This window comes from Callithrix jacchus, chromosome 2, assembly GCF_049354715.1.
Source record: "Callithrix jacchus isolate 240 chromosome 2, calJac240_pri, whole genome shotgun sequence".
NCBI classification, from domain to species: Eukaryota; Metazoa; Chordata; class Mammalia; order Primates; family Cebidae; genus Callithrix; species Callithrix jacchus.
In genome coordinates, this window is record NC_133503.1 from 16,440,446 (window position 1) to 16,511,075 (window position 70,630).

A 70,630-nucleotide genomic window follows, 5' to 3' on the forward strand; every position below is an offset into this window, starting at 1 on the left:
GGAGTTCAAGGCCATCCTGGCTACCACAGTGAAACCTCGTCTCTACTAAAAATATAAAAAATTAGCCGGCATGGTGTGATCCTGGCTTGTAATCCCAGCTACTTGGGACGCTTAGGCAGGATAATCGCTTACATCCAGGAGGCGGAAGTTGTAGTGAGCCAAGATCACACCATTGCAGTCCAGCCTGGGTGATAGGGCAAGACTCTGTCTTTAAAAAGCAAATAAAGTCAGCAAGAGACATTAAGTTTCAGAGCGCACAGCTGAAAGTGCTTTCTGTGTTTTTTTATTTTGTTTTTATTTCATTTTTATTTTTATTTATTTTTTGGAGACAGAGTCTCACTTTGTCACCCAGGCTGGAATGCAGTGGCACCATCTTGGCTCACTTGCAACCTCTGCCTCCCTGGTTCAAGTGATTCTCCTGCCTCAGCCTCCTGAGTAGCTGGGATTACAGGCTTGCGCCACCACCCCTGTCTAATTTTTTATGTTGAGTAGCGACAGGGTTTCACCATGTTGGTCAGGCTGGTCTCCAACTCCTGACCTCAGGTGATCTACCCACCTTGGCCTCCCAAAGTGCTGGGATTACAGGCATGAGCCACAACGCCTAGCCTGAAACCAAACTTTCTTATCCCAATCACAGACCTTTATCAAGTCTAGCCGAGTCCTCTATGGCCTCCTAAGCGTTCCTCATAAGTGATGCTTAGGAATGTCAAGTCCTTCTGCATGGAGAGCTCACCCACTGCGGGACATATTTTTCCCATGTGAAAAGTATAGTTATGGGAAGCTTCTTTTTTAAAAGAACAGGATTGGAGGTGCTCTCTGGGGTGTCCTCTTACCAGGTGGCGTGTTAAAAGCCTTGTAGTCCTCAGGGAGCACGGGTGACACTGGCTCTTGCTTTAACTTAATCTTGAGCCCAGACAGGGGGTCCAGCACCCAGGTCTCCTCAGGCTTCTTCTCTGTCTCCTCCTTGGGCTCCTCCTCAGATTCGTCCGACCACTCCCTCTTCATGTTCCAGTAAAGGAACTTACTCGGGGTGCGGGGATCTACCCAAAGGACTGAGTAAAGAAAGCAGGCCACGGTGTAATGAATGATTCTGCAGTTGATCACCTTAGACCCCGACCCAAAACCCCAAACCGCTCTCCATCCTCCCAGCCCCACAGGCTGCTGGCTTCTCCCTTGCTGAACCCCATGTGCCTCTCCTCCTCCCCATTCTTCCATTTCTCCTCAGAATGCTTCCTCATTTCCTTCCCTGGTCCCTGGCTCTCTGAGTCCCTCTTTTTTTTTTTAAGACAGAGTCTTGCGTTGTCACCCAAGCTGGAGTGTAGTGGTGGCTTCTTAGCTCACTGCAGCCTTCATCTCCTGGGTTCCAGTGATTCTCCTGCCTCAGCCTCCCAGCGTGCTGGGATTACAGGTGTGAGTCACTGGACCTGGCCTGAGTCCCTCCTTTCTTCCCACACACCCTCCTCAGGAGCTTCTTCCCGACTTGTGGGCCCTTCCTTTTATTTGAAACAGGGTCTCAGTCTTTCACTCAGACTGGAGTGCATTGGCGCGATCTCGGCTCACTGCAACCTCCACCTCCCAGGCTCGAGCAATTCTCATACCTCAGCCTCCCAGGTAGCTGCGATTACAGGCACGCACCACTACCGCCCAGCTAATGTTTGTATTTTAGTAGAGACAAGGTTTCACCATATTGGCCAGGCTTATCTCTGACTCCTGACCTCAGGTGATCCACCCGCCTCATCTTTTCATACTGTTGGTATTACAGGTACGCGCCACCTCGCCCGGCCCTCTTCTTCTTAGTCAATCCTCTCCCATCTCTTCTTCCTCCAGTCCCCTCACCTGATGGTCCTGGCACTTCATCATCTGTCACCTCCAGGAGGGGGTACCCCGAGATGCTAGGCTGGGGGCTCCTCTCCTCAAGCTGCGGCTGCAGTTGACAGCTGGCCATGGTGTCTCCCAAACTGTGTTCCCTCCCACGGAACCTGTTCCCTGTTCTGTCTAAAGCCTTCTTCCACACTCTATCAGGACCAGTAAAAATGCGTTATCTATTCTCAAGGCTGGGGAGAAGTCAGGAGTGGAGAACCGCTCTGAGAAGATACTGTTGTGTACCTGGGTGTCTGAGCGCCCACAGAGTGTGGTCCAATCAGGAAGGTTGGAATCTCTGATGTCATCGGTCATTCCAACCTGGCTACCAGTTTGAAGAACAACACATGTAACTGCCAGGCTGGTCTCTTTTCCTGGAGATCCAGGGTCAATAGTGTCTGGATCTCCTGGGGTCAATGGTGTCCTTGGGTCAATGGTGTCTCCTGCCACTGTTCCAACCTCAGACCATTGTCCAAAAGCATCTTCAGGATCTCCGCATCCCTGTGTTCACTGTCCCAGCCCATGCCTGTAATCCCAGCACTCTGGGAGGCCAAGGCAGGTGGATCACAAGACCACCTAGGCCAAAACGATGAAACCCTGTCTCTACTAAAAATACAAAAATTAGCTGAGCGTGGCAGTGTGCGCCTGTAGTCACAGCTACTTGGAGGCCAAGGCAGGAGAATCACTTGAACCTAGAAGGCTGAGGTTGCAGTGAGCTGAGATCCTGCCACTACACTCCAGTCTGGGCGATAGAGTGAGAGTCCATCTCAAAAAAAAAAAAAAAGAAAAAAAAAAAAAAAAGAATTATGAGTCTCTAAGGACAGATGAGAAAACAACATTAGAAAAAGGTTCCCTAACTTACCAAACACAGAGACATTTCCCTGAGAATGGATCCAGTCAAACCTATACTTACTCCCAGGGAAAGTGTACATTGGAGTATGTAGGTTTCATTTTTACCTTTTTTTTTTTTTTTTTTTTTTGAGACAGAGTCTCACTCTGTCTCCCAGGCTGGAGTGCAGTGGCATATTCTCAGCTCATTAGAATCTTCACCTCTCGGGTTCAAATGATTCTCCTGTCTCACCCTGCCAAGTAGCTGGAATTACAGTTGCACACCACCACATCTGGCTAATTTTTTGTATATTAATAGAGAGAAGGTTTCACCATGTTGCCCAGGCTGGTCTCAAACTCCTGACCTCAGGTGATCCGCCTGCCTCGGGCTTCCAAAGTGCTGGGATTACAGGCATGAGCCACCATGCCTGGCCAATTTTTACACAATCTTTAAGAGCATGTACCTTTCTGGTGTGTTTGTTCATAGTATTTTATGTTGTCATTAAAAAATATATCCTTTTGGGCTTGTAAGAATGACGTAATCTATAATTCACATATTTTTGAAAGTGTGTTCTTATATTAAAATATACTGTGCTCATTATCCCATCTGCATTATTTTATTTATTTATTTAGAGACAGAGTCTCGCTCTATCACTCAGGCTGGAGTGCAATGGCAAGATCTCACTGCAACCTCCACCTCCCAGATTCAAGCAATTGTCCTGCCTCAGTTTCTCTAGAGCCTGGGATTACAGGCACACACCACCACATCTAGTTGGTTTTTGTATGTTTAGGGGTTTCACCATGTTGGCCAGGATGGTCTTGAACTCCTGATTTTAGGTAATCCACCCACCTCAGCCTCCCAAAGTGTTGGGATTACAGACATGAGCCACTGTGCCTGGCCTGCAATATTATTTTTAGAAACACATTTATTTTACTTTTACCAACTTTTTGGATATTGCTGTTTGCACTGCATGGATTTTCTCCCTTCCTCCTTCCCTCCCTTCCTTCCTGCCTTCTTTCCTTCTGAGTCTCGCTCTGTTGCCCAGGCTGGATGCAGAGGCGCCATCTCAGTTCACTGCAACCTCTCCTTCCCACGTTCAAGAGATTCTCCAGCCTCAGGCTCCAGAGTAGCTAGGACAGTAGGCGCACACCACTATGCCCAGCTAATTTTTGTATTTGTAGTAGAGACGGGCTTTTGCCATGTTGCCCAGGCTGGTCTCAAACTCCTGGGCTCAAGCAATCTGCCTGCCTCAGCTTCCAAAAGTGCTTGGACTACAGATATGAGCCACGACCTGCAGCCCTTACTGTATGGATTTTCTTTTCTTTCTTTTTTTTTTTTTTTAAAGAGTAAATTTGTCTGATTTGCCAAAAGGCAAATTGACCTTTTTTCCTCTCCCCTTTTCAAAGAGTTTTTTCTTGATAAAACTTGTAATATAAATAACTTGTTTTGTGCCTTTGATATGTATGTCAATTTTTTTTTTTTTTTTTGAGATGGAGTCTTGCTCTGTTCCCAGGCTGGAGCACTGCAACTTGAATCGTTCCAGGTTCAAGCGATTCTTCCGCCTCAGCCTCCCCAGAGTTGGGACTACAGGGACGTGCCAAACACCTGGCTAATTTTTGTATTTTTAGTAGAGACGGGGTTTCACCATGTTGGCCAGGATGGTCTCGATCTCTTGACCTCGTGATCCATCCGCCTTGGCCTCCCAAAGTGGTGGGATTACAGGCGTGAGCCACTGTGCCCAACTTATGTCAATCTTTTAAAAAGGTAAATAAACTTCTTGCCAACATTATAGCCCAGGAACTTTTTTCTTAAGGGCCTGAGAATCTTCTCTGAAAAGTAAACCTGGAGGAAGATATCCCCATCTCCCTGTTGCCTAGGGAATTTAGCCTATGTACCTCGAGCTGTTACTACCTGTTTGTCAAGGAGATACAAGAAGTCTTATTTTTTCATCGGATACAGGTAATTAACTAGCACAGATGGCCACCTTGATTACCAGGTGAATTTAGGATGAGTCTTTAGGAATGCATAGTAGGCCAGGCGCAGTGGCTCACACCTGTAATCCCAGTACTCTGTGGGAGGCCAACATGGTGGATGACTTGAAGCTACACACAAATCGAAAGAAGGAGTTTGAGACCAGCCTGGCCAATATGGTGAACCCTGTCTCTACTAAAGTACAAAAATTAGCACGTCATGACAGTGCATGTCTGTAATTCCAGCTACTCAGGAGGCTTTGGCACAAGAATTGCTTGAACCCAGGAGGTGGAGGTTGCAGTGAGCCAAGATTGTGCCACTACACTCCAGCCTGGATGACATGAGACCCTGTCCCCCCACAAAAAAAATGCATAGCATGTCCTTTTACATGAGGATGAGTTACCATTTTTATCTTGAGAATGTGTATGCAATGGATTATATCTGCTGGGCTATACAAAAAGGAGGCTTTGGCAGGGCTTGGTGGCTCATGCCTATAATCCTAGCACTTTGGGAGGCCAAGGCGGGTGAATCACGAGGTCAGAAGATCGAGACCATCCTGGCTAACATGACGAAACTCCAAAATACAAAAAAATTAGCCGGGCATGGTGGCACATGCCTGCAATCCCAGTTACTCTGGAGGCTGAGGGAGAAGAATCGCTTGAACCCCAGCACTTGAACTCTAGAATTACCGCACTTCAGCCTGGGCGACAGAGCAAGTCTCCCTCTCAAAAACAAAAACAAAAACAACAACAAAAAGGGAGGCTTTATTTCTCTTTGCATCTCATTAATAGATCACTGTGATGGGCATCACACATCATCACAGTCTTGTTTAGTACTTGTTCAATAATAAAATAGTTTATTTTCTGAATTTGTGGAGAAAATATTCTTGGTTAGCAGAAGAATTCATTTTTATTCTTTCCCTACCAGTTTTTTTTTTTTTTTTTTTTTTTGCACTCTGTCAAAAGTGTCACTGCATTCTATTGCCCAGGCTGGAGTGCAGTGGCATGATCTTGGCTCACTGCAACCTGTGTCTCCCAGGTTCAAGCGATTCTCCTGTCTCAGCCTCCCAAGTAGCTGGGACTACAGGCACATGCCACCACATCTGGCTAATTTTTGTATTTTTAGTAGAGACGAGGTTTCACCATATTGGTCAGGCTGGTCTTGAACTCCTGACCTCGTGATCTGCCTGTCTCGGCCTCCCAAAATGCTGGGATCTTTTTCCTTCCTTTCTTTCCTTCTTTCTTTTTCTTTCTTTCCCTCCCTCCTTCCCTCTTTTCCTCTCTCCCTCCCTTCCTCTCTTTTCCTCTCTTTCCCTCCCTCCCTCCCCTCTTTCCTTCTTTCTTCTTTCCTTCCTTCCTTCTTTCCTCTTTCATGTCTTTCTGTCTTTGTCGTTTTTTCTTCTTCTCTATTTCCCAGGCTGGAGTGCAGTGGCACCATCACGGCTCACTGTAGCCTCAACACCCCAGGCTCAAGCAATCCTCTCATCTCAGCCTCCTGAGTAGCTGGGACTATGGGCATACACCACCACACCTGAATAATTTTTTTGGTGGGGGGAGTAGAGGTGGCGTCTCACAATGTTGCCCAGGTTGTCCTTTAATTCTTGGCCTCAAGGGATCCTCCCAGCTCACCCTCCCAAAGTCCTGGGGTTACAGATGTGAGCCACCACAACGGCCCATTTCTTTATGAAGACGTCGGGCAAGAAGGCTTAACTCTGAACCAGCTGCCAATCTTTGAATCTAATAGTGACCTGGAAGCCTTTCCTGGCTGACGTGATGTACACATTCCATGAATAGATTCATGTCTTTGCCCGAAACTGCTGTCTCCCTAAGATGTATAAAACCAAGCTGTAACCCAACCACTTTGGGCTCATGTTCTCAGGAACCTCTGAGGCTGTGTCACCAGATACGGTCACGCAAATAGGAGGCTCAGAATAAAAGTCTTTGTTTTACAGACTTTGACTCTTTTTGGTCAACAGAACCTAACCCTAAATACAATCCTCTTGGAAAGGTAAGATCAGAGGCATCTCTTTTTCTTTTTCGATTTGTGTGCCTATTTCCGGATTTTTCTACAGTTTTTAGGCATTGGCTGTATGATCTAGAAAAGCTACAAATTCCATTTTCTTTTTCTTCCTTGGAAATCATCGCTGGGCATTTATCCTGTTCTAGTATTTGAGTCAAACTTCTCTTGGCATTTCAGCTAAGTGACCATGATACACCCTTTCCTTTCCTTTCCTTTCCTTCACGTTATGGGAAACTCGGTTCTAACCCAAAGCTTTGCAGGGCAAGGAGAGGACTTGGGCTCCAGGACCCAATCACGCAGCCTTGGACTTAACCCTAAAAGGGAGTAAAGAAACATGCGAAGTTTAGTCCGGGGTTCAGGGCTGCCAAACTCATAGCCTGGAGCGTCTTAACCGTTAGACAAGGTAGACACTTTTAAAATGGTCCCTAAATTTGGGGGGCGCATAGGTTCATGGGAAATAGAGTCCCGGTACTCGTCCTGGGACCAGCGTTGGGCCCCGGTAGGTGGACTTCCGGTGCACTCCTGCGCTTGTACACTTCTTCCTGTGTGTGTGTGTTCGCGCATGGGCGCCGCCGCCGCACTGCCCTCGCTTCCTGTGCGTGCCGGGGTCATCGCTACGTCTAGTTCCCAGGCCTCTGGTGGACTAGAATCGCGGAGCCTGCGGGGCTAGACGTCTACTGCCCCGGCCAGCACCTAGGCGGGCGCGGAGCTGTGCGGGCCAGGATTCGCGCGGGCCGGGCAGGGGCTCGATCGGGGAACCCGGAGCACGAGCCCCGACGTCCGCAGCGGTGGGGCCCAAGGGGCCGGGCGGGAAGTGGCGGAGTTGGTGGCGGAGGCGAAGGGGCCAGGGTCCGCAGGACGGTGAGCCTCAGGGAGGCGGATCTAGGTCCCGGAAAGGACACCAGCCTGGATTTGCCCCGTAGGCCCGGGAGCAGAACGGCCTTGGTGAGGTGGACTGGAGGGAACCTCGCGAGCAGACCTGCACCCGCGACAGCAGCCCCGCCCCGGCCTCTCGGGAGCCGTGGGCAGAGGCTCCGGAGCCCCAGGAGGGTAGGTCGTGCGTTTTCGGGCCCGGAGCGAGAAAGGCCTGGGTGAAGTCACCGCGTGTGAGGCAGGGGGAGGGTCCCGGTCGCTTGCAGGAGAGACGGGTGTTTGGGTTTGAGGGCGGGGTCTGTGTGCACGGAACCGGCGCTGCACGGGAAGCTCTGGGAGGAGAAGGCTTAAAAGGGCGCGGACGGTGTCACCAGTCTCTGCTGCAGACTTTGTCTCCACTCCCACCTCACACCACCTGCTCTTACTCCTCCTCCCCGAGCTCTTGATTGCGACCGTTTCTAAATGTCCGTCAGCACCTCTGTTCTCTCATTTAAGTGTCTGCTGATCCCCCCTTAGATCTGCCTTGTAGAATCGTAGTCATGCAGGCACGGTCTGCAGGGATTATCTCTTGCTGCCTCAGTTTCTAGGGGAGGAGACTGGGCCTTAGCAGGTGGTCGAATTGACCGGGTCACCGGGTTTGTGGGTAGAGTTGCTCATAGTAGAACTCAGGAGTCTTTTTATTTGTTTGTTTGAGACGGAGTCTTGCTCTGTTCCCCAGGCTGGAATGCAGTAGTGCGATCTCCACTCACTGCAGCCTCCACTCTCCTGCCTCACCCTCCTGAATAGCTGGGATTAAAGGTGCGTGCCACCACACCTGGCTAATTTTTTATATTTTTGCCAGGCTGGTCTTGAACTCCTGATCTCATAATCCACCCACCTCGGCCTCCCAAAGTGCTGGGATTACAGGCGTGAGCCGCTGCGCCTGGCCATACTCATGAGTCTTGTCTCCTAGGCCAGTGTTCTTTCTCCTGTATCCTAGTATTTTTAAATTTATTTTCTTGAGTGGGAGTTTCGCTGTTGTTGCCCAGGCTGGAGTGCAATGGTGCGATCTTGGCTCACTGCAACATCCGCCTCCTGGGTTCAAGTGATTCTCCTGTCTCAGCTTCCTGAGTAGTTGGGATTACAGGTATCTGCCACCACGCCCGGCTGATTTTTTGTATTTTTTACTAGAGACAGGGTTTCTCCATGATGGTCAGGCTGGTCTCCAATTCCCACCCTCAGGTGATCCGCTCACCTCATTCTCCCAAAGTGCTGGGATTATAGGCATGAACCACCGCCCCCGCCCCCTAGTTTTCTTAATAAGAGATTGTTAGGTACAGCAATAATCAAGTTTAGTTGGATAATTTAGAAATGAAACCATATTTTGTACACATTAATTTCATTTCTGAAAGCTCACGTTCTCAATTCCTGTGGCTTCTTTCTTAGATTTTAAGCAATTTGAAGAGACAAGAAAACACGGGCCAGATGCAGTGGCTCACACCTGTAATCCCAGCACTTCGAGGGGCCAGGGCAGAAGTATCCCTTAAGACCAGGAGTTGGAGACCAGTCTAGGCAACATAGGGAGACCCCAACTCTACAAAAAATATAAAAGTAGCCGGGCCGGGCACAGTGGCTCAAGCCTATAATCCCAACACTTTGGGAGGCCGAGGTGGGTGGATCACGAGGTCAAGAGATCGAGACCATCCTGGTCAACATGGTGAAACCCCGTCTCTACTAAAGATACAAAAAATTAGCTGGGCATGGTGGCGCGTGCCTGTAATCCCAGCTACTCAGGAGGCTGAGGCAGGAGAATTACCTGAACCCAGGAGGCGGAGGTTGCGGTGAGCCAAGATTGCGCCATTGCACTCCAGCCTGGGTAACAAAAGCGAAACTCTGTCTCACAAAAAAAAAAAAAAAAAAAAAGTAGCCAGGAATGGTGACATGCACCTGTGGTCCTAACTACTCGGGAGACTGATCGATGGAGCCCAAGAGGATGAGGGTACAGTGAGCCATGAATGTACTACTGAACTCCAGCCTGGATGGCAGAGTGAGATCCTGTCTCAAACAAACCCACAAAAATCCTGAGCCATATAAGGGATTTTTTTTTTTTCTTTTTGCACATTGTATTTGATGATGGCAGACTATTTGTAAAAGGAGTCATGCTACCCTTGAGAGTCTAACTCACCTAATTCCCACCTGATAATGTTAGAGTTATAGACTTAGAAGTGCATGCTTCCCCTTCACTGTGTTTTTGAGACAGTGTCTCTCGCCCAGTCTGGAGTGCAGCTGCGTGATATCGGCTCACTGCAACCTCCACCTCCCAGGTTCCAAGGATTGTTGTGCCTCAGCCTCCTGAGTAGCTCAGACTACAGGTGGGTGACACCACGCCTGGTTAATTTTTTGTATTTTTAAGTAGAGGCAGAGTTTCACCGTGTTGGCCAAAGCAGACAGATCACTTAAGGCCAGAATTGGAGACCAGCCTGACCAACATGGCAAAACCCTGTATCGCTCTTTTAGGCCCTTCTGAGTGTTTGCAGGCTGAGTGTTCACAGGGTGTTAGCCTATTGAGCTTTCTTTTGTGGTTCTAAACAGGAGATTCCTGCTTTTGCAGGCCAGAGCCCTTATGACTTCAATGACCTGCTTTTCTCCTTCTAGGTGTACCAGCCACAGTCTCTGCACATTTCCAAGAGCAGCAGAAAATGAACAAATTGCAGGTGAGGTGTCCTGCTTATGTATATGTTCTTCCACTTTATTTTATGATGCATTTTAAGAGGTTCGTAAGGATTCACCCTTTTTTTTTTTTTTATGAGACAGAGTCTTGCTCTGTTTTGATCGTGTTTTACTGCAACCCCTGCCTCCTGGGTTCAAGTGATTCTCCTGCCTCAGCCTTCTGAGTAGCTGGGATTACAGATGTGTACCACCATGCTTGGCTAATTTATTTATTTTTAGTAGAGACAGGGTTTCACCATGTTGGCCAGGTTGGTCTTGAATTCCTGACCTCAGATGATTCTCCCTCCTTGGCCTCCCAAAGTGCTGAGAATTACAGATGTGAGCCACTGCACCCAGCCAGGATTCATACTTTAAAATGGGAATGTAGAAATAGATATTATCGTGTAAAATATAGTTAGTGTGGCAGAGCAGCACCAAAAATTATTTGTGAAGCTCTTATGTATGGACATTATTATTGTTTTTTTTTTTTTTGAGAAGGAGTTTCGCTCTTGTTACCCAGGCTGGAGTGCAATGGTGCGATCTCAGCTCACCACAACCTCAGCCTCCTGGGTTCAGACAGTTCTCCTGCCTCAGCCTCCCAAGTAGCTGGGACTACAGGTGCGCGCCACCGTGCCCAGCTAATTTTTGTATTTTTAGTAGAGACGGGGTTTCACCTTGTTGACCAAGATGGTCTCGATCTCTTGACCTCGTGATTCACCCGCCTCGGCCTCCCAAAGTGCTGGGATTATAGGCCTGAGCCACCGCGCCTGTCGGGCGTTTTATTTTAAGGCTGTTGAACTTGACCAGCACCCAGGACTGATATTCTTGGCAGTTATCACAAAAGGAAAATGCCATCTGTATTAGTCCATTCTCACACTGTTACAAAGAAATAACTGAGACGGAGTAATTGATAAAAGAGGTTGGGCTGGGTGAGGTGGCTCACACTTGTAATCCCAGCACTTTGGGAGGCTGAGGTGGGCGGATCACCTGAAGTCAGGAGTTCGAGACCAGCCTGACCAATATAGTGAAATCCCATCTCCACTAAAAGTTTTAAAAAATTAGCCAGGCGTAGTGGTAGGCACCTGTAATCTCAGCTACTTGGGAGGCTGAGGCAGGAGAACTGCTTGAACCAGGAGGCAGAGGTCGCAGTGAGCTGAGATCTCGCTGTTGTATTCCAGTCAGGGTGAAAGTCTCCAGCCAGGGTGAAAGTGACATGGTCTTAAAAAATAAAATTAAATTAAAAAGAGGTTTAATTGGCTTATGCCTGCAGGCTTTAGAGTAGGAAGCATGGCTGGGGAGGCCTCAGGAGACTTATAGTCATGGTAGAAGGGGAAGGGGAAGTAGGTACATATTCCATCACCAGAGCAGGAGGAAGAGAGAGACGGAGGTGCTACACACTTTTAAACAACCACATCTTGGGATAACTCACTCAGGATCAGGAGAACAGCACCAAAAAGGAAATTTCCTCTATGATCCAATCACCTCCCACCAGGCCCCACCTCCAACATTGAGAATTAAAACTTGACATGTGATTTGGGTGGAGACACAAACTGAAACCATATTCCTATCCACGACATTGCTTTTAATGATTAGAAGAAAAAACCAATTTTGTTACTTGTGGATTTAAAGAGATGTATTCTCTTTGCCCAGGCTGGAGTAACAGCATTATTTTCAATTGAACATTTTATTTGGAAATCATTTCAAATTTTCAGAAAAATTGCAGGGATTTTACAAAGAAATCCCAGATACTTCCTTTTGTTCGGTTACTCCATTCTTAACATTTTCCATGTCCAGCTAAGTTTTGTATTTTTAGCAGAGACGAGGTTTTACCATGTTGGCCAGGCTGGTCTTGAACTCCTGACCTCAGGTGATCCACCCATCTTGGCCTCCCAAAGTGCTGGGATTACAGGCATGAGCCACTGCATCTTTTAAAGGGATCTAAGTAATGAGATAAAATACACAGTTACCACTTCTGATACTCTTCATTCCTTTGTGTAAATCTAAATTTGTATCTGCTGTCATTTTACTTCTGCCTGAAGGGCTTTCTTTAACTAGCTGATGAATTCTTGTATGTCTGCAAATGTCTTCATTGTGTCTTTGCTTTAAAAGGTATTTTTGCTGGATTTTCTCCACAGTAATTTAAATATGTTCCTCTATTCTCTTCCTGCTTACATTTTTTTCTAGGAGAAATCTGATCTCATCCTCATTTTTGTTCCCCTGTATAAAACATTTCTTTTTTTCTTCACCCCTTATTGTTTTAAACTTTTCGTCACTAGTTTTGGGCAGTTCGATTGCAATGTATCATGGTATCATTTCTTTCATGTTTCTGTTTTGGGGATCATTGAACTTCTTGGATCTTGGATTTCTGGTTTCATCACTTTGGGAACATTTTTATCATTATTTCTTCAACTACCCATCACCTCCCCTCCATCAATTGTTGTTGCCTATATATTAGTCCACTTGCAATTTTCCCATAACACACTGTTGGTCTTTATTTGCTTTTAATTCTTTTTTCTCTGTTTCATTTTGTGTAGCTTCTGTTGCTGTCTTTATATTCAGTAATCTCTTTTTTCTGCGATACTGTTAATCTTGTCCAGTATAATTTTCATCTCAGATATTGTAGTTTCTATCTGTACAAGGTTAGTGTGGATCTTTTTTACATCTTGCCTGTCTCAATTTGTTTGAACATTTGGAATAGAGTTATAAATTGTCTCAGTGCTCTCTGCCAGTTGTAAAGTCTGTGTCAATTCTGGGCCAGTTTTGATTGACTAGTTCTTTTCTTTCTTATGGGTTATAATTTCCTCCCTGTTTTCCCATCTTGCAACTCTTTCTCCTTACGTCTGCCTCTGCTCTTCTTCCCTGCTCTGTGGCCTGGAAGCGTGCAAGGCTGAAGTTGTATGGTTCACCTCGTTTATTTCCCATCTTTCATCGGTAGCTCTGCTGCCAGATAATCAGTGCCTTGAAAACCATTTTTTCAGATATGTTGTCCGTTTTGTTTCTTTCTGTTTTTGATTTTGTTGTTGTAGTTCTTGTGTGCTGTTTCAGGTTGGAGGGTATATCTAGTACCTGTTAGTTTATCACAACTGAGGGCAGAAGTCCTAATGTGTCTCTATATATGTTTTTTCTAATATATATATTTTTTCCTTTGTAGAGACAGGGTCTTGCTATGTTGCCAAGACTAATCTCAAACTCCTGGCCTCAAGCGATCCTTCTGCCTCAGCCTTCCAAAGTGCTAGGATTACTGGCATGAGCCCCTACACCTGAACTGGATACAGTTTTATTCATGTCCAAATGGTTTTTTCCCCTAGCTGTTTTTTATCTCCTACCTTGTGTGAACTGTAATGTCAGCTAGTCTTGTTCCAGGAAAAAACTTTTTGCTATTTTTATTGGAATCACATATTTATAAAGTAATTTAGGATAACTGATATCTTTGTATTATTAAATTGATCTTAATGATACAGCTAATTTTGGGGGGATCTTTAGTAGAGATGGGGCTTCACCATGTTGACCAGGCTGGTCTCAAATTCCTGACCTAGGTGATCTGCCCGCCTTGGCCTCCCAAAGTGCTGGGCTGACTTTGGGATCCCACGCCTGACCACTTTTTTTTTCTTAGGTATATTCCTCTGATTGTTTTCTCCTCTCTAATTGTAGATAATGAGCATTTTATTAATATCTTGTTCTTGATATTAGTGGGAAGGTATGTAGTTTTTCCCTGCTAAGTAAAATCCTGACTTTTTAGACTGAGAAGACTGAGGCATAAGAGTGTGTGTGTGTGTGTGTGTAAACTTAAACTGTACATATGTGCTTGTATGTAATTGAAATATATATGTCACATATATCATACATACTATTGGATATTAGGGTGTAATATTTATATGTGTGTACATGTATATATATATTAGTGATGTTAATGGAGTATCCATCAGTTCCTATTTTCTCCAGTTTGTTTTTTTAAATTAGCTTTTTCTGTCAGACTTTTTCAAGTATCTTCACAGATACAAGATTTTTCTTATTTGCTCTGTTATAATGGCATATCATATTAATAGATTTCCAAATGTTAAACTAGTCTGTATTCTTGGAATAAGTCCCATTTGGCTAGTGTATGTTTTTAATCTGGTACTGGATTTTGTTTGGTTATGTTTCATTTTGGGTGTTTGTATTGATGTAAGTGGTATTGGCATGTAATTTTGTGTTATTTATTGGTTGATCAGTCTTCTAACCCCTGCCATCTCCTTGCCTTCTGAACTAACAACCCAGAAGGTTATTACTCTCTCGTGGTGATTTTATCAGCTCCTGTGGCCTGCCTGTGGATAAGCTTGGATGTTCTGCTTTAGTTTCTCAGCCCACCAGCCTAGCAGCTCTGCTTCTGCTGTCTCTTGGGATCTGCATGGTCTTAGGCGTATCACTGGGTTTGAACCCTTCTGAACAAAGAACATTTGCCTATAATGTTCTTTATAAATTATAGAGTAATGTAACATTCCTTCCTTATCCTTATTGGGCACTTCCTTCTTCTAAACTACATGTTTGGGCAGGGCATGCTGAGTGAAGCCTGTAATTCCAACACTTTGGGAGGCCAAGGCAGGTGGATTGCTGGAGCCAAGTTTTATATTTTTCTTTTTTTTTCTTTCTTTCTTTTTTTTTTTTGAGACAGGGTCTCGCTCTGTTACCTAGGCTGGAGTGCAGTGGTGCAATCATAGCTCACTGCAGCCTTGACCTTCCTCAAGCAATCCTCCTGCCTTAGCCTCCTGAGTAGTTGGAACTATAGGCATGTGCCATGATGCCTAGCCAATTTTTTAAAAAATTTATTTTTAGCAGAGATGAGGTCTTACTCTGTTGCCTAGGCTGGTCTCGAACTCCTGAGCTCAAACGGTCTTCCCATCTTGGCCTCCCAAAGTGCTGGGATTATAAGCATGAACCACCATGCCCAGCCCCAACCTCTTAAAGATTGAAACTGCTTCATTTTTGCCATTGGTACTTTTTACACCTCGTCATATTAACTGAGTCTGTGAAACCTAATCTAATGGCATAAAGTTAAAATAATTTGATTGTCTTTTATTAAATCATTCTGCCCCTTGTCTACATTACTCTAATAACAGCTTTGGACATTCATTCATTTAATGAATATTCATTGCAGTAAGCATGAGATGTTTAAGGTAAAACTCAGCCATGTAGATAGCCAGAAGCCACTGGCTGTGAGAAGAGCCAAAGGAATGAGGAGCTGAAACAGGGTGAGAGCCCCAGAGCAGTGAGTTAGGAAGAAGAAGACCTGGAACTGAGTGGTGGTCACTCCAACCTGAAGAGGTCCAGGAGAAGGGACCAGAAGTCTGGCAGCAAAGGAGTCTGAAAGAAGTGACAAGGAGTAAAATGCTCATGTTTGTTTACATGTTTATCTCCTTATCAGGTTGTCAGCTTTTTGAGAGCCGTCATGGTGTTTCACTCATCTTATATCCCCAAAACTCAGTTCAGTTGCAAAATAAGAACTCAGTTGTGTTTTGAGTTTTTATTTTTGTGGGGTTTTATATGCATATATGTTAAGGACCCCAAGGAATATGTGTTGCTAATATGATTTCCCTTCCACAGTCTGTAACATAAGATAAGGTATACAATGTTCGTGGTTAACTTTACCAGCGAGCTTTGTAAAATGTTATCCCCCTATTTCTTTTTCACATCTCCCAATTCTGATCATGTTGCCATTACAGGGGCCAGTGTCATTCAAAGACGTAGCAGTGGACTTCACCCAGGAGGAGTGGCAGCAACTGGACCCTGATGAGAAGATAATATACAGGGATGTGATGCTGGAGAACTATAGCCATCTTGTTTCTGTGGGTGAGGATAGCTTTCTTTCTGAATGCTTTCAGTTGAATGGGGTTTTATCCTTGAGTTTGAGGAAATAAGTGATGACACCATTTAATTCTTTGTGGGCACTAGCTGGAGTGTTTATATTATTATTCATTGAAAGGTTCTAACTTTGATAAGGTAAAAAATGGGGCACTTCTGTTATGCAGCTTATGAGGTGGCAACATCTTGTATTTGAGAGATTCTGAAGCCAAGCAGCTCATCCAAGTTATTCTTCTTTTCCTATTAACAGGATGTGATATCACCAAGCCGAATGTCATCATTAAGTTGGAGCAGGGAGAAGAGCCATGGATAATGGAAGATGAATTTCCATGTCAACATAGTCCAGGTAAGTTAGTAGAGTATCAAATATTAAAAAATGCTCATCCCAGACCTTTGGGAGTGACTAAAGACTGTTGTTTATATGTATTCAGTACCCTGAGTAACACCTTCCAACACCCAAATACCACTTTCTTTCCAGCACACATACATGAACTCTTTTGTTGATTTTACATTTGCTGTACATTGGTAGGCATTTTTTCATTTTAACCTGTACTGAGGAGCCATTAATTTCCTCTTTCTCGAGCATTATCAGTAACTTACTTACTCCCTCACCATTACAGAATTGTTATGGGTTTTTTTTTTTGAGGAGTCTTGTTTTGTTGCCTAGGCTGGAACGCAGTGGTACTATCTTGGCTCACTGCAACCACCACCTCCCAGGTTTAAGCAATTCTTCTGCCTCAGCCTCCTGAGTAGCTGGGATTACAGGCACATGCCACCACACGTGGGTAGTTTTTGTATTTTTAGTAGAGACTGGGCTTTACCATGTTGGCCAGGCTGGTTTTGAACTCCTGACCTCAGGTAATCTGCCCACCTCGGCCTCCCAAAGTGCTGGGATTACTGGTGTGAGCCACTGTACCTGGCCCCCTTCAGTTGTGGTTAAAAAGCATGTAACAGGCCAGGCATGGTGGCTCACGCCTGTAATCCCAGCACTTTGGGAGGCCGAAAAGGGTGGATTACCTGAGGTCAGAAGTGTGAGACCAGCCTGGCCAACATGGTGAAACCCCATCTCTACTAAAAATACAAAAATTAGCCAAGTATAGTGGCACATGCCTGTAATCTCGGCTACTTGAGAAGTTGGAGCAGGAGAATTGCTTGAACTCTGCGGGTGGAGATTGCAAAGAGCCGAGATTGCACCATTGTATTCCAGCCTGGGCAACAAGAGCAAAACTCCATCTCAAAAAAAAAAAAAAGTAACATAAAATTTACCATCTTAACCCTTTTTAAGTGTACAGTAATGTTAACTGTATTTGCATTGTTGAGCAATAAACTTTAGAACTTTATCCTTTACATTTGAGCTTAAAGATTATCTCCTTGAAGTTTTCGTCATGATTCATTGACCCCTCCGGTCTTCCTTTTCTCTTGATATCTGTTCCACTTAGTGATTGTTACCACAGAAAGTTGGATATGATTATATACTCTGATATGAGTATAAACTCTGATAGGATTATATGCTCTAAGTTATATGCTCTGATTAGATTATATGCTCTGATAGGAGTGTAAGCTCTGATTCTATGCTTTGGTAGCATTATATGCTCTGAGTATAAACTCTGATAGGAGTATATGCTCTAAATTTTATGCTCTGATAGCAGTGTATGCCCTGATAGGAGTGTATGCCCTGTGATTATATCCTCTGATAGAAGTATATACTCTAGGCCTGGTGCAGTGGCTCATGCCTATAATCCCAGCACTTTGGGAGACTGAAGTTGGGGGATCATGAGGTTAGGAGTTCCAAGAGCAGCCTGACCAACATGGTCAAACCCTGTCTCTACTAAAAATATAAAAATTAGCCAGGCATGGTAGCATGCCTGTAATCCCAGCTACTCAGGAGGCTGAGGCAGCAGAATCACTTGAACCCATGAGGCGGAGGTTGGAGTCAGTGGAGATTGCACCATTACACTCCAACCTGGTTGACAGAGCAATACTCCATCTCAAAAAAAAAAAGAAATAATATGCTCTATGATTCTATGCTCTGTTAGGATTATATGTGCTGAGTATAGCTCTGATAGGAGTGATTATACACTCTGTGATTATACACTCTGATAGGAGTATATGCTCTGTGATTATACACTCTGATAGGAGCATATGCTCTATGATTATGTGCTCTGATAGGTGTATGTGCTCTGTAATTATACACTTGATAGGCGTATATGCTCTGTGATTATATGCTTGATAGAAGTATATGCTCTGTGATTACATGCTCTGACAGGAGTATATGCTCTGATTATACGCTTGATAGGAGTATATGCCCTGCGATCATACCCTCTGATAGGAGTATATGCCCTGCGATTATATGCTCTGATAGGAGTATATGCTCTGTGATTATATGCTCTGATAGGAGTATATGGTCTATGATTAATGTGATAATTAGTTGCATATATTTGTTGTTTCAGTTTCATCTACCTGAATTATAATCCTCCAAAGAGGAAAGACCTTTTTACTCTTCTTGCTTTGATAGGCAACATACAGTAGGCATTCAATAGGATTTTACTGACTTACCTAGGAGCTAAATAATGAAAGATCTTTTATCATTAATCCATTGAGAGATCATTTATTCTGAACTATAGTTTCTGATAAAACAGATAGGGGTTAGATTATAACTTTGTAAGCACCCATCAGATTAGGAACGATTTTAATTTCTGTTCACGGAGATTAAAAGAAAATATGAATACTTTCCAAGGGCATATTGGTTAGGAAATGAGATCATAGCTGCATGAACTACTTTAAAATTCAGCTTTTACATGGAATATTTAGACCCCAATGCACATTGTGCAACTTTATATAAAAGCTATTTTAAAATGTAAGGGAAAGACATTCAGTGAACTGGGAAGAGATTTGATAAATATCTTGAAGCTTCGCCGAAAGCATAGATAAGTTTTGAGTATAGCCAATGCCAGAAGTCAAACTGAGTGGGGAAGATCATGAGTGCAGACTTGTGGTTGAGAATGAGCAAGACATAGCCTAGGCTTCCAGAAGCAGAAGATGTTGTTAGCAGATTAGTACAATGCTAGGTTGGATAAATATTTTGAATTCAAGTAGTGAAAAATATTACTAATAATCTTTCTGTTTCTTCTGTTGGTGTTTGGGTTGCTTGAGCTCAGGGATGTTGTAGATTTCTGAGCAGAGCACTGTCAGGGTTGCATTGCATGTGGGTGATAGCAGCTAACAACAGTTTTGTGGATCCAAAAATTTGTAAGATACATAAAAATAAAAGTTAACATTGTAGGGCCAGCTTTAGGAATCTGAGGTATAAGATTTTCCACCAAATGAAACACCAAGTGTTTGGGAACTCTTGTTTGTACTTAGAATTAAGTAAAATAATTATACAGAGACATGACTCGTTTTAGGAAATTTAAGTCGGCAAATTGAAAGAAAATTAATGGCTCAACTTAATGAGCATTCGTTTTATGTTATAAACTGTTCTAAGCAGTTTATTTGTACTAATTCAGTCCTTTGACAGTGCCTATGATTTAGGCACTCGTATTCACATTTCAAATGAGTGAAACTGCACCACAGTTACGTAACTTGACCAAGGTGTCTTAGCTAGTAAATTGTTGGGGGTTTGAACTGAGGTGTCCTGCTTTGGTGTTCATGCTCTTAACCACTGTGCTATATTGTGCAAGCAGGGAAAGTAGAATTTAATGGCTAAGAAGGTTAGCTAGTAAGACTTTCAAAACACTTCAAAGATCTGATCTTGGGGTTTTTGCTTTGTTTTTTCTTTTTCTTTTTCTTTTTTTTTTTTTTTAAAGTAGAGACAGGGTTTTGCCATGTTGCCCAGGCTGGTCTGAAACTCCTGAGCTCAGGCAATTCACTGGCCTTGGCCTCCCAAAGTGCTAGGATTACAGGCATGAGCCACCATGCCCAGCATGATCTTGTTTTTAAGATACCTTGCCCTGGCTCACACCTGTAATCCCAGCACTTTAGGAGACCGAGACAGGTGAATCACCTGAGGTCAGAAGTTCAAAACCAGCCTGGGCAACATGGTGAAATCCCTTCTCTACTAAAAATACAAAAATTAGCTAGACATGGTAGCATGTGCCTGTAATCCCAGCTACTCGAGAGGGTGAGGCAGGAGAATCTCTTGAGCCTCGGAGGCGGCAGAGCTTGCAGTGAGCCAAGATTGTGCCATTGCACTCCAGCCTGTGTGACACAGCAAGATTTTGTCTCAAAACAAAAACAAAAACCTTGCTCTCTGGTCTTTTATTTCTTTTGGACAATCATGTGCCTGGATCTCTCCTCCAGTTGAATGTGAATCCTCTTTGTAAACGTGAAGAAATCAGAACATTTAGAATGTTTATTTGCATTTGTATGCAGTATAATGATGCATTGATTTTGCAAGGGTCTAGGCTAGTGGGGATGCTGCCATTGTAGTCTTGATATGAAGTGATATTTTGCAGTTTAATATAGAAATTGTAATAGATTTCTCCCAGATACAATCCATAATGGGGTCTTTGCATATAGACGCAGTAACTGCTTTTGTTCCCACTGATCCCATCTGCTCTGAGTCCTCCCATCTTTGCCTGGATCTGGCACTCTTTCAGTCACTTCTCTGCTCATCATTTATTGGTTTTATTTCATCTTTTCTACCAGAGTTTGAAACATAATATTTGTAAAGTGACAAAGTTACCTGTATTCAATATGAATTACTCTTCCATCTTCCACTACTATTTCATCTTTATTTTTTCACCACCCTGTTTATGTGTGTGCATTTATGTTTTATATTAGAAAGCAAAGGAAAAAGAGAACTATGTGTTTGTAATTATTATTTGTGGAGATTGGCTCTGACGCCAGAGTCAACCCCACATTGGGGGCTCTTGAATACCTGTACCTTTCCATAGCTAGTGTGTTCAGATTTATAGTTTGTTTACTTTTTTTCCTTTTTAGAAGTCTGGAAAGTTGATGACCAAATAGAGAGAGTCCAAGAAAATGAAGACAAACATTCAAGCCAAGCTGTTTGTATCAACAACAAAACCCTGACTGAAGAGAAAGAGAATACATTTGGCCAAACCTATATGGAAAGAAGCCTTGTTCCTTCAAGCATGATAGCTCATGATTGTGTCTCATGTGGAAAGAATTTAGGATCTATTTCAGAATTAATTAGTAGTGATGGAAGCTATGCCAGGACAAAACCTGATGAATGTAATGAATGTGAGAAAACATATGAATTTAATCAAAATGGGGATACCTGTTCTCAAAGTGAAGAAAATATTCTTCAGAAAATTAATATTTTGGAGAAACCCTTTGAGTATAATGAGTGCATGGAAGCCTTAGACAATGAAGCTGTTTTTATTGCTCATAAGAGAGCTTTCATAGGGGAGAAGCCCTATGAATGGAATGATTCTGGACCAGACTTCATGCAGATGTCAAATTTTAGTGCATATCAGAGAACACAAATGGAAATAAAGCCCTTTGAATGCAGTCAATGTGGAAAATCCTTCTGTAAAAAGTCAAAATTCATCATTCATCAGAGAGCTCACACAGGAGAGAAACCTTATGAATGTAATGTATGTGGGAAATCCTTCAGCCAAAAGGGAACCCTCACTGTACATCGGAGATCACACTTAGAGGAGAAGCCCTATAAATGTAATGAATGTGGGAAAACCTTTTGTCAGAAATTACACCTTACTCAACACCTAAGAACTCATTCAGGAGAGAAACCCTATGAATGTAGCGAATGTGGGAAAACCTTCTGCCAAAAGACACATCTCACCCTACACCAGAGAAATCATTCAGGAGAGAGGCCCTATCCATGTAATGAATGTGGGAAATCCTTCTCCCGCAAGTCCGCACTCAGTGACCATCAGAGAACTCACACAGGGGAGAAACTTTATAAATGTAATGAATGTGGGAAATCCTACTACCGAAAGTCTACCCTGATAACACATCAGAGAACACACACAGGAGAGAAGCCCTATCAGTGTAGTGAGTGTGGGAAATTCTTTTCTCGGGTGTCATACCTCACTATACATTATAGAAGTCATTTAGAAGAGAAACCCTATGAATGTAATGAATGTGGCAAAACCTTCAACTTAAATTCAGCCTTCATTAGACATCGGAAAGTACACACAGAAGAGAAATCCCATGAATGTAGTGAATGTGGAAAGTTCTCTCAGTTGTCGTATCTCACTGACCATCATACAGCTCATTTGGGAGAGAAATCCTATGAATGTAATGAATGTGGGAAAAACTTCCTTGTAAATTCAGCCTTCGATGGGCACCAGTCACTTCCAAAAGGGGAGAAATCCTATGAATGTAATATATGTGGAAAGTTATTCTCTGAGTTGTCATACTATACTGAACATTATAGAAGTCATTCTGAAGAGAAACCTTATGGATGTAGTGAATGTGGGAAAACCTTTTCCCATAATTCATCCCTCTTTAGACATCAAAGAGTACACACAGGTGAGAAACCCTATGAATGTTACGAATGTGGAAAATTCTTCTCTCAGAAATCATATCTCACTATACATCATCGAATTCATTCAGGAGAGAAACCCTATGAATGTAGTAAATGTGGAAAAGTCTTCTCTCGGATGTCAAACCTCACCGTCCACTACAGAAGCCATTCAGGAGAGAAACCCTATGAATGTAATGAATGTGGGAAAGTCTTTTCTCAGAAGTCATACCTCACTGTACACTATAGAACTCATTCAGGAGAGAAACCCTATGAATGTAATGAATGTGGGAAAAAATTCCACCACAGATCAGCCTTCAATAGCCATCAGAGAATTCATAGAAGAGGAAATATGAATGTACTTGATGTGGAAAATCTCTGAAGTTAGATCTCAATTTTTAGAAAACTCTGAATAGGATGAATATGGGAAATCCAATAGGAAGTCAAAGAGCTTATCTGAGAGTTCATGTTCCTGAATAGTGAGAAGCATTTAGGTGTTTGATTCATTTTAATCTGAATTTTCACAGAGAAGAATCCCTAAGAATGTAACATGAAGCAAAGCCTTCAGCAACATCATACGACTCATTGGACACTAGATAATTTATGCAGGAGTGGAGATTTATAAATATTTAATATTTATTTTGGATTCAAATTGTATTTATATATCGGAATCATACAAAGGCAAAATCTGTCAGTATGGTGAATGTGGAAAATATATTGTCTTGGAAATTGTTCTGCTGGAAGCCATATTTCTGATGTAAAATCAGGTGTTTAAGGAAAGATCCCAGAGACTATAAGCTCTGAATAAACCTTCATTGTATAAAATGAAGTTTTAAAATTATCAGGAATTGATCATGAGGACAGCAGCATTAAATAAGTATATGGCCATTTTTTAATCATGTTTTAAAAATGCAATCTAATGGTAATTCTATGCAAGTTTGGATTTGGATGACTTATGAAAAGGCAGTTTTCTTATTTGCGTGCTAGGATGACAAGGTGTACTGAGACAGGACATATTGTTATTGAGATAATATTTAATAGTTATAAAATGGTAAAGTGCATAATTTTCTATTTAGAGGAATTTACAAATGAGTTTTTAACAAATGCCTCAATCGTAGAGGGGGCAGTGGTTTTGTAAAGTTTTCAACTGCATCTGAGCAAGATAAGATTTTTTTAAAGCCTATTTTGATAAATTATACATACGTAATTTGGAACTGTTTAAGTCTATTTCAGTGAAAGAGAACAAACATACCGCCCATACTCGAAAATATCCCCAGCTCTCACACCACCACCCTTTTTAATCCATACGTTTGAATGTGTCTAGTGCCAATATTTTGTAATTCTGAGATTTTATTCAGAAACTTATTTGATATAAATACAATATCATTGTTTTGTGCATTCCCCTTATTCCCAGTATTTTAGAACAAATTAATTCAAGTTTCTAGCAATTGTTTTTTGGTCAATTAATGTCCTCCATTTCTTGCTGGAAAAGTTTAGGTACCTACCACTTCTTTACATGATGTGGGCAAATCGTGATTAGTCAAAATGATGATGATTTCATTCTCTTTGCCAGTAACTTGTTTTATAGTGGTCATATGACCTGATACTGGGCAGACAAAACAAAGACGGGTTTGTTCTGGAAAAAGGTAATATGGTAATTAGATAGGTTGTCTTCCAGAAATGCAACGGTGGCTTAATATTTAAAAATCAGTTGCTATTATACACCACCTGTAGAAAAGTAATCTGGCATGCAGAATATTCATGTGTCAAAATTAATGTTCATATGATATTAGCAAATGATGGGTAGAAAGGGACTTCCTTAGTTTCATAAAGAGACAAACTACAACAAACAGTATGCTTAATGATGATATAGTGATTTCTCCCAAGATTATGAAAATAGACAAGGATATCCACTGTCACTGATTTTATTCAACATTGTTCAGAAGGACCCCACCAGAAAACTAATACAAGAAAAACAAAAGGCATAAAGATTAAAAAAGAAGTAAAACAGGCTGGGCGCAGTGGCTCACGCCTGTAATCCCAGCACTTTGGGAGGCTGATGTGGGCAGATCATGAGGTCAGAAGTTCAAGAGCAGCCTGGCTGACATGGTAAAACCCCATCTCTACTAAAAAAAAAAATTAGCTGGGCATGGTGACGAATGCCTGTGATCCCAGCTACTCAAGAGTCTGAGGCAAGAGAATTGCTTGAACTGGTAGGTGGAGGTTGCAGTGAGCTGAGATGGTGCCACTGCACTCCAGCCTGGGCTACAGAGTGAGGCTCTACCTCAGAAAAAGAAAAGAGAAGTAAAACTTTAAAAAAGAAAAAGAATGAAAACCTTATTTGCAGATGTGATGAGTAAATTTGATAAGTTCCCTGCATAAAAGTTATGCAAAAGGCATTTTATAATACATGAAAAAACATGGAAAATGAAATTTTGAAAAGCAGTATCACTTAAAAGTTTCTCAAGTGCCTAGGAGAAAAAATTAGCTAATATGCTTTAAAGGACTGTATGCGGAAAAGAAATTTACAAAGGAGAGAGTGGGATAGGATTCCAGGACAATCTCAAAACAATGTTGCTTTTTCCTAAATTCATTGAACCTTAATGAAATCCTAGCAAGTTCTTTAATGTAAATTAACAAGCTAATTCTAGAATTCATGTGCATATTCAAAAGGCCAGTAATTGTCAAGGCTATCTTGTAGACCAGACAGAAAGGATTGAAATCCCCAAATATCAAGACCTGTTACAAAGCCATAGAAATTACGATGGTGTGATTTTGGCACAAGGATGAACAAATTGACCAGTGGAACAGCATAAAGATTCATAAATAAACCCACATGTATACCATCACCTGACTTGACAATAGTGACATCAAAGTGTAGTGGGGGAAAAGGTGTTTTTTTCCAGTAAATGTGCTTTGCCAATTACATTTTGTAATTTAATAAAAAGTCGGTTGGAGGTGGACTGCAGATCTGAATATGAAATGTGAAATAAAGCTTTACAAAGAGATCTTAGGACAGTTTGTAACCTTGGAGTAAGTAAAGTCTTATTGAGGGTCCAAAACTAGCCCATAAAATTATAACTTAATATTAAATTTCAGAACTTCTATTTACCAGAAAGACCACCAGTAAGAGTGAACAGGAAACCATGGCGAGAAGATAGTTGCAGTTCATGTATATGACAACAGAACTGAGTGTAGCAAAAGTGTTGGCAAACTTTTTAGCAAGGCACCAGGTGGTAAAAAATTTTGGCTTTGTCACAACTGCTCATCTTTGCTACTGTGTGAAAGCATCCATACACAATGTATTGAAAAAAAAAAAGTGTGGCTGCTTCCCAGTAAAACTGGGAGGCATTTATCTGGTGCTGGGAATCATCTGTTTCTGAACCTGGGTGCTAAATATCTGAGTGTGTTCTGAGCTGTGCACTTAAGATATGTGTATTCACAAACACAAGTGGCAGTCTGAATTTGGTCTGCACTTACTGTTTTCTGGTCCCTGATCTAGAATATGTAAAAAGCACCTACAAATCAACAAGGGGGAAAATGGAAAAGGCAAAAGAGTATAGAGGATGTCCACTCACTTTAAAAGATATCCAGATGGCCAATAAACATGAAAAGATGTGTTAACTTTATTAGTAATCAGGGAAGTGCAAAATTCAAACACCATGTAGTTCTGCCCATCCATGGAAATGGTTAAAATGAAAAAGCATCACGTTTTGGCAAGGATCTAAACAAGAGGAACTGTCCACTACTGGTGGAATTGCTAATTGATAAAACCATTTTTGAAAGCTGGCACTTAAAACCAAGCATGTGTACACCCTTTTACCCAAGCCCAGCAAAAACGCATGTCTCTCCACCAAAGGACACGCACTAAAATATTCATAGCATAAAATGGCACAAGACAACTATCTTAAGGCACATGTGCAATAGGATGAATAAACAAGTGGCACATTTCTGTGGAATACTGTAAAAAGTGAGCATGAATGAACTCTAACCCCATGCAATACCATAGCTGAATTTGACAAACCTTGCTGAATGAAAGACTCCAGACAAAAGCTAACACGCTGTCTGATTCCTTCTATATAAATTATAAAGCTGGGCAAAACTCATCTATGCAGTAGGAAATTAGGATAACAGCCTTGGCTAGGGCTGAAGGGAGGCATTTATCTGGTGCTGGGAATCATCTGTTTCTGAACCTGGGTGCTAAGTATCTGAGTGTGTTCTGAGCTGTGCACTTAAGATATGTGTATTTTTTTCTGCATGTGTGTTACATTTTTCATAAAAGTTTTCTCATCACAAATGGCTAACATTTGTGTTGTTCATCCCTCTAATATTTTTCTAGATGTCTAAGAATATGCTGCATAACAAATTAAATGGTAGATTTTGCATAATTCTGTGCAGGAAATACATATTTATAGTAGTTTTAATGGCAACTACTAAGATTTCCTGCGCTGACCTTAAAGCTTAGCAGAATGTATATTTTAAGTGAAATATTTGAAAAGGTTAAAGAGTCATTACATACTTTGTCATCTTACACTCTTACATATATAAATGGGTCTGAACTGCCTCTTCAATAAAGAAGCCAATGTGTAACATTTCATATTTCCCTAAACAAATTGTTTGCTGCATTTCTGAACTTGGGATTCATCTTAGCTTTTACCATAGAGGTGACCTTTCTTGGCCTTAAATAAATGGGGAGTTTCAGTTGATGGAAAATTATTTTAGAACTATTCAGCTAACCCTTTCCGCAGATGTCAGATACACAGTTAACAGCACAGATGTGAGTGAGGGAAAGAAACGGGTCACCAAGACTTTGCACCATTTAAAAAAGCACTTTGGGTGGGGGCAGAGTATGCTTTTAAAAGCACAGCAAGGAGGACATGACGTTGGATGGCATAGACTATGTGTGCCTCATTTTTTTTTGTTTGGGGCATTTGTTTTTTCTTTCATTTTTATTTTTTGAGTCAGGGTCTCACCACAGCCTGCAGTGCAGTGGTGCAATCACAGCTCACTGCAGCCTTGACTTCCGGGCTCAAATGATCCTCCCACCTCAGCCTCCTGAGTAACTGGGACTACAGGTGCACACCACCACACTTGGCTAATTTTTTTTTTTTATAGAGACAAGGTCTCACTATGTTGCTGGATGCCAACTCCTGGGCTCAAGTGGTCCACCCAACTCAGCCTCCCAAAGTGCTGGGATTCCAGGAGTGAACCACCACTCCTGGCCATGTGCTTTTCATTTCACCTTTCTCATTGAAGTGTAAACAGATGACGAATGCTTTGCCGAAGGAGGGGGAATCTGGGAGTTGGGTGGGACTTGGGGGGTGTGACTCCCCCACAGTGGCTCACTTTGCTCTCTCAGTCCTCTGGGCAGAACCACCAGGCAATATTCAAGCAAGGCAGGGGCTCTCCGTTCACCCCCACCGGAAGTGCCCATTTCACAGGAGATTCCCTCCACCCATGCCCATATTTGCTAGTGCTTGGCTTGGGGTTGGTGAACCTTTCTTTTTTTTTTCTTTTTTTTTTTTTTTTTGAGATGGAGACTTGCTCTTGTTGCCTAGGGTGGAGTGCAATGGTGCAATCTCGGCCACTGCAACCTCCACTTACCAGGTTCAAGCCATTCTCCTGCCTCAACCTCCCAAGTAGCTGGGATTACAGGCTCCTGCTACCATGACCAACTAATTTTTTTGTACTTTTAGTAGAGACAGTTTCACCATGTTGGCCAGCTGGTCTTGAACTCCTGACCTCAGGTGATCCTCCTGCCTCAGCATCCCAAAGTGCTGGGATTACAGGCGTGAGCCACTGCGCCCAGCTGAATTTTTCCGTTTTGTCTCTAAATTATGTCAAAAGACAAATGCAAGACTACTAATTTATACCTGAGGTCAATAATTCACCCACTGTTCCTTATTTCATCCCAAATTATGTCCAGATATGAGGAAGCCAAGCTCTTCAAAGAAGGGAAGCAGTCCAGGCATACCTGTAATCCCAGCACTTTGGGAGGCTGAGGTGGGAAGATCTTGAGTTGCAACACAGCCAGACCACATCTCTTATTATTATTATTTTGAGATGGAGTCTCGCTGTCATGCAGGCTGGAGTGCAGTGGCACAATCTCAACTCACTGCTTCTGGGTTCAAGTGATTTTCCTGCCTTAGCCTCCTGAGTAGCTGGGATTACAGATGTGCACCACCACACCTGGCTACTTTTTAGAGATGGGGTTTCACCATGTTGGCCAGATTGGTCTCAAACTCCTGACCTCAAACTCCTTTGGCGCCCTCCTCGGCCTCCCAAAGTGCTGGGATTACAGGCATGAGCTACTGCACCTGGTCTGTTGAGCAAAATTTTCAAAATGTCTTTTTTTCACAGCTTGCCTCATCAGTTCACTGCCTGGCCTGATGACACGGTGGGACAGGAGCATGATCACTTAGTAATTCAGGAAATGCCAGAGCCACCTGAGCCTGGCTGGAGTGAGGATCGGATGAAACAGGTAGGGTGCTTAGCTGCAGCACCTCCTCCACACTCCAGAAGCTAAGCTTTTACGTCAACAGAAGAAATTGGGCATGTTTTCATGGTGGTTTACCAAAAGGGCAGGGATCCCTTTGTGGCTGGGTTGTGGATGATTGTCTGGAGACAGTTCAGCAGGTTAGTTAATGAATCCCAGATTGTGCTGCTCTGCTGCTGTTCTGGGCCATATACATCCTCTGTAAGTCACCCCCCTCCCTTTTTTTTGAGACAGGATCTTGCTGTGTTACCCAGGCTGGAGTGCAATGGCGTGATCTCAGCTCACTGTAACTCTGCCTTCCAGGTTCAGGCAATTCTCATGTCTCTGCCTCCTGAGTAGCTGGAATTACAGGCGCACATCACCAGCACAGCTAATCTTTGTATTTTTAGTAGAGATGGGGTTTCACCATGTTGGCCAGGCTGGTCTCGAACTCATGACCTCAGGTGATACACCTCCTTGGCCTCCCAAAGTGCTGGGATTACAAATGTGAGCCACTGTGCCTGGCCAACATCCTCTATAAATCCCTTCAAAGAAGCAGAAATGGGAGAAACCTCGTAACCTCCCATACCAGGAAGTAGCAATGTGATTGGTTTTTCTCTCCAGTCAAGATTGCAGCACCTCCCTGGAGAAAATGAGTTCTGGCAAAAATAACCAGACCTCTGAGGAACTCAATCATCAAAGGACAAACTGCATCACCTATGCTAAATGAAGATTCTCAAAGAAATAAGAATATATTGGTAATGTTTGGGAGACTGAGGCAGGAGGGTCGCTTGAGGCCAGGAGTTAAAGACCACCTGGGCAATATAATGAGACTCCATCTCTACAAAAAATCATTTAAAAATTACCTGGGCATGGCTGCGGGCACCTGCGGTTCCAGCTACTCAGGAGGCTGAGATGGGAGGATCGCTGGAGCCCAGGAATTTGAGGCTACAGTGAGCTATGTTCGTGTCACTGCATTCCAGCTTGGGCAACAGCGAGACCTGTCTCAAAACAAAACAAACAAAAACAGGCAGGCAAAGAGGCAAAGAAGCAGAAAAACAGAACCCATAATAAGTTGAAAAATCACGAAGACCCAGAAATGGCACAGATGAGATGATGGAATTAGTGATCAGGATGTTCAAACAGCTATTGTGAATATTCCCCATATGTTCAAGAAGAATGGAGAATGAACGAGAGTGAGGGACCCGAAACGACTGTGTTCCATGCTGAGGGTGGCAGAGGCTGGCCTGGATGCTGGATGAGGCTGGATGAGGCTCAACTTGGGGGGCCTGGGCTGCTGCACTGGGGCTGGACTGGGGATCACGGAAGAGTGCCAGGGCCGCGTGGGACTCCAGGGCCGTGTTCAAGGGCGTGGTCTTCTGCATTGGGGGAGTGGCTGGTGAGTGGAGACTGCTGCGATTCTGGGGGCGTGGCTGATAATGGGTGTGACTATATCCTAGGGGCGTGGCAATTGCTTAGGGCTTGGGTGAGGCGTTAACAGTGGGTGGGCACGGCTCTGACTCGAGGGGAGTGGTCAGCACGCAGGGGCGTGGCTCGGGCTCGCGGAGTCGTCCGAGATTCAGGGCAGCTCCCGGGCAGAAGTGTCCGGATCTAACCGTCCCTGGGGAGTCGGAGACCCGTGGCCGGTTTGTGGGCTGACTCAGGGCTGCTAAGGAGACACAGGCGGACCGTGGGGGCAGGTGAACGGGGCTAGACATGCGATCCTGGCACGCAGAAGTTGAGGGCAGAGAGGAAAGGGCAGAGAGGGGGGCGGGGCCTCTGACGCTCGCCTGGTTCCCCCAGCCGCCGGACCCACAGGCCATGTGGCCCCCGCTGTTGCTGCTGCTGCTACTGCTCCCTTCCGCCCCGGTCCCCACCCTCAAGGCCGCTCCGCTCCTGGATGCTAACACCCAGGAAGGCTTTCAGAACCTGCTCCAAGGTTTCAACTGCCCCATGCTGGGGGGTGGGGGCGGGGACAGACAGGAAGAGAAGAAATCAGGGACCCAGAGAAAGGAGGAGACGGAGACAGAAAGACAAAGCACTGCAGACCCAGCACAGGGACCTGGATAAGGACAGGGGACCAAACGGGGGTGGGAGGGTGAGTGCTTGGGCCCCGAGGGTCAGAGGGTGGAGAACATGGGGTGGGCCTGCTGGGCCCCTTGGCTTCGAGGCCGGCCACACACTTGGAACCCCGAGGGCACTGCTGCAGGACAGGGACGGCGTCTCCTCTGCCCCCCTGGACCTCGATGACCCCCCAGGCACGGCCACAGCACAGAGGGCCAGGGGACCGCCTGCCTAGAGAGCGCCACCCTTTCAAGCCAGCACCAGGAAGCCCCCCTTTGTCCCCTTCCCCAGGAGTCCAGGCTGGCGGAGACAGAGAGCTGCGGGCAGTCTCATACCTGGCCCCGGGCTCTGCCTGTAGTAATGGAGCTGTGGTGGCCGTGCGACCCCCAAGCCAGGGAGGAAGACCTGCGGCTCCGTGAGAGGCGTCCAGGGCTGCAGGCCAAGGCGACAGGCTCCGGGGGACATGGGGCTTCCCCTGTTCACTTCCAAGGAGGGTGGGCATCAATGCATTGGCAGGGGATGGCCCTGTGCCCTGCCAGGGTCTCCACCCCCAGCACCATTTATTAGAAATAATAAAGTTCTTTCTTAGCTAGTGGTGCTGTTTCTTTTTGGGATGGGCCCATGCTTGGTAGATCAGGCTGTCCTGAGTTCCTCCCAGCTCCAGGCTTGGCCCTATCGTCAGGAGGCACATGCACTGGTTGAGCTCTCTGGGCCCAGTGTTCCTATTTAGGCACTGTCACTGTCTCCTGACAAAGCAGCTGTGTCCCCCAGTCCCTGATGCTGATGTCCCCAGACCCCTCTGTGCACTCAGTCTGCCCATGTCACCTGAAGCTGCATATGTGTACTCGGTCAATTTCACCCGCAGTCCTATTTGTCTACCAGGTCCCTGGCTGTCAGGTGCAGCTTCAGCTGTGCACCTAGTCTGTCACCTGCAGTGGGTCTGTCCTCAGTCCCTGACTGTCACCTGCAGCTCTGCCTGTGCATCTGGTCTGTGATTGTCACCTGCAGCTCCATCCATGCACCTGGTCCCTGACCTGTCACTTGCAGCCAGTCTGTGCAACTGGTACATCAGTGTGACCTGCAGCCCTGTCTGAACATTCAGCCCCTGACTCTGTCACCTCTAGATGCTTCAGCCCGTGGGTGTCCCATTTGCTGGTCCCCAACCTTCCCAATGGTGGGGCACTGGGCTCTTACCTGGAGATCTCGGAGGAGTGTGCTGGCTTGGGTTCAGCAAGCATGTCTAGTTCTGCTCCCCGACCCAGCATTGCCTGCCACACTGAGCCTCCTGGCCCAGCCTCAGTAACAGCACACATTGGAGCTGACATTGTTACTTTCTGTCTCAATGACTTCAAAAATACCAGCCCTGGTGGTTTCATAAAATGTTAAACCCACACCTGTATGACCCAGCCATTCCATGACCTAGGTGCTTACCCAAGAGGCATGAAAGCACACAGCTCCCAAACACTTGTCCACGAATGCTCATGGCAAGTTGATTTGTAATTGCTGAGTTTCAGAAACAATCGAAATATCAAAAGGTGAATGCATAAACACCACGATGTAGCCTTATGAGGGAAGGTTAATCAGCAACGTAAAGGAAAGAATTGGCCGGGCATGGTGGCTCACACCTGTAATCCCAGCACTTTGAGAGGCTGAGGCAAGCAGATCATGAGGTCAGGAGTTCAAGACCAGCCTGGCCAGTATGGTGAAACCCTGTCTCTACTAAAAATACAAAAATTAGCCAGGCGTGGTGGCACATGCCAGTAGTCCTAGCTACTTGGGAGGCGGAGGCAGAAGAATTTCTTGAACCAGGGAGGTGGAGGTTGCAGTGAGCTGAGATCATGCCACTGCACTCCAGCCTGGGTGACAGAGCGAGGCTCCGTCTCAGAAAAAAAAAGGAAAGAAATACACCTGCAGCATGAATGGGTTTCAAACATCCGGAGGGGGAAGAAAAAAGCCACTGCATATAATTATATCTTTGATGAAATCCTAGAAAATGCAAAATCTCAGGCCAGGCGCAATGGTTCACATCTGTAATCCCAGCACTTTGGAAGGCTGAGGTGGGTGGATTGAGATCAGGGATTCAAGGCCAGCCTGAACAACATGGTGATACCCCATCTCTACTAAAAGTACAAAAAAATTAGCCAGGCATCGTTGTGCATGCCTGTAATCCCAGCTGCTCAGGAGGCTGAGGTAGGAAAACCGCTTGAACATGGGAGGCAGAGATTGCAATGAGCCAAGATCCAGACTGGGCAACAGAGCAAGACTCTTGTCTCAAAAAATCATAATAATTAATTTGATTTATAGTGGTGTGCTCCTGTAATTCCTACTAGAGGGCCCGCGGTGGGGAGACCACTTGAGCCCAGGAGATTGAGGCTGCAGTGAGCCGTGATTGCACTACTGTGCTCCAGCCTGGGCAATAGAGTGAGACTTTGTCTCAAACAAACTCAAATCTATGCTTACAGCAGATCCGAGGTTGCCTGGGGATGGAGATGGGCGAGGAGCCTCTAGGGTAATATGGTTTGGCTGTGTCTCCACCCAAATCTCATCTTATTGTAATCCCCACGTGTCAGGGGAGGGCCTGGGTGGGAGGTGATTGAATAATGGGAGTGGCTTCCTATATGCTGTTCTCCTGATAGGGAGGTCTCACGAGATTTGATGGTTTTATAAGTGGCGGTTCCTCGTGCCTCCTCTTGCAAAGTAGGGGTCTGCTTCTCCTTCGCCTTCTGCTGTGATTGTGAGTTTCCTGTGGCCTCCTCAGCCATGCAGAACTGTGAGTCAATTAAGTCTCCTTCCTTTACAAATTACCCAGTCTTGGGAATTTCTTTATAGCGACGTGAAAACAGACTAATATGGGGGCAATGGATTTGCCCATCTTCCTTGTGGTGACAGTTTCACAGGTGTACGTATCTATGTCAAAACGCATAGAAACCACATACTCACGTGGATACGGTTGACTGTGTAGCCATCAGACCTCAGCAAACTAACAATGCCAGCTCTGTGCTCAGAGCCCTGCCCAGCAGGAACCCTGCAGGCCTTTCAGGTCCTCGTCTGTTCCTCCCAGTCCTGTCGGTCTCCGTGAGAAGCTGGGCCAGGTTCTCTCTGCACCATGGAGAAGAGTGAGTGGGTGGAGGCGCCCCCCAAATCATCATCCATGCTGCCGTCACACCTGGGAGGATGTGACCCCTTGTGCCCCCAGAGCCACGACGCTGAGAGTGGTGTAGGCTTTGCTCCATCTGAGCCTCACCCTGCAGGTGTGGCCTGGCCTGCCTGGCCGTTGTCCCACAGCCCAGTCCCTTAGGAGGGATGCAATTTAGGGGACCCTGCCTTGAGGTCTGGCATCTCCTGGTGTTGTCTGTTTGCTTTGTATGGTTGCTAATTTGCATTCCGTTTTTAGGCCTGATAGGAGTTTTTTGAGACCTAGTTGTATCCCTTCATCTAGGGATACAACTTCCCCTCCCAAGCGGCTGATCGTGATGCAGCCCACCTGTTCCTTATCCCACTGACCGCCAACCCACCCGCAGCTGCTGATCATGCTGAAACCTAAGGGCCAACATCTGTGTCATGGAAATCAGTTCCCTTCACATGAGCTAATGAGCTTCCTTTCCTTTTCTTCCCTTCCTTTTCTTCCTTTCCTTTCTTCCTTTATTTTCCCTCTTCTCCCCTTCCCCCTTTCCTCCCCTCCCCCCTCCCTCTTTCCCCCTCCCCCTTTCTCCTCCCTTTCCCCTCCTCCCCTTTCCCTCCCCCTCCCTCCCCCTTCTCCCCCTCCCCCTCCCTCCCCCTTCTCCCCCTCCCCCTCCCTCCCCCTTCTCCCCTCTCTCCACTTCGCCCCCAGGCTGGAGTGCAGTGGCACAATCTTGGCTCACTGCAACTCTAATTTCCAAGTTCAAACAATTCTCCTGCCTCAACCTCCCGAGCAGCTGGGAGTACAGGTGCCCTCTACCACCCCCAGCTAACTTTTTAAGTAGAGACAAGGTTTCACCATGTTGGCCAGGCTGGTCTCAAGCTCCTGACTTCAAGTGATCTACCCGCCTCAGCCTTCCAAAATGTTCTTTTCTTTTTTCCTTCTCCTTCTTTTCCCCTTTCCTTTCCTTTTTTCTCTCAACAGAGTCTTACTCTGTCACCCAGACTGCAGTGCAGTGGTATGGTCGTGGGTCAATGCAGCCTTAAATTCCTGGATTCAAGCTATCCTCTTGTGTCAGCCCCCTCCAAGTGGCCTGCGCCACCACCCTTGGCTAATCTTTAAAAAAAATTGTTTTTTTAGAGGTGGGGGTCTTGTATGTTACCCAGGCTGTCTCAAATTCCTGGCCTCAAGTGATCTGCCCACCTTGGCCTCCTAAAGTGCTGGGATTGCAGGCATGAGCCATCACACCTGGCCCTATTTTCCATTTTATCTGAAACGTCCTGACCAATAATTCCCAGAAACAGCATTTGACTTTTGTAGCCACAAACCCAAGATAGGCTCTTTTCCACGTGCAAGCGTGTGTGTGGATGAAACTGATTGCTTTTCCACAAACTTTCTTACGAGCTCCTGACAGCAGGAACCAGCTGTGTTTCCTGCTGTATCGCACGATCTTAGCAGAGAGCTTGGCAGAGGTTCAGTTCTCAAAGGCTTTTTCTCCCACCAAGGACAAGCATGCAGGTGGCTGTGTCTGTCACACACTGTGTGGAGAGGCGACTCCTGGACGCTCCAGCCCCCATTTCCACTTCAGCATTGCCTCCAATGGCAATTGTGTGGCACTCCATAGAATGCTAGAGTCTTATTGTTCAAAGGCTGAAAAGCAAAATTTACACTCATGGATAGATGTGTGAGTGATTGAAAATAAATGAGGCCGGGCATGGTGGCTCACATCTGTAATCCCAGCACTTTGGGAGGCCAAAGCAGATGGATCACCTGAGGTCAGGAGTTAAAGACCAGCCTGACCAACATGGTGAAACACCATCTCTACTAAAAATACAAAAATCAGCCGGGCGTGGTAGTGCATGCCTGTAATCCCAGCTCCTGGGGAGGGTGAGACAGGAGAATCTCTTGAACCTGGGAGGCAAAGGTTGCAGTGAGACACGATCATGTCACTGCACTCCAGCCTGGGTGCCACAGTGAGACTCCTTCTCAAAATAAAGAAAAATAAAAAAGGGATGAGCATGGTGGTTTACACCTGTAATCTCAGCACTTTGGGAGGCTGAGGTGGGACAATCAGTTAACTCCAGATGTTTGAGACCAGCCTGGGCAACACAGCAAGACCCCGTCTTTATAAAAAATAATAAGGCTGGGTGCAGTGGCTCATGCCTATAATCCCAGCATTTTGGGAGGTCAAGGAGATCAGGCAGATCACTGGAGGCCAGGAGTTTGAGACCAGCCTGGGCAACATGGCAAAACCCCATCTCTACTAAAAATTAGCCAGGCGTGGTGGCACACACCTGTAGTTCCAGCTACTCAGGAGGCTGAGGCAGAAGAATCACTTGAAACAAGATGGTAGAGGTTGCAGTGAGCCGAGATTGTGCCACTGCACTGCAGGCTGAGCAACAGAGCGAGACTCGATCTCAAAAAATAATACTAAGCTGGATATGGTGGCATGCACCTGCAGTCCCAACTACTCAGGAGGCCGAGGTGGGAGGATTGCTTGAGTCCAGGAGTTGGAGGCTGCAGTGAGCTATGATTATGCCATTGTACTTCAGCCTGGGCAACAAAGCAAGAACTCATCTCTACCAAAAAAAAAAAAAAAAAATTAAGAATTAGCTAGGAGTGGTGACCTGTGCCTATAATTCCAACTACTCAGGAGGCTGAGGCAGGAGGATTACTTGAGCCCAGGAGTTGGAGGCTGTAGTGAGCTATGATTATGCTGCTGTGCTCCAGCCTGGGTAACAGAGCGAGACTCTCTGTAAAAAAAAATCAGAGGGCTGAGGTGGAGGTCTGAGAGAGGGCAGAACTGTGCAGATGGCTGGGATCAATGGGTAGGTGTGGCTGGGACAATCGGCTGAGTTCAGGTGGGTGGGTGTGTCTGGTGGTGGAGGAGCAGCCTGCACTGGCCTGGGTGAATGTGCCTAGTGCAGACATCAGGAGCGAGGAGGTCCCTGAAAGGTGCAAGGAGAGGCTGCAGGAGATGTGACAGCCACCCTGTCCCTTGGCTTCAAGCAACAGTGTAGCTCAGGTAGCACTTTGGTTCCCTGATAGAACCACCTAATTACATGGCAGCTACTTCTACCAGCAGGTGAATGTGAATGCCCTGCACGTACCAGCAGGACCTGGCACTGGGGCCCTCTGCATCCCCAGTGTGTGCCTAAACCCCATATAGGGTGCCTGTAATCTGAGCACTTTGGGAGGCCAAGACAGGAAGAACTCTTAAGGCCAGGAGTTTGAGAACAGGGCCAGCTGCTGTTTCAGCATTTGTGCTAGAGCTTGACTCACACTGTTCTGCCTGGAAAGCCAGCCTCTGTTCTCACCTTTGTCCATTAGGAGGGGGAAACAGTGAGACATCATTACAGAGCCCGTAAGATGTTATCAGCATTCGAAGTCAATTTATTTTTTAAAATTTGTTTTTATTTATTTTTTTTCAGATGGAGTCTAGCTCTGTCGCCCAGGCTGGAGTGCTGTGGCATGATCTCGGCTCACTGCAACTGCCACCTTCTTGGTTCAAGCAGTCCTCCCACCTCAGCCTCCTGAGTAACTGGGACTACAGGTGTGTGCCACCATGCCTGGCTAATTTTCATATTTTTAGTAGAGACAGGGTTTCACCATGTTGGCCAGGCTGGTCCTGAACTCCTGACCTCAGGTGATCCGCCTGCCTCAACCTCCCGAAGCGCTGGGACTCCAGGCGGGAGCCACCATGCCCGGCCATGCCAATGTATTTAAATATTTGGATACAACAGACAACTTTCTAGAAAATTACTGTAACTGAAACAAGAAATTGAATCTGCAACTTAAAATCCCCCCATGATCACCAGTGTGGTGGCACATGCCTGTAATCCGAGCACTTTGGGAGGCCAAGACAGGAAGAACTCTTAAGGCCAGGAGTTTGAGAACACCCTGGGCAACATAATTAGATCCCTATCTTTAAAATAAAATTCTAAATTAGCCAGCCAGAGTGGTGCATGCCTGTAGTCCCAGCTGTTCAGCAAGTAAGGAGAAAGAATTTGTTGAACACAGGAGGTCGAGGCTGCAGTGAGCTGTGATTGCACCACTGCACTCCAGCCTAGGTGACAGAGTGAGACCCTGTCGGGTTTTTTTGTTTGTTTGGTTGGTTGGTTTTTTGAGATGCAGTCTTGTTCTGTCACCAGGCTGGAGTGCGATCTTGGCTCACTGCAACCTCCACCTCCCGGGTTCAAGTGATTCTACTGCCTGAGAGGCAGGTTACCTCTCAGGTAGCTGAGACTACAGGCATGTGCCACCATGCCTGGCTAATTTTTTGTATTTTTAGTAGAGACGGGGTTTCACAGTATTGGCCAGGATGGTCTCAATCTCCTGACCTTGTGATCCTCCTGCTTTGGTCTCCCAAAGTGCTGGGATTACAGGCATAAGACACCACACCCAGCCAACTCTGTCTCTTTAAAAAAAAAAAAAAAAAAAAAGAGAGAGACTTTAGAAAATGGCCTTCTGAGGACCTGGCTCTTGCCTTGAATGAATGGGGGGAACTCTTCACCATCACACGCACAGAATGGCAGGTTACCTCTCCCCATGGGCGTTTCTGCTGGGACTCTCTCGGGGGTTACATGAAAGGCATGGAGCTCTTCAACTCCCCTCCACTCTTCAGAAAAGACCTCCCTCCGCATGGCCTGAGTCCGCTGGAGCACACAGGTGATGACTAGGCTGTTGGCATTTCTTTGGTAAAGTGTTTTTTTTTTTTTAATTTTTTAATTTTTTGAGGTGGTTTTGCTCTGTTGCTCAGGCTGGAATGCAGTGGCATGATCGTAGCTCACTGCAGCCTCCACCTCCTGGACGAAAGCCATCCTCCTGCCTCAACCTCCCAGGCAGCTAGGACTACAGGCACACACCACCATGCTGGCTAATTTGTGTTCTGTACAGACAAGGTCTTGCTCTATTGCTCAGGCTGGTCTCAAACTCCTGGTCTCAAGTGATCCTTCCACCTTGGCCTCCCAAAGTGCTAGGATTATAGGCATGAGCCACAATCCTGGGCCTCTTTGCTTAAAAAAAAAAAAAAAAAAAAAAGGGTGTCACTATTTGCTGTACCCCAGTTTCCATTTACTATGTTTGGGGTACATTATGCCCAGTCATCTGAGAAGGAAGTATCAGGGACTCAATTATTTCCAAAAACTGGGTTTCCACATTTTGCCATTGAGAAGTAAATCAGGATTTGGGTCGGGCGCAGTGGCTCATGCTTGTAATCCCAGAACTTTGGGAGGCCGAAGCAGGCAGATCACTTGAGGCCAAGAGTTCGAGACCAGCATGGCTAATATGGCAAAACCCCGTCTCTACTAAAAATACAAAAAAAGAAAGAAAAATTAGCTGGGTGTGCTGGCGGGTGCCTGTAATCCCAGCTACTCGAGAGACTGAGGAAGGAGAATGGCCTGAACTTGGGAGGCTGAGGTTGCAGTAAGCCAGTCTTATGCATCTGCACTCTAGCCAACCTGGGCAAAAGAACAAAATTGGGATTCAGAAATTCCTTAGGTCTCAGGCTCACATCTCCTGCTAGTGGGGGGAGTTTTCACTCCTTCCAGGAAGCAGGGGGTATCTCCAGTTCCTTAGCCCTCTGCTCACCTGGGCTTGCCATGCTGGTGAATGTTTCCAAGGTGCCGAGTGAGCCAAGCACACCTTGTCCCCTCCCTAGCTGGTCCCTCTGTGACAGCCTTGTCCACAGTTCCTTCTGCTTTTCCTAACAGAAGACCTTTGTGGTTTTCTAAGTTCACCCGTGACTGGCAGGTGCAAAGCGCTGAGAAACCCACATGTGCTCCCCACCCCCCAGTTCCTCTACTTTCTCCAATTCAGTGTCATTTATAATGAAAAAGATTTTGATTTCTATGCATCAGACATTGATGTTTATGTCTTGGGGGATTTCAAAGTTAAGAGGGGTTGGTATCAGCCCCCAAACTAGCATGGTTACCTGTGATCACAATGAGTCCAGCATGGTTTGTGAGCTGGCAGTCTTGGAACGCATCTGTTATGTGCGCTTGCCCCCGCCCAGCGTGGTTATGTGTGCTTGGCTGCGTTCAGCATGGTTATCTGCACTTGAAATGAGTCCGGCATTGTTATGTGCCCTTGCAGTGCCTCCAGCATGATTATCTACACGTGTGATGCATCCGGCCAGGGTGTGTGATTACAATGCATCTGGCATGGTTACCTGCGTCTGCAATGTGTCTGTTATGCGCGCCTGCAACATATGTCTGGCATGGTTTGTGCGCTTGCACTTGCAAGGATGTGGACCAGCTGCACCGCCTTTGCTTCTGTCTCCATCCCGCTGCTTCACAATAATCATTATGCCAAAGCTGCAACTGTCCCCAGAATCTGATGTGACATTGAAGTTTCCCCTGAAACCTACTGAGGAGCTTGTAAGAAACTGATTTGGCACACACATGGTCCCCACTGCATCTCATCTCAACCCACAATGAGATTTTTTTTTTTTTGAGGCAAAGTCTCATCGTCACCCAGACTGGTCTTGAACTCCTGGGCTGAAGCCATTCTCCTGAGTAGTGGAGACTACAGGCACACACCACCACACCAAGCTAATTTTTTTTATGTTTTGTTTTATTTTGTAGAGATGAGATCTTCCTATATTGCTCAGGCTGGTCTCAAGCTCCTGGGCTCAAGCGATCCTCCTGCCTTGGCTGGGATTACAGGCATGAGTTGCTGCATTCAGCCCCCTACCTCTCCCTTTTTGGCTTAACCCCACCAAGATAAAGGGAACATGAATATAGTTGAATGTAGAAGAGAGATGCCCACACAGTGTCAGGAGAAACATTACTAATGGCAAAGCTTGGCAGAGCAAAACTGAGCCCACCTCCTGCATAGACAGACACGCCTCGGGAGGGGAGTCAAGGAGGAAAAGGCTCTGGGATTGGAGGAAACATGCAACAGAAGGTGGAGACGTGGAGCGGGCTGCAAACAGGACCCATTCAAAGTCAGAGTAAAGGCCGGGCACAGTGGCTGATGCCTGTAACCCCAGCACTTGGGGAAGCCAAGGCAGGAGACTCTCTTGAGCCCAGGAGTTCGAGACCAGCCTGGGCCACGTAGTGAGACCCCCACCTCTACAAAAAATAAAAATAGGAAAATTAGCTGGGTGTGGTAGAGCAAACCTGTAGTTCTAGCTACTCAGGAGGCTGGGGTGGGAGGATTGCTTGAGCCCAGGAGCTGGAGGCTGCAGTGAGTTACGATGGCACCACTGGACTCCAGCCTGGGGACCTGGGCCAGATCCTATGTTTGCTTGTTTTTGAGATGGAGTTTCGCTCTTGTTACCCAGACTGGAGTGCAATGGTACAATCTTGGCTCACCTCAACCTCCGCCTTCTGGGTTCAAGCAATTCTCCTGCCTCAGCTTCCCGAGTAGCTGGGACTACAGGCATGTACCACCATTCCCAGCTAATTTTTGTATTTTTAGTAGAGACGGGATTTCGCCTTGTTGACCAGGATGGTCTCAATCTCTTGACCTCGTGATCCACCCACCTCGGCTTCCCAAAGTGCTGGGATTATAGGCGTGAGCCACCACGCTCAGCCATTTGCTTGTTTTTAAAGTCCAAATGGGCCGGGTGTGGTGGCTCACGCCTGTAATCCCAACATTTTGGAAGGCTGAGGCAGGCAGATCACATGAGATCAGGAGTTCAAGACCAGCCTGAACAATACGGTGAAACCCCCTCTTTACTAAAAATACAAAAATTAGCTGGGCATAGTGGTGTGCATCTCCAATCCCAGCTACTCAGGAGTCTGAGGCAGGAAAGTGGCTCGAACTCAGGAAGCAGACGTTGCAGGGAGCCGAGGTTGTGCCACTCTCAGGCTTGGGCGAAAGAGCCAGACTCTGTCTCAAAAAACAAAGAAAAAAGTCCAAATGAAGAGCATAAAACATGAGACCCCTCTCTACACTGTGGGCTGGGTAGTCGCTCACCCCAGCCTGGAAGAGGGAAAGGAAAGGTCTGAACTTTGAGGTGCTGAAAATGGTTCCTCTCTAGAAAGCTGTACCCTGGCCAGCGACACCACAGCTGTGTCTCCCAGAGCTGGAAGCATCCTCACTCACACCTCAGGGAGAGAGGACAGTATTCCCAGGTGCACATCCAAACCCACCCAAGGGAAAAGTCCTCAAGGTGAGGGTCCTGCCTCTGTCCCCAGGACAAGTGTGAGGAGCCCTGCCTCCTGGTGGTCGCACTCAGAACTGTATCGCCAACACCTGCTGGTTCCTCCCAGAAATACCCCCTGGGCTGCCTTAGGACCCCGGGACACTGCAGGCAACGTAAGTGCTCTTGTGGGTTACAGTATAATAAGGAAGATGGGCAAACACCTTATTGAAATAGTTGGCTGGGTGCGGTGGCTCATGCCGTTGATCTCAGCACTTTGGGAGGCCAAGGCAGGCGGATCTCCTGAGGTCAGGGGTTCAAGACCAGCCTTTTTCTAGTAAAAGTACAAAAATTAGCCTGGTGTAGGGGGCCTGTGGTCCCAGCTACTTGGGAGGCGGAGGCAAGAGAATTGGTTGAACCTGGGAGGTGGAGGTTGCAGTGAGCCGAGATTGCACTTCTGCACTCCAGACTGAGCAACGGGCAGGCTCTCTCAAAAAATAAAATTATTCTTGTGAAATGAACAAGGGGTGGAAGGAAGTAATTACAGAGGGACCATAGACAGGGTCTCAGCTATGAGAGATTTGGGATGTGATTTTGAAGATGGTCTCTGGGTTCCAGGGCTGAGTTCACTCTGGCGCTCCTCTGCGTGGTGGAAGGAGAGGCTCTTAGCTGGGCTGCTCACTCAGGTTCTGAGCGCTGGCAGTGGGCTCAGGCTCTCCCAGGGATGTCGGGGGTGACCGCTGCCTGATGGTCTGGGTTCTGCTTCTCCTCTGGACTCGGGTTTTCTCTGGGACTTACAAGAACCAGGTGGGCAGAGAATGAGGTGAAGGCTTGAAGACCAGCCTTTGGGAGATGCCGGGAATGGCTGGTGCAGGGAATGGCTGGTGCAGGGAATGGCTGGTGCAGGGAATGGCTGGTGCAGGGAATGGCTGGTGCAGGGAATGGCTGGTGCAGGGTCTGCCTGGCAGCAGCCCTGGGTTGGAGGTGCTCATGGCAGTGGCGTGTCCACCCTGACTGCCATTTCCCATCGACATTCAGACCTGTGCCTGCAAATTCTGTGTTTCCTCAAGAGTGCAGGTCCCTGAAACCCCACAAGGGTTCCTCCTCTACAGGACCTGCCTCCACGATCTTAGGGGCTGGAAAAAGCAGAAGCTAAGACAAAGATCTTCAGGAAAGAAGGGGAGCCCTTCATTGACTCCATGGACCAGCCGCCCTTGAGAGAAGTCCAGAGCCCCTGGAGGGGAAAGACTGAGCTAGGGGGATAAGCAGGTGGCTGGTGCTCCCCTACTTCACCAGATAGGACTCTGTGAAGCCTGGGGGCAGGCTGGGAGTCCGAGGATGTGGGAGAACATTCACACCTGAGAAGTAAAGGAGAGGCTCATGCCTGTAATCCCAGCACTTTGGGAGGCTGAGGTGGGTGGGTCACTTGAGCTCTGGGTTCAAGACCAGCCTCAGCAACATGGCAAAACCCATCTCTACCAAAAAATACAATACTCTACAAAAAATACTCTACAAAAAAAAATACTTGTAGTCCCTGCTACTTGGGAGGCTGAGGTGGGAGGATTGCTTGAGACCAGGAGGCAGAGGTTGCAGAGAGCTGAGATCATGCCACTGCACTCCAGTCTGGTGACAGAGAGAGACCCTGTCTTAAAACGAAGAAGTAGAGACTGATTCATCCCCTCCTGGGCACACAGCCCCTCTAGGGCTGTCTTTGATAGTCTGGGCTGCCCTAAGAAAGTCCCATAGACTGACTGCTTTATAAACAATAGGCATCTATTTCTCACGACTCTGGAGACTGAAAATCTGAAATGAGGGTGCATGTTCAGCTGCTGGTGAGGGTCTTCTTCTGGGTTGCAGATCACAGACTTCTAGCTGTGTCTTCATGTGGTGGAAAAAGAGGGATAGACCTCTCTGGAGTCCCTTTTATTAATATAAGGGCACTAATCCCATTTGTGAGGGTAGCACCCTCATGACCTAATCACCTCCCAAAGGCTCCTGTCTCATAATACCATCTCCTTGGAGGGTAAGTTTCAAGAAACAAATTTTGTGGGGGACATGTTCAGTCTATTCCAAGAGCAGTGGGGTAAGGTTCGGTGTTGAGGTGTGTGTGAAACGGGGGACAATACTGCAGGCAGAGACACTGGCTCTAATCTTGCCCCATGAGGGTCTCTTCTGAGAAGCAACCCCTCTAGCCCCTTACCCCAAATACCCCGTTAAGATCTCATTTCTTCATTCATAAAATAGGAACAGAAATAGTACCTTGGCCAGGTGCGGTGGCTCACACCTGTAATCCCAGCACTTTGGAAGGCAGAGGCAGGTGGATCACCTGAGGTCAGGAGTTGGAGACCAGGCTGGCCAACATGGTGAAACCTCATTTCTACTAATAATACAAAAATTAGCCGGGCGTGGTGGCACACCTGTAGTTCCAGCTACTCAGGAGGCTGAGGCAGGAGAATCGCTTGAACCCATGAGGCAGAGGTTGCAGTGAGCTGAGATCAAGCCACTGCACTCCAGCCTGGGTGACAAGAGTGAAACTCCGTCTCAAAAAAAAAAAAAGAAAAGAAATAGCACTGCCCATAAGAAGGGGCTTCCCGCCCTCTTTGGCTGCTGTGTTTGGCTTCGGAGTGTAGAACCTGGGCCTGTGAAGACAGGGGAGCCCTTCCAGACCTCTAATTTCCTGAAACCATTTGTGGGGACTCCCGAACACACCTGGAGAAAGCCCCCATCTCTCCTTGGGAACGGGGCAGAACACTGCCCTCTGGTGACAAATTGTAGAGTTGCTTTTCCCAGGAGCTCTGAGCCTTAATAATAATAATAATAATTATTATTATTATTTGAGATAGATTCTCACTCTGTCACCAGGCTGTAGTGCAGTGGAGTGATCTCGGCTCACTGCAACCTCCGACTCCCTGGTTCAAGCTATTCTGCTTCAGCCTCCCAAGTTGCTGGGATTACAGGTGCACACCACCACGCCCAGCTAACTTTTGTATTTTTAGAAGAGACGGGGTTTCACTGTGTTGGCCAAGATGGTCTGGATCTCCTGACCTCATGATCTGCCCACCTCCGCCTCCCAAAATGCTGGGATTATAGGCACAAGTCACTGTATCCGGCCTGAGCCTTAATTTTTGTTTGGCAAATGGCCTCTTTCGGCCCTCAGGCCTTGGAGGAAAATGCTCCCTCTCTGCCCCAAGAGGCTCTGCCAAACAGGAAATTCAGGATTTCAATTTGTAGGGACAGTTACCAAATTTCCTTCCAGAAAGCTTGACAAATCACACGCAAGACAAATTCTCTCACCTCTGCCAGCTAGGTTAGAAACTTAACATTTTTTTGCCAATATTTTTGCAAAAACACAATCATGCATTTATATACTTTTTTCATTTACTGAATCAAAGGTAACTTGGGAGGCAGAATCACTTCCAAACAACAGAGTAAAGACCTCTGAAAATCGGCTGTGTGTGGTGGGTCACATCTGTAATCCCAGCACTTTGGGAGGCCGAGGCGGGCGGATCATGAGGTCAGGAGTAGAAGACCAGCCTGGCAACTATGGTGGAACCCCATCTGTACCAAAAATACGAAAATGAGCTGGGCGTGGTGGCGGGTGCCTGTAATCCCAGCTACTTGGGAGGCTGAGACAGGAGAATCGCTTGAACCTGGGTGGTGGAGGTTGCAATGAGTCGAAATGGTACCATTGCACCCCAGCCTAAGTGACAGAGCAAGACTCTCAAAAAAACAACAAACAAAAAACCTCTGAAAATCACGGTCGGGCGTGGTGTCTCACGCCTGTAATTCCAGCACGTTAAGATGGGTGGATCACCTGAGGTCAAAAGTTCGAGCCAGCCTGGCCAACATGTCGAAACCACGACTCTATTAAAAATTAGCTGGGTGTGGTGGTGCATGCCTGTAGTCCCAGCAACTTGGGTGGCTGAGGCAGAACTGCTTGAACCCAGGAGGCGGAGGTTGCAGTGAGCCAAGTTCACGACACTGCACTCCAGCATGGATGACAGACAGACTCCATCTCAAGCAAACAAAAGAAACACCAATTGAAAATCTATTCCTCTATAAAACCTACACAAATCCTGGCAAAAATGGTCAAAACCAATATTTTCAGAACTTTAGAAATTAACCAAAGGCTTATAACAATTAGGTGAGTTTAAGAAAAATAGCTGAATATGATTGTCAGTTGAGAAAAATGATGAGACAAGTGTCAATCATTTTAGGCGGTTTTCTTGCCAACGTAGAGGATGTGCACCTGGGAGACGGTCTGTGTCTTTCTCCAAAGATGACTTTGTGGGCTCTGTGGGGAAAAGGTGGCATATTGAGAAATACAATTTTCATGTAAGAGGTAGGTAGGAAAAATAGTCATTCACGCCTTTTGGCCTTTTGTCTGGCTGAGTGAATCTGCTTTTTTCTTTCCACCCCCTCCTCTGAGAAGGTCTCATTCTGTCTCCCAGGCTGGAGTGCAGTGGCACCATCTCAGCTCACTGCAAACTCTGCATGCTGGGTTCAAGCCATCCTCCTGCCTCAGCCTCTGGAGTAGCTGGGATGACAGGCACCCGCTACCACGCCTGGCTAATATTTGTATTTTTGTAGAGACAGGATTTCATCTTGATGTCCTAGCTGGTCTGGAACTCCTAACCTCAAGTGATTCACCTGCCTCAGCTCCTAAAATGCTGGGATTACAGGCAAGAGTCACTGCATTTGGGCCTGCATTTTTTTTTTTTAAAGTAAGATGACATAAACAAAATGAAGCAGGGGAATGATCAGATACACGTTCGTGTCTGGTGGGCAGAGGTCTGACTGCACCTGTAGAAGATGAGCAGCTAGCTGACATTGCCACAGTGAAATTTTAACAGAAACCCCTGGAAGATCTTGCAGCTCAATTCCTTGTGAGCAAAATGTGGGTGAGGCTTGTAGCTTTTCATCTTGTGGCTGTCTTATTTAGGAACCAAAATGGGGGAGGCAGGTTTGCATGAACCAATTCCCAGTTTGAATTTTCTCTTTAGCTTAATGAATTTGGGGTTCCAAGATTTTTTTTTTTGAGATGGAGTCTCACTTTTACTTATTTTCTTTTTTTTCATAAATAGAAATCTGAATGAGATGGGGTCTAGCTCTATCACCTAGGCTGGAGTGCAGTGGCACTATCTTGGCTCACTGCAGCCTCTACCTACTAGTTCAAGCAATTCTCCTGCCTCAGCCTCCTGAGTAGCTGGGATTACAGGTGCCCACCACCACACTCAGCTAATTTTTGTATTTTTAATAGAGATAGGGTTTCACCATATTGGCCAGGCTAGTCTTGAACTCCTGACCTCAGGTGATCCACCCACCTCAGCCTCCCAAAGTGTTGGGATTACAGGTGTGAGCCTCCACACCCAGCCTGGGGTCCCAAGATTAAATTTCCTTTCACAAGACCAATGAGCTTTGTGGCATGTTACCTTCCCATTTCCTTCTTCCCAGCTTTGTGGTAGCCTTAAAAAACAACAGACTTGCCAGGCATACACTTGTAATCCTAGCACTTTGGGAGGCTAAGGTGAGCACATTGCTTGAGCCCAGGAATTTGAGACCAGCCTGGGCAACATGGCGAGACCCCATGTCTACAAAAAATACAAACATTAGCCAGAGGTGGTGGCACATGCCTGTAGTCCCAGGTACTCAGGAGGCTGAGGTGGGAGGATCCCCTGAACCCAGGATGTTGAGGCTGCAGTGAGCCATGATTATGCCACTGTACTCCAGTCTGGGCAATGGGAGTGAGACCCTCCCATCTCTACAAAAACCCAACAGCTTCTACCCACAGTAGCTGAACAAACCAGCAACTTGGCAACCATTTGAGAGAAAATAGGTTTGAAACTCCCCAAAAAGCCCTATCTTCAAATAATTGTCAGTACTTCACCTATAAGACAACTCCCTAGAAAAGAGCCTCACTCAAAGGACTTATATTCAATTGCAGTAACAACTCCCTTAGAGGAAAAAGTCTTATTCCCAGGGCATTTTTCAAAAACAATCAGTAGCAATTGAATAACATTGCAGCTCCCTTGGGTGATAGTACCTACTAGGACAAACAAGAGGCTGGCCAAAAAGCATAAAATGATAATTTGGAGAATGAGAGGATAGGATTTTGGAAAGGTCTAACATATTTCAGTGATCTAGAAGTGTCCTTCTAGATCATACAATGTAAAAGCCCATGTATATGCCTGTTAAATACCATGGACAGCTCTAGTGTCTCACACCTGCTGTCCTTGAGGCTCCGAATTTGCAGGAAGTGAAAGCTAAGGCAGAGTTGTCACCTGCTGGGGTGTTGAAGATGGGCCCCAGCACACAGGGATGCCTTGTGAAAAACTGGAAGACTTTTCAAGTTTATATGGAGAGACAAAAGAGCCAGAATAGCCAACATAATATTGAAGAAGAAAGTTGGGAGACTGATTTAATATTTACTATAAAACTACAGTAATCAAGGCATGAGCCAGGCATGGTGGTGGATACCTATAGTCCCAGCTATGTGGGAGGCTGAGACTGGAGGATTGAGTGGGCTCAGGAGTTCAGGCTGCAGTGCACTGTGATTGCACCTGGGAATGGCCACTGCAGTCAAGCCTGGGTAATACAGAGAGAGCCCAACTCCTAAAGAAATAAAAATGAAAACAGGGCTGGGTGAGGTGGCTCATGCCTGTAATCCCACCCAGAGGTGGGTGGATCACCTGAGGTCAGGAGTTCAAGAACAGCCTGGCCAACATGGTGAAACCTAATCTCTAATAAAACTATGAAAATTAGCCAGGCATGGTGGCAGGCACCTATAATCCCAGCTACTCAGAAGGCTGAGGCAGGACAATCTCTTGAACCTGGGAGGCAGAGGGGATGAGGTTGTGGTGAGCAGTTGCGGTGAGCTGATATCACACCACTGCACTCCAACCTGGGTAACAGAGTGAGACCCCATCTTAAATAAAAAAATAAATAACATAAAAATAGGCCAGGTGGTATGGCTCACACCTGTAATCCCAGCACTTTGAGAGGCTGAGGCAGGTGGATCATGAGGTCAGGAGTTCGAGACCAGTCTGGCCAATATGATGAAACCCCATCTCTACTAAAAATACAAAAATTAGCCAGGCTTGGTGGCATGAGCTTGTAATCCCAGCTACTTGGGAGGCTGAGGCAGGAGAATCACTTGAACCTGGGAGCTGGAGGTTGCAGCGAGCCGAGATCATGCCACTGCACTCCAGCCTGGGTGACAGAGCAAGACTTAGTCTCAGAATAAAAAAGAAGTGGGGGAGCCAGTGCAGTGGCTTACACCTGTAATCCCAGGACTTTGGGAGCCTAAGATGGGAGGATGGCTTGAGGACAGGAATTTGGGACCAGCCTGGGAAATATAGCAAGACTCCATCTCTGCAAAAACGAAAAATAAAAAATTAGCTGGGCACTGTGGTACACACTTATAGTCCTAACTGCTCGGGAAGCTGAGATAGGAGGATCCCCTGAGCTCAGGAGGTCAAGGCTGCAGTGAGCTATGATCCCACCATTGCACTCCAGCCTGGACAACAGAGAGAGACCTGGTCTCTAAAAGATAAATAAAGACCCTGTGGAGTTGGCAAGCAAACAGACAGATCAATGGAGCAGAATAGAAAGCCCAGAAATAAACGCACATAAATATAGCATGTTCTTTGGGAAAACCATGCAGCGTATCTTGAGCTCTCCAGCAGGTTTGTGTCGGTGATGGGGAGAAACTCCTTTTATAAAAAAAAATTTACAAGTCAGGCAAGGTGGCTCATGCCTGTAGTCCCAGCACTTTTGGAGGCTAGGGTGGGCCTGTAATCCCAGCACTTTGAGAGCCCAAAATGGGAGGCTTGCTTGAGCCCAGGAGTTTGAGCCCAGCATGGGCAACACAGTGAGACCCCATATCCACAATTTTTTTTCTAATTAGCCAGGCGTAGTGGTGCATGGCTGTTTCACTCTGTTGCCTAGGCTGGAGTGCAGTGGCACGATCTCACTCACTGCAACCTCTGCCTCTTAGGTTCAAATGATTCTCCTGCCTCAGCGTCCCAAGTACCTGGGACTACAGGTGTGTGCCACCACACCCAGCTAATATATATATTTTTTTGTTTGTTTGTTTGTTTGTTTTGTTTTTTTGAGACAGAGTCTCACTCTTCTTGCCCAGGCTGGAGTGCAATGGCGTGGTCTCGGCTCACTGCAACCTCTGCCTCCTGGGTTCAAACGATTCTCCCGCCTCAGCCTCCTCAGTAGCTGGGATTACAGGCACATGCCACCACGCCCGGCTAACGTTTTGTATTTTTAGTAGAGACAGGGTTTCACCATGTTGGTCAGGCTGGTCTCGAACCTCCGACCTTGTGATCCACCCGCCTTGGCCTCCCAAACTGCTGGGATTAAAGGCATGAGCCACTGTGTCCGGCCTAATTGTTATATTTTTAGTAGAGACAGGGATTCACCATGTTAGCCAGGATGGTCTCAATCTCTTTACCTCATGATCTGCCTGCCTCGGCCTCCCAGAGTGCTGGGATTACAGGCATGAGCCACCGTGTCCGGCACACCAGCCTGTTCTTTAGGTAGCCAGACCCTCAGTGGGCAAGTGGAACTCAACCTGGTTGGGAGCTCCTGGGCTGCTGTAGCTGTCCCAACCCAGAGACCAGGAAGACTGAGTTTATCCACCACCTGCAGAAGGTGGATATCTTCTGCCACCAGAGTGGCATCTGCAGAAGGACATGGCGGCTGACACTCACCTGTTAGGGGCAAGAAAGGCAGAGGGGGCTGGGCATGGTCTCGCACCTATAGTCCCAGCACTTTGGGAGGCTGAGGCAGGAGAATCACTTGAGCCTAGGAGTTCAAGACTAGCCTGGCAACATAGTGAAGCTCCATCTCTGCAAAATACTAGCCAGACATGGTGGTGCACACCTGGGATCTCAGCTATGCAGGGAGGCTGAGGCAGGAGGACCATTTGAGCCCAAGAGCTGGAGGCTGCAGTGAGCCGAGATGGTGCCATTGCACTCTAGCCTAGGGGACACAGCGAAACCCTGTCTCAAAAAAAAAAAAAAAAAAGAAGAAGAAGAAAAGGGCAGAGGAGAATCACGAGGTCAGGAGTTTGAGACCAGCCTGGCCCATATGGTGAAATCCTGTCTCTATTAAAAATACAAAAATTAGGTCAGGTGTGGTGGTTCATGCCTGTAATCCCAGCACTTTGGGAGGCCAAGCGGGCAGATCATGAGGTCAGGAGTTTGAGAACAGCCTGACCAACATTGTGAAACCCCATCTCTACTAAAAATACAACAGGGCAATAAAGTGACATGCCATCTTAAAATATATATATAAAGATCAGGAGCGGTGGCTCACTCCTGTAATCCCAGCACATTGGGAGACCAAGGCAGGTGGATCACTTGAGGTCAGGAGTTCGAAACCAGCCGTCCAACATGGCGAAACCCCGTCTACTTAAAATGCAAAATTAGCCGGGCATGGTGGCACATGCCTGTAATCCCAGCTACTCCAGAGGCTGAGGCTGGAGAATTGCTTGAACCTGGGAGGCGGAGGTTGTAGTGAGCCATGATCGTGCCACTGCGCTCCAGCCTGGGCAACAAGAGCAAAACTCCATCTCAAAAAATTTTATATATAAATAAATAAATAAAAAATCCCAGCTACTCAGGAGGCTGAAGCAGAAGAATCGCGTGAACCTGGGAGGCAGTGGTTGCAGTGAGCTGAGATCGCACCACTGCTCTCCAGCCTGGGGGACAGAGTGAGACCCTGTCTCAAAAAAAAAAAAAAAGGAAAGAAAAGAAAGGCAGAGGAGAGAAGAGAAGAAGAGAGGAAGGGTGGGGACCAGGACGAGGACGGGAAGAGAGACAAGCCGAGAGAGGAGAGGGCGAAGTTTCTTCCTCCTTGACAGGGAATGAACCTGCAGGAGGGGCGCACCTGCTCTCACGTTCACTGAGAGCGCCAGCAAGCTGGGGGCTTGGGCCCAGACCCCGGTGCTCTGGGCCTGCACCCCATAAACGCAGGCTCCGAGCGTGCAAGCTATTTTTGTATGCACAGCGCATGTTCATTTTTCTCCTCCGAGGCAGGGCTGTTGAACCTTCTCTTCAGGTCAGGGACACCTTAGACAGTCTCATAAGAGCCACTTCTCGGGAAAATTCACACTTGCTGGGCTGGGCGGGGCCCTGCACTCTGAGAGCCTGTGATTTCCTGAAGCGTGAAGTGTTGGGAGGAAGATTAGCCTCTGGCTCCTCCAGAGGCAGAGCTGAGAGGTGGGGGAGCCCAGCAGGGGGTTCAGGCCTGGGCTGTGGGAGCCCCCTGACACCCTGAATCTCCAACTCCTCCCCTGACCCTGGCCCAGGTGACACCCTCCTGGGAACTAGGACAAATAGACCGTCACAGGCCCCTACTTGGCCTCCCTGGGCCTGAAATGACCCCACTCATTCTAATCTTCATTCTCCGGGCACTCAAGAAAGTGAGAAACGTCTTTTACCTCTGAGATATCAGCAGAAATCACTTCCACTCCAGCAGCAGGAAACATTTTGAAGGAAGAGACGGCCCCATTAGCAGAGAAGCCACAGGGTTGAATTGGCCCTGGAGTGGGAGCGGGGCCTGCCAGGACACCTCCCAGGGCAGAGAGAGGTGGGCTGGGGGACAACGTGTCCCCCTCCACAGGACCCCTGTACTGTACGAGCCGGTGAACAGGCTGCGCACGGACTGGGACCTAGTATCTGTGGCCCAGCCAACCAAGGGTCCCTCAGGGCCCACCCAGAGCCTGGCGTGAGACTGGGAAATGGGAGCTCCAGCCCAGACAAGGGGGCACAGTGTTGTCCCCCAGCCTCACCCCAGTTCAGATCACAGCCGTATGCAGAATAAACTTGGGGTGCAGGCAAGACTCCAGAACTGAGGGAAGTGGGTTTGGCAAGGAGACGCAGGGAAGGTTCTGGAAGGCTGGATGCACACCTCTTGTCTCCTTTCTTTTGAAGGCAGTTTGTGGAATCTCTTGATGGTAAATTCATTTTTTTTTTTTGAGACAGAGTCTCTGTCGCCCAGGCTGGAGTACAGTGGCATGATCTCACTGTAATCTCCGCCTCCCGGGTTCAAGCAATTCTCTGCCTCAGCCTCCCGAGTAGCTGGATTACAGGCACCTGCCACCATGCCTGGCTAGTTTTTGTATTTTTAGTTGAGACGGGGTTTCACCATATTGGCCAGGCTGGTCTTGAACTCCTGACCTCGTGATCGACCTGCCCCGGCCTCCTAAAGTGCTGGGATTAGAGGTTGTGAGCCACCACACACAGCCTTTCTGTTTTTGAAACAAGAGTCTCATGTGTCATCCAGACTGGAGTGCGGTGGTGCAATTGAGGCTCGCCGCAACCTCTGTCTCCCAGGTTCAAGCGATTCTCCTGCCTCATCTTCCTGAGTAGCTGGGATTACAAGTGCACACCATCAGGCCCGGCTAATTTTTGTATTTTTAGTAGAGACAGAGTTTCACCATGTTGGCCAGGCTGGTCTTGAACACCTGACCTCAGGTGATCCGCCTGCCTTGACCTCCCAAAGTGCTGGGATTACAGGCGTGAGCCACCATGCCCTGCCTCTCTGATAAATTTTCTTTTTTAAGAGTTGGGGTCTTGCTCTGTCATCAAGGCTGGAGTGAAGTGGCACCATCATAGCTCACTGCCCGCTAGACCTCCCAGGCTCAAATGATCCTCCCACCTCAGCCTCCCAAGTAGCTGGGACCACAGGTGCACCACCACCACACCTGGCTAATGCTATTTAAAAAAAATTTTTGTACGGGAGGCTGAGACAGGAGAATCGCTTGAAACTGGGAGGTGGAGGTTGCAGTGAGCCGAGATCACACCACTGAACTCCAGCCTGGCAGCAGAGTGAGACTCTGTCACAAAAAAAAAAAAAAAAAAATTGTAGAGAAGGTCTTGCTCTGTCACCCAGGCTAGAGTTCGTGGTGTAATCATAGCTCCCAGTAAATTCTTCTTTTTTAAGAGTTGGGGTCTTGCTCTGTCATCAAGGCTGGAGTGAAGTAGCTGGGACTCTGATGATCCGAAGGGTGAGAGGCCTGAGGCAGAACCCTCCAGGCAGAGAGACCTGCCCAAGACCCAAATCTGGGAAGCATGAGGGACCAGATTGCAGGGGGTGGGAGCACTAAATTATGCCAGGGACTCACCCACACCTTGCCCAAGAGCAGTAGAGACCGACAGCTTGAGCTGCTGAAGGGCCGATGGGCACACACCAGCTGTGGTCTTGGGGCTCTGGCAGCTGAACAGGTGTCTGTGCCAGCCCAGTGCCAGGAACCCAGGACCAAGCAGATGGTCACAGGGCACTTTCTCTTCTGTGCAAGGCCAAGCCACTACCGAGCACCAGGCGCCACGTGGGGTACTCCCAAATGACCACCCATCCTTCCATCAGCCCTGGATGGGCTTCTGTCATTTTACAAGAAATGGGAGGTGCTGGCCGGGCACGGCAGCTCATGGCCGCTCACAGCTGTAATCCCAGCACTTTGGGAGGCCGAGGCAGGTGGATCACCTGAGGTTGGGAGTTCAAGACCAGACTGACCAACACGGTGAAACTCCATCTCTACTAAAAACACAAAATTAGCTGGTTGTGGTGGCACATCCCGTAATCCCAGCTACTCGGGAGGCTGAGGCAGAAGAATGGCTTGAACCCGGGAGGCAGAGGTTGTGGTGAGCCAAGATCGTGACACTGCACTCCAGCCTGGGTAACAAGAGCGAAACTCTTAAAAAAAAAAAAAAAAAAAAAAAAAAGAGGCTCAGAGAGGTTAAGAAAGGTGATCAAAGACACACAGCATAGCCAGGGGTTGAAACCAGGACTGCTGGGACACCAGGGTAGAGACAGTTTTCAGCAGAGTACATGTGCGTGTGTCTGTTGTTGTGAGTGTCTGTGAGCCTGGCAGTGGCCATGGGTGTCAGAGTCGGCTCCTCCCAGCTCCAGAGATGATGGTGTGGCCTCTCCCCAACTCCGACCTTATAATGATAGCTGGAAACCAGTGGGAATATCGACACCGTGGAAATTAGCAACTGCTACAAGTCAGAATGCTGGTTGTTAAATACTGACCAGTCCAGCACCAGCTGACATGTGTGTGTGTGTGTGTGTGTGTGTGTGTGTGTGTCTGGGTCTGTCCATCTATACTGCCTTTGTAAATCAAGTAACTAATTAATTTCTTAAGTGTTAGGCAATCTCTAGGAGGGAAGTTTGGCAGAAACTGTGGCTGAGGCCACCAGGCATGAGGGCTAAAAGCATGGCCTTTGACACGAGGTCACGGAAGTTCACGCTCAGCCCTTCTGAGGGTCAGCCTGAGTGCTTCTTGTCACCGGCGTCCTGGGATGTGCCATCTTGAGTCAATACATATGTGCAGCCTGGTTTCTTTTGCTTTCATTTGATTGCTACTTTTTTTTTTTTTTTTGAGACGGAGTCTTTCTCTGTCACCCAGTTTGGAGTGCAGTGGCTTAATCTTGGCTCACTGCAGCCTCCACCTCCCGGGTTCAAGTAATTCTCCTGCCTTAGCCTCCCGAGTAGCTGGGATTACAGGCGAGCACCACCATGCCCAGCTAATTTTCATATATATATATATATATTTTTTTAAGTAGAGACGGGGTTTCACCATGTCAGCCAGGCTGGTCTTGCACTCCTGACCTCGTGATCCACCTGCCTCGACCTCCCGAAGTGCTGGGATTACAGCAGTGAGCCACTGCGCCCAGCCTCATTTGACGATTATAGCATCTTTCACCTAGCAGTTTGATCCATTGTCCACCATTATTTCATGGGAGGGCTCGGCGTCTGGGCTTCAGTTTAGTGGAAAGTGATTGTTCTGGCTATGTGGGTTCCATGTATATTTATGTGTTTAAAACTTTATCTGGGCCCAGCATAGTGGCTCACACCTGTAATCCCAGCACTTTGGGAGGCCAAGGTGGGTGGATCGCCTGAAGTCAGGAGTTCAAGAACAGCCTGGCCAACATGCTGAAACCCCACCTCTACTAAAATTACAAAAATTAGCCAGACATGGTGGCACACTCCTGTAATCCCAGCTACTGGGAAGGCTGAGGCAGTAGAATCACTTTAACCTGGCAGGCAGAGGTTGCAGTGAGCTGAGATTGCGCCACTGAGTTCCAGCCTAGGCAACAGAACAAGACTCTGTCTCTAAAAAATAAAAAAGTTCATCTGGATATGAACTGTCATAGAAAAAAATATTAGAGCATCTTGAAATAATGCAGTAGAAAAATGGCAACAAACCTAAACTACTAGCAATATATAAAAGTAAGTTGCTTTATAAAAGGTGTATTCCTGAAGTGATCTAGTCAGGTTGGTGAACTTAGCTGGGGCCGGGCGCGGTGATCTAGTAAGGTCACTGTGAAGTACATTCTTTTGTGTTATGGCTGTTACTGCTACTACAACTGCTTTTGAAAACACAGGCTGTTGCTCTGTCGCCCGTGCTGCAGTGCAGTGGTGTCAGCGCGGCTCACTGTAGCCTCAACCTCCCAGGCTCGAGTGATCCTCTCTTTTCCCACGTAGCTGGGACTACAAGTGCACACCACCATGCCCAGCTAATTTTTTTTTTTTTTAAATGGGGTCTCACTGTGTTGCCCAGGCTGGTCTTAAACTCGTAGGCTCAAGCATCCCAAAGGACTGGGCTTTCAGGTGTGAGCTGACATGCCCAGCATTTTAGTCTTTTTTTTTTTTTTGAGGTGGAGTCTCGTGCTGTTGTCTCACTTTGTTGCCCAGGCTGGAATGCAGTGGCGAGATCTTGGTTCACTGCAACCTTTGCCTCCCAAGTTCAAGTGATTCTCCCGCCTCAGCCTCCCGAGTAGCTGGGATTACAGGCGTGCACCACCACGCCCAGCTAATTTTTTGTAATTTTAGTAGAGATAGGGTTTCACCATGTTGGCCAGCCTTATCTCAAACTCCTGACCTCAGGTGATCCACCTGCCTCAGCCTTCCAAAGTACTGGGATTACAGGGGTGAGCCATTGTGCTTAGCCCCAGTCTATTAGTCTTAAGTAATGACAAAAATGTGTTCACTTCAGAGTGATGGGTGGTTCATCTCTACCTTTTGCAGAGCCACCTCTCCTACTTTTGATTACTGACTCTTGTAAATGTGGTGAGAGTTACAGATCTGTTTCTTCCGGAATGCTCAGCGTTTAGCATATGATTTCAGTGGTGTTAGAGACCCACAATGCCCAGCCAGCTATCCACGGACACTGCAGTCAGCCCTGACACTTAGTTTCCATCCTGCCTCTGCTGCTGCCCGTGTCCCCACAATAGGTGTGACTATTCAAAGTCCCCTGCTGCCTTACATTAGGTGTGTCGTGCGTCACATCTTAATGTATCAGCCAGAGTTCACGTCTGTGCAGTAGGTTGGCTGAGGGTGTTTTGGTTTGTTTGTTTGTTTGTTTCAGCAGCAGCCATACAGAGCATTTTTCTTTTAAACACCTTTTTTGGAATGGAATTTATATGTCATAAAATTCACCTCTTTACAGTCTGCAATTCAGTGGGTTTAGTCTGTTTACTAAGTTGTGCAGCCTTATCATAACCTAATTTTAAGACATTTTTATCATCCCCAAAAGAAACTGTGAGTCCCTTAGCAGCCTCTCCCTGTTTCCCCACCCTCCAGCGCTGTGCACTCATGATCCTCCTTTCTGCCTCTTTAGATTTGCTGCGCTGGGCCTTTCAGATAAACAGAATCCTGTGCGGCTGGCTGCTTTCACGTAGCATAGTTCACGGTTCATCCTTGTTGTAGCATCAGCACCATTCCTTCAGATCGCTGAATCATAATACGTTGTGTGGATGTACCCTGCTGCTTTATTCATTCGTCAGCTGATGGGCATTGGGGTGGTGGTCGTCTTTTGGCTGCCGTGAACATTAGTTACAAGATTTTGTGTGGAAATACATTTTCCTTTCCACAAAAACTTGTAACTAATGGTCATAACTGTAGGAGGGCAATTGCTGGGTGGACATCTTTGTTTTGCCTGCTTGTGAGTACAGCTGTGAGATAAAGCGCTAAAGTCAGAAACGTTGAATCCACAGATAACCACATTATAAAATGGATAGACGTTGCCAAGTTGTCTTTAAAATCGTACTGGTTTATGTTCCTGTTAATAGAGTGAGCGTGCCTGCCTCCCCTCACCCCACTAGTGCTGTCCATTACCCAACATTTTTATGTTTATGAGTCTGAGTTTTTTTTTTTTTTTTTTGAGGAGTTTCGCTCTTGTTACCCAGGCTGGAGTGCAATGGCGCGATCTCGGCTCACTGCAACCTCCGCCTCCTGGGTTCAGGAGATTCTCCTGCTTCAGCCTCATGAGTAGCTGGGATTACAGTCACATGCCACCATGCCCAGCTAATTTTTTTGTATTTTTAGTAGAGACGGGGTTTCACCATGTTGACCAGGATGGTCTTGATCTCTTGACCTCATGATTCACCTGCCTTGGCCTCCCAAAGTGCTGGAATTACAGGCGTGAGCCACCATGCCCGGCCCGAGTCTGAGATTTTAAAAAAATATGTCCATTTACCTTCATTATTTACAATTTTTTTTTTTTTTTTTTTTTTTTTTTAAAGACAGAGTCTTGCTCTGTCACCCAGACTGAAGTACAGTGGCACAGTCTCGGTCTTGGCTCACTGCAACCTCTGCCTCCCTGGTTCACCAATTCTCCTGCCTAAGCCTCCCGAGTAGCTGAGATTACAGGCACACGTCACCATGCCCAGCTAATTTTTGTCATTTTTAGTAGAGAAGGGGTTTTACCATATTGGCCAGGCTGGTCTTGAACTCCTGACCTCAAGCAACCCGCCTGCCTCAACCTTCCAAAGTTCTGGAGTTATAGGCATGAGCCACAGCGCCCAGCTAATTATTTACAATTTTTTTTTCTTTTTGAAAACAGAGTCTTGTTCTGTCACCCAAGCTGAAGCACAGTGGTGCGATCTCAGCTCACTACAACCCTGCAACCTCCACCTTCCGAGTTCAACTGATTCTCCTGCCTCAGCCTCCCTAGTATCTGGGACCAGAGGCGTGTGCCACCACACCTGGCCAATTTTTTGTTTTTTTCTTAGTAGAGATGGGTTTCCCCTTGTTCCCCAGGTTGGTCTCAAACTCCTGACCTCAAGTGATCCACCCATCTCAGGCTCCTAAAGTGCTGGGGTATAGGCGTGATCCACGGCTCCCAGCCTTATTTACATTTCTGAAATAACTCAAATTGAGCGCTTTTTTTCCTCATGCAGTCTTGCTGCTGCTGCTGCTGTTTTTTTTTTTTTAACTGCCTGTTCCTGTCCTTTGCCTGTTTTTCTGTTGGGTTATATATTTCCTAATGACTTAAAGCAAATTAGCCATTTATTTGGTAGCGGTTGCAAATATTTTTCTCTGGACTGTCATTTGCCTTTTGACCTTGTTTCTGATTCTGAAGTCTTGAGTTTGTTTTTTTTTGTTTGTTTGTTTGTTTTTGAGATGGAGTTTTGCTCTTTTTGCCCAGGCTGGAGTGCAATGGCGCATTCTTGGCTCACTGCAACCTCCGCCTCCTGGGTTGAAGCAATTCCCCTACCTCAGCCTCCCAGGTAGCTGGGATTATAGGCATGTGCCACCATGCCCAGGTGGCACGTGCCTATAATTTTTCATATTTTTATTGAGATGGGATTTCACCATGTTGGTCAGTAGGTCTCAAGCTCCAGATCTCAGGTGATCTACCCGCCTTGGCCTCCCAAAGTATTGGGATTATAGGCATGAACACCTGGCCGAAGTCTTGAATTTCTGTATATTCAAGTGCATCTTTTTTTTTTTTTTTTTTTTTTTTTTTGCTAAGGCTTCTAAATACTAGAAAGGATTTTCCCTACTCCTGGCATGTATGTAAAACATTTCCCAAGCTTGTCATCTAATACTTTGGGGTTATGTTTTACCTGAAATGCTTGGAGTGTATTCAATGTAAGGAGTCTCTCACTTGCATTCAGGGGCTGGGAAGGGTGCTTGCCTGTGTCCTCACTTAGGTAGAGGGGCTTACTCTGCAGCATTTAGGGTAAATGTCAGGATGAGCTTCTCTTCTAAACTTCAATAAAGAAAAAATAGTTGAAGCAAAAGGGGAGAAAGTTAGTGTTTGTTGGATTGGGTAGTGGTATATGGAGGTTCACTTTACTGTTTTATGAAAATTTACAATTTTAAAGAGCTTTTCTGCTTTCATCCTCCCATCCCTGTTTAAAACATTCTGAAAGCTCTGCTTTTCTAGATGATAGTTGGTAGGAGAGACAGACAGACATCCTGACCCATTAGTTCTTTACCTTCTCTGCACCTGCACTTAAGCAACTGAAGATTTGTCTTTTTCTAACATTTTATTAAAGGAAATTTTCAAACTGAAAAGTTGAAAGTATTTTGCAGCTAACACCTGTGTATCTACCATTTAGATTCTTCCTTTAACATTTCACTATACCTGTCCTAATACACATACACACACACAAACACAAACACACACACATACTCCATCCATCCATCTTTTTTATTTATTTATTTTTTTTTGAGATGGCATCTTGCTCTGCCACCCAGGCTGCCAGACTGGAGTGCAGTGGTGCAATCATAGCTTGCTATAGCCTCAACCTCCAGGGCTGAAGCAATCCTCCTGCCTCTGCCTCCAGAGTTGCTGGGAGTACAGGAGTGTACCCACATGCTCAGCTAACTTATTAGTTTTTTTGTAGGCACAGGATCTTGCTGTGTTGCCCAGGCTAGTGTGAAACTCCTGGGCTCAAGTGATCCTCCCATCTCAACCTCCCTGAGTGCTGAGATTACAGACAAACTGCCACACTCGGCTTTATTTTATGTGTATGCATTTCTGAATAGATGGTAGGCATCAATTAAATACTAAGTAGAGTTCAATGTTTGTTTTTCTTGTAAGGTAAAATTTACTTAGAGTGGAATGCACATATCTTGAGTGAGCGCTACGTGAGTTTTAACAATTGCCTGCATCTCTGAACTGAAAGGTTTACCATCCCTCCAGAAAGTTCTTTCATACTTCCTTTCAGTCACAGCTCCCTTCCGCCCACATTGCCCACGAAGCAACATACGCAATTTTTTTTTTTTTTTTTTTGAGATGAAGCCTCACTCTGTCACCAGGCTAAAGTGTAGTGGCATGATCTCAGCTCACTGTATCATCCGCCTCCCGGGTTCAAGCAATTCTTCTGCCTCAGCCTCCCGGGTAGCTGGAACTACAGGCACGTGCCACCACACCTGGCTAATTTTTTGTATTTTTAGTAGAGGTGGGGTTTCACCATGTTAGCCAGGATAGTCTCCATCTCCTGACCTCATGATGTACCTGCCTTGGCCTCCCAAAGTGCTGGGATTATAGGCGTGAGCCACTGCACTTGGCCTATAGATTAGTTTTGTATCTTCTAGAACTTCTTATGAACAGAGCATATACTCTTTTGATGATGTTTCTTTCGCTCTGCATGTTTTTTAGATTTATCCACATCTTGTGTCTCATTTGCCCGGTTATGTGAATATATGACAGTTGTTGATCTAGTCTCTTACTGATAGATATCTGGGCTCTTTCCAGTTTAGCTATTATGAACAAAGCTACCGTCCAGTGGTGCGATCTCATCTCACTGCAACCTCTGCCTCCTGGGTTCAAGAGATTCTCCTGCTTCAGCCTCCCAAGTAGCTGGGAATATAGACACACACCGCCATGCCTGGTAGTAGAGATGAGGTTTCACCATGTTGGCCAGGCTGGTCTCAAACTGCTGACCTCAGGTGATCCAGCCACCTCAGTCTCCCAAAGTACTGGGATTCCAGGTGTGAGCTCCTGCTCCCGGCCCGTAGCATAACTCCTGCAGATAGTCTGAGTTTTTTTCCTACTTCCTCACTCTCTTTCACATTTCAGCCATTCTTTGTGCACATCTTCTTCAAAATATGTCAAGATCTCGAGATAAGCTACTCGTTCCCAGACTCGGGGGACGTGTCTTGTTTCCTCCTCCCCTGCAGTGCTGGGCACAGTTGCTTTCCTGCCGGTCTTCAGACACCCTCTTCTGTTGGGTTCCGTCTCATACATAGTCCTGACTTCTCTCTTCCTCAGTCTCCTTTGCTGACCTTGGACAGTTTCAGTGCCACACAGGGCCCTGGGCCCACATCTCTTTGGCCTCCTCTCCGTGATGGCACCATCCTGTTTACCACTGTATACTTGCGGTGGTCTCTCCTGGTAGGATGTGGTTGTTTGTGTTGCATGAGTGAAGTAAATAAGTTTCACCAAGCAAAGCAGTAAGAATCTGTTCTTTGAAAAAGCATAAAAATACAGTTGATTCTCGTTATTCACAGAGTCTGTAAATCTCTGGGACCCTGGCTTAGCGAATCGTGAAGCATTGCACCCCAGGGGAAAGATGGGAGGTCGCCTCTGGTCACAGCATTTTCATCAGCTGATCAAGAGAGAACCCCAGAGCCCAAATACAATTAAAAAAAATTGTATGAAGATCAACCTTAAAAAAAAAAAAACACCTGGTTTTCTGTGTGCTCCCCTGCCTCAAGACGTGCTGATACAACGCAGATTGCTGGGTCACTAACGTAGAACTCACAGCTTGCATGGAACTCTCGTCAGCAGAACTCCTCTCGCATGCATGTTTTCTCCGCAGGGCACATCACAGGCTGCTTGTGCTTAGGGACACTCAGTGACGCTCCACACTGTGCCAGGGCCAACAGCGAAATCACCAAAAAGCACAAAAGTACGAAAAGCAGGCACTCAATAACCCTCAGTAGACCACGAAAAGGACAGTTGTTTTAAGTATGAGAATTGACACGAGAGGACAGGACATCACCCTGTGTGACCTCAAGCAGGAACATGTGCATCATGTGACAAATCTTGGGGCGGTGGCTCATGCCTGTCATCCCAGCAGTTTGGGAGGCCAAGGTGGGCGGATCACCTGAGGTCAGGAGTTTGAGACCATCTTGACCAACATGGCAAAACCCTGTCTCTACTAAAAATACAAAAATTAGCCAGGCATGATGGCATGCACCAGTAGCCCCAGCTACTTGGGAGGCTGAGGCAGGAGAATCGATTGAACCCAGGAGGCGGAGGTTGCAGTGAACTGAGATCACACCACTGCACTCCAGTCTGCACAATAAGAGCGAAACTCCATCTCAAAAAAAGAAAAAAAATTTCCCACTTTGCAAGTGTCCACGGACAGCTGTAAAAGTACCATGAGGGTTGATGTGGGGTCACAAATAAACCTTACCAAGCAGGCAAGTACACAGAACAGAGCCTGTGAGTGATGAGGAGAAGACCTATTTGGAAGTAAGTTCTTTTTTTGTAGAGATGGGATCTCACTATGTTGCCCAGGCTGGTCTCAAATTCCTGGCCTCAAGCAATCCTCCCACCTTGGCCTCCCACAGTGCTGAGATTATAGGTGTGAGCCACCGCATCTGGCCCAACCCTCTTTTTCACCCACTGTCTAGCAATCAGGGTTCTGTCATGACTTGGTATCCATGTCGATTTCCTGAAGGAAAGAGAGGACGATCCGAGAACATGAGGGTCTGACCTTTAGGGAAATTATATTTTACTGCCAATAATTGACATATTCCGGGTTATGCACCGTCTCTTCTGAGTTGGGTTGGCCTCGTGTCTGAGTGCTGCTACATGCCAGGTGCTAGAAGTGCATCGTTGACAGACATGGACTCCTGCCTCCACACAGGAGCATGATCACCACCCACCCCCACACACTCGCATGACAGATCCTGGAAGGCGGTGGGTGGCCCCTAGTCTGGTATGGTGCTGGGCAGAGAAGCTGCAGACAGAATCTGTCCTCCCTGCGCGTGTGCACGCTCCCTCCCCGCCATTTGTGCAGACGCTTGCCTTTGTTCTTTTTGAATAAAGGTCACTTGCTGTTGTCAGAAAGGTTTATAGCAACTATCTAGTAAAAGCAACTGAGATGAAACTGGCCACTGAAAAGAGCTTAGAATGATGCGCTTGAGTTGACCGCTGTTCCATGCAAAGTGGTGTCGTGCTGCATTGGTGTGTGAGCCAGCGAGGGGCTGTGTGTGCCATGGTGGTCCTGTGAGAGGACCAGGCCGTGTTCTTGCTGTGGCTTTCCCATGTTTTGTTTAGACACACAGGTACTTACAACTGTGCTGCGGCTGGCCACAGTATTCACTCCTACATGCCGAGCAGGTCTGTCGTCAGGAGCTACAGGACGCACTATGTAGCCTAGGGGCTTAGTAGGTCTACCATCGACCTTTGTGTATGCACAACAGGACTGCCTACTGGACATTTCTTAGACTGTATCGCAGTGTTTTCTGAACATGAGTGCAATAGCAACATCTTTTTAAAAAATAAGTATGTGTCATGCCACTTTGGACATGTGTGATTCTTTGGCCAGCCCTGGTGTGCGGGCACGTAGGCTAGCACTCAGCACATGAGTCTATGGCACCCAGAGGAAGCGACTGCAGTTTCCTAGGAGTTTGTGTCTTAATGAAGGGGTCCCTAGACCTTATTCTTTCACTTTACCTAGCAGTTTGTTTGGTTCCTAAACTCAGGCGTGTTTTTAGGTCACACCGTTCAAATCCAGCAACAGAACTGATTGAAAGGAACCTTTGTCTTTCGTGTGAATGCTCATGTAGGGCCGTCCTTATTCACAGTGGAAGCACTCCCCAGGCTCCAGCGAATCAGGACCCTCAGACCCCCGGGGCTATTCCCCTCCCTCCCAACCCCGTGACCACACCTTCCGCAGGTGCCCCCCAGCGCTGTGTTCTACATGTTGTCCAGGCCTGTGTTTATTTCCCAGTGTAGATTCTGCCTGTGCCCGTGGCCATGTGTAGATGTTTATGCACGTACTTCCCTTTGTGATTTCAGCCGACACGGAAGATGTATGCATTGTAGAGAGATTGTTCTCTAGCAGCTTAGTGGCCATCGTGAGCCTTAAAGCACCAAGGAAGCTAAAGGTGTGCCACTTTAAGAAGGGAACTGAGATCTGCAGCTACAGCTACTCTAACACGATTCTGGCTGTGAAGCTCAACAGGCAGGTGAGCACCCAGCCGGGTGTGGGCGTGTCTGCTGCTCCCTCTAGCCTCTGGAACAAGCCCACCCCACCAGCAAGTCCCTCTGCCATTGCTTGACTGCCTGGCCCCACGTTACTGGGCACAGATCCTTGCCACCAGCAACCAGTTCTGTTTTCTCATCCCACCAGCTTTGCTCAGCCCATTCCATTCACAACGAATGCCCAGGCCTCTGCCACACTGTTCCCATACAGGCGTCCCTGGCCCTATCCAGAGGGTGGACAGCAGAGTCTCTCTCACTTATTGCCTGGTTTTGCTTCTTGAATGTTACTTAAAATTTTTAGACTTTTTTTTCCTTTTGTAAATTGTTAATTTAACTTGGAATTCAAGATAAAGGATCTATTTTCTGTATCTCCCCTAAAAAAATAAGGTCTGGCTTGGAGGAAGGATGCGGTGGGTGGCACATGCCTGCGTTTCGTGGGGCTGCCTCCCAGCCTGTGTTCGAGCCCAGTGTAATGGCATCACCCGGAAGACCCCTCACAGGCTATTTCTGACCACATTCCCTGCAGGGAAAGCTGATGAAGCAGCTAGCTGCCTCCAGAGTATACATTGTGACAGCCAACAGCTACACTCTGAGATACGGTGACTAGATGCAGTAATCACAGTAGAGACCCTCTTACCTCACACAGTTGAGACTGGGAATTGGTCTGTTAATTGACAAAGTTGGTTAGAATGGGAAAGTGTAAGACATAATACCTTGAGCACTTAAAAAAAAATTGTTTTTTTGAGACAGAGTCTCACTTTTTGTCATTTAGGCTGGAGTGCGGTGGTGCAATCTCAGCTCACTGCAACCTCCGCCTCCCAGGTTCAAGCCATTCTCCTGCCTCAGCCTCCTGAGTAGCTGGGACTACAGGCACACGCCACCACACCGGGCTAATTTTTGTATTTTTAGTAGAGACAGGATTTCACCATGTTGGCCAGGCTGGTCTCAATCTCCTGACCTTGTGATCCACCCACCTCAGCCTCCCAAAGTGCTGGGATTACAGGCATGAGCCACTGTGCCCAGCCTGAGCATGTACAAATTTTAAAGCATACAAATTCTGTTCATACCCACCTGACGTAGGGCCGGGTGCATGGCATAAATCATCACAGCAATGCATCATCTTCAAGTCTATATTCATTTTCTTCCAAATGAAGCAGGAACTTGCAAACTAATCTGAGTGCAGAATAAATGTTAGACCTTTCAAAACCCCCAGGCTCTTATTTTCACTTTACCCGCGCCACAGTCAGCATCAGTTTTAAAAAGCAAATCTTTCCAAATCTATTCACAGCACACTTGTCTTAGCTATAGGCTAGTGTTTGCCTAACACTGAATTAAATGGCCTTTTTAGAATTCCCAGTACAGCTGGGTATCGAGGGAGAGGTGCACCCGCCCGGCTCTCCCTTGATTGTTGGTGGAAAGCAGCTGTATCCTCAGTGCTTCGAACATTGGTCTGCATGGTGTTCTAGAAGGAACTAAGATTGTGAGGCCAACATGGGGATGGGTCACCTGAGGTCAAGAGTTCAAAACCAGCCTGATCAACATGGTGAGACCCCATCTGTACTAATATAAACATTAGCCAGGCGTGGTGGCGGCCACCTGTAATCCCAGCTACTCGGGAGGCTGAGGCAGGAGAATCGCTTGAACCCGTGAGGCAGAGGTTGCGGTGAGCCGAGATTGCACCACTTGATTCCATTCCAAAATAAACATAAAAATAGAAGGAACTGAGAGCACCGTAGTCCAGGAGTCAGTCCAGTGAAGATTGGGGCGTGTGTTGCACCGGCTGTTGCTTCACATTTGGTTTCATTTCGTCTCTCACCTAGAGGCTGATAGTATGCCTGGAAGAGTCCCTGTACATCCACAACATTCGGGACATGAAGGTACTGCACACGATCAGGGAGACGCCTCCAAACCCTGCAGGTGAGCTCACTCGTGAGGAGAGAATCCTGTTTTTCTGATTTTGCCTTTGAAAGATAGCTATAGGTGAGAGAGATTTTTTCTCTTTATAGGTTCTGCAGATGAGACAGACTTAAAAAGTATTGATCCCAAACCAGGCTGCCTTCCTACCACATTAACTCATTGGTTTGATCAGCTTTCAAGTTTGAGGTTACTGATCAGTTCAAACCAAAGGCCTTTAATCTCTTTACAATACTGGTATCACCTCAGGTGGGGATTTGGGGTCATGGAACCTTTTTTTAACGCAGCAAACAAGATCATATCCAAGTTATTATTTGTTCCTAAAGCTTTGTTAAATAAATGCTGAATTATGTCTGACATCTGAGAAGGAGCTCTCAGATGTGAGTTTGCATATCGTCCTCCGGGTGTCATTTGCAGGCCTGTGTGCGCTGTCAATCAACAATGACAACTGCTACTTGGCGTACCCAGGGAGCGCAACCATCGGAGAGGTGCAGGTCTTCGATACCATTAATTTGGTGAGATGCCTTTCCTACTCGAATAGCTCTTTCAAGTGTAGCTTTTTCCTGCGGATGAGTGCTGTGGCGTCTCTGGCATCCTGACTTTCTTGGCTCAGCAATACAACTGCTGTACTTTTTTTTTTTTTTTTTTGAGACAGGGTCTCAATTTGTTGCTCAGGCTGGAGTGCAGTGGTGCAGTCCTAGCTCACTGCAGCCTTAACCTCCCAGGCTCAAGTGATCCCCCTGCCTCAGCCTCCCAAGTAGCTACAGTCATGCACCCCCACACTCAGCTCATTTTTCACTTTGGTAGAGACGGAGTCTTGCTGTGTTGCCCAGGCTGGCCTCAAACCATCCTCCCGCCTCAGCCTCCTGAAGTGCTGAGATGACAGGCGGGTGCCCCCACGCCTGGCCCTGCTACTCCTCTCACTGGCGGAGCAGGTCTGGCTCATTCTGCTTCTGGATCTGCTGCAGCATTCACACCAGTGCTGAGCTCCTTGCCATAGGAATGTTTTCAGGAACGTAGAAACCCTTAGGGGTAAACTGCTTTGTTTTTTCTAAAGTTGGAGCAGTGTTTCCTTGGATTCTCGGCCCCAGTAAATCAGTGGGTTTGGCATTTGTATAGACGGTGTTTTAGGAACGGTTAACTGGCATCTTTAGACTGCATGCCAAGTGCCAGCCCTGAGGTGTGGGCTGTCCCTGCCCAGAGGTCACATTTTGTTGGTCTCCCTTTTTCAGAGAGCTGCAAACATGATTCCGGCTCATGACAGTCCTTTAGCAGCATTGGCTTTTGACGCTAGTGGAACTAAGCTTGCCACAGCTTCGGAGAAGGTGAGTCTGTTTTACCCTGGGGAGCCGTGGTATGAAGGCTTCCACAGACTCTCCCAGTTCTGTTCACATAGCCAATTCAGAAGCAAGGTCCTATACGACCGGCTCCAGGAGAAGCAGAGACAGGCTCCCGCTTTTCAGACCGTAGCCATGTGCTGCCTGAGAGTGAGCGGAGCTCGCACCGTGCCCCTATGGACAGGAGAGCTGGTACACGTTTGTAGTTGAAAATGCAGAAATGTCCAGAGACGGAAACGCTGTGTATAACTGTGCCACCCGCCCCGTGTGTTTCTAAATGATGAAACTAACATGTTATGGGGAAGAACCCAGACAATAATGAAACGTAAAAATGCCAAGACAGAATTCTCTCCAGCCAATCTGAATACATTTCTGTGTATCCTTTCATTTTCTCTTTATTCAACAGAATTGAGATCCCACTATGGGTGTAATTTATCCTTTTTCACTCTGCGTGACGACATTTTTCTAAGCTGAAAATACTTGTAATGGCTGTGCAGCATTCAGTTGTGATTTATGTTGACATCACCCTTCTGGGACACTATGTTTCAAACGTGTTGATGCCATAGATAGTCGTGTATTTAAGTCATGTATCAATCTTTTATATGTATTTCTAACTATTAAGTTAAGAGATTCTAGTAAAAAGAATGTCTGGCTTTAAAGGACATGGCCTCTAAATGTCCCCGTGTACCTGTGACCAAGTGGTGAGGCTCCCTCAGCCTCCAGGACACTGAAGGGACCTTGTTCTCTTCCTGACTTGGACTGTTGCCTCTTTTTCTTTTCGGTTCCTCTCTTCTTGAAAGTTCCATCTTTCCTTCTTCTGTCTTGAGGTCGCGTCTGCTGTCCCGCCTCCATCATCTCCTCTGGATGCCAGTCCTGCTCTTCATTGCCCACAGATGGCTGTTACTTTGATGTGGATTTGATTTTGCTTCTCATTGAAATCCTCAAATAGCCTCCCCTTTCAAGTCTTCTCTCCCCTCAAACTATCGAGCAGATGAGATACAATAAAAAGCCCGCTCACTTCCTTAGCTTTCCTGCCTGGGTCTTTGTTCTTGAATCTTACACCTGAGTTCTGTAATAATGATGTCACCGTTTATGGGTTACTTCTGTGTCATGCATTATCCTGGATCTTTTATCTTCATTACCTCATTTGTTTCCCCTCAGCGAGGTAAACATTTTTGCATTTCTTAGCAAGGGTTCAGAGAGGTTAAGCAGTGTGTCCGGGCTGCCCAGCCAGGTAGCAACAGAGGAGTCAGACACCAAGCCTGACTTTGATTCTGATTGTGCTAGACTATCCCAATATCAGCTTGTCCTTTTCATTTCCCTTTGAAATGGCCCTGAAATTCTGTTACTCCTTGACTAATCAAAGTCTCACTGTTATATTTTTCAGTAGTTCTTACAAAGGCCCAAAGGTACTTGGTGGAATTTTAAGACCCATAAAAATAGAATAATATTTTTTGGACTATGAAGAGCAAACGTGAACGGATCCTCCTAGTCTCTGGAGTGAGAGCATCAGGACCTTCCTAGCCCTGCTCCGTCCCCAGGTGCCAAGGCCCCACTGAGGCCTGTGATCTAACCCCGCTTTCAAGAATCTCACAGTCATGTGGCAACAAAACAACTCTTTTTTTATTTTTTTGTTTTTGTGATGGAGTCTCACTCTGTTGCCAGGCTGGAGTGCAGTGGCACGATCCCAGCTCACTGCAACCTCCACCTCCCAGGTTCAAGCAATTCTCCTGCCTCAGCTTCCTGAGTAGCTGGGACTATAGGCAAACGCCACCAACCCCAGCTAATTTTTGTATTTTTCAGTAGAGACGGGGTTTCACCGTGTTGGCTGGGATGGTCTTGATCTCTTGGCCTTGTGATCTGCCCACCTCGGCCTCCCAAAGTGCTGGGATTACAGGTGTGAGCCACCACGCCTGGCCAACAAAACAACTCTTAATTAGTTAGTTATATTTCCATATTGCACAGTAGATAGGCCACCAAAAAATTATCTCCATCTAAGAGTTGAGGCTACAGAGGACAAAACCTTTGCTTTGGTTATTTTTATATGTGGATGCAGAACATATTTGATCCTCGAATTCTCAGTGTTATATTCAGTTTGTGCCCCTCCATCCAGAAAGAACCAGCCATCC

At 46.6% G+C, this 70,630-nt stretch overlaps 3 protein-coding genes and 1 long non-coding RNA gene across 7 annotated transcripts in view; 3 read left to right on the forward strand and 1 right to left on the reverse strand.

Moving 5' to 3' along the window:
- LOC100405483 (putative speedy protein-like protein 3) overlaps window positions 1–2,108 on the reverse strand; it is a 13,460-nt gene extending 11,352 nt beyond the window's left edge. For all 3 annotated transcript variants that reach the window (XM_078357846.1, XM_035292060.3, XM_078357853.1), the window contains exons 1-2: window positions 1,837–2,108; window positions 834–1,052 (exon numbers count right to left, since the gene is read on the reverse strand). In XM_078357846.1, coding sequence (XP_078213972.1) covers window positions 834–1,052; window positions 1,837–1,945 — 328 coding nt within the window. In that variant the 5' untranslated portion in view covers window positions 1,946–2,108. The remainder of the gene's footprint in view (window positions 1–833; window positions 1,053–1,836) is intronic.
- A 5,159-nt stretch (window positions 2,109–7,267) lies between these two features.
- On the forward strand, window positions 7,268–24,855 carry RBAK (RB associated KRAB zinc finger). Of its 2 annotated transcripts, none has more exons than XM_002744086.6 (6): window positions 7,268–7,467; window positions 7,603–7,729; window positions 10,187–10,245; window positions 15,940–16,066; window positions 16,329–16,424; window positions 21,020–24,855. In XM_002744086.6, exons 3-6 carry the CDS (start codon window positions 10,231–10,233, stop codon window positions 22,909–22,911), a joined length of 2,130 nt encoding a protein of 709 aa, XP_002744132.2. In that variant the 5' UTR covers window positions 7,268–7,467; window positions 7,603–7,729; window positions 10,187–10,230; the 3' UTR covers window positions 22,912–24,855. The 2 variants fall into 2 exon arrangements, with proteins under 2 accessions (XP_002744132.2, XP_078214043.1); XM_078357917.1 differs by adding an exon at window positions 9,418–9,426 and having other exon boundaries at window positions 7,317–7,736; window positions 10,196–10,245.
- Window positions 24,856–30,560: 5,705 nt separating this feature from the next.
- LOC103788827 (uncharacterized) lies at window positions 30,561–31,660 on the forward strand. The gene is made up of 3 exons (XR_013530338.1): window positions 30,561–30,704; window positions 30,808–30,943; window positions 31,360–31,660. It is a non-coding gene; the product is annotated as an uncharacterized LOC103788827 (long non-coding RNA).
- Window positions 31,661–65,007: 33,347 nt separating this feature from the next.
- The window catches only part of LOC144580560 (WD repeat domain phosphoinositide-interacting protein 2-like), a 10,617-nt gene continuing 4,994 nt past the window's right edge, over window positions 65,008–70,630 (forward strand). Inside the window, exons 1-4 of the mRNA XM_078358023.1 lie at window positions 65,008–65,234; window positions 67,071–67,167; window positions 67,582–67,679; window positions 68,397–68,489. Of these exons, the coding sequence (XP_078214149.1) occupies window positions 65,031–65,234; window positions 67,071–67,167; window positions 67,582–67,679; window positions 68,397–68,489 (492 nt within the window). The 5' untranslated portion in view covers window positions 65,008–65,030. The remainder of the gene's footprint in view (window positions 65,235–67,070; window positions 67,168–67,581; window positions 67,680–68,396; window positions 68,490–70,630) is intronic.

Coding starts and splice junctions, on each gene's coding strand:
- RBAK (XM_002744086.6), top strand. Junction 16,067..16,328: donor TAGCCATCTTGTTTCTGTGG/GTGAGGATAGCT, acceptor TCCTATTAACAG/GATGTGATATCACCAAGCCG. Junction 16,425..21,019: donor TCCATGTCAACATAGTCCAG/GTAAGTTAGTAG, acceptor TTTCCTTTTTAG/AAGTCTGGAAAGTTGATGAC.